This window comes from Balaenoptera acutorostrata, chromosome 15 (genome assembly GCF_949987535.1).
Source record: "Balaenoptera acutorostrata chromosome 15, mBalAcu1.1, whole genome shotgun sequence".
In the NCBI taxonomy this organism is placed as follows: Eukaryota; Metazoa; Chordata; class Mammalia; order Artiodactyla; family Balaenopteridae; genus Balaenoptera; species Balaenoptera acutorostrata.
The window spans coordinates 66,941,814-67,012,491 of NC_080078.1; the positions used below are offsets into that span (position 1 = coordinate 66,941,814).

Here is a 70,678-nt window from a genome sequence, read left to right on the forward strand (position 1 = left end):
GAGAGAAGAAGTCTCAGAGCTCTGGAGATCAGAGAACTCCAGTGGTGGGCAAGTGCTTGACGTGTTCTAGGGCTGGGGAAGGTGGCCAGTGTAGCTGCAGGAGTGAGCAGAGAGAGGTGGGGGGTGGAGTCCGTGTGGTGGGGCCTCAGAGGTGTCAGAGGCTTGGCTTTGACTCCCAAAAGAGAATGTGTTGGAGAGTGCAATGTGACATTCTTTTTTACAGGACTAATCTAGTTTCTCTGTTCAGAAGAGAGTGGGCGGAGGGGCACAAGTGGAAGCTGGGAAATGAGTTAGGAGGAAGTAACATAATCTGGGGAAGAGGAGATGGTGGTGGCCATGGAGCATTTAAGGGAGGGGTCAGATTCTGGGTATACTTGGAAGGCAGAGCAGGATTTCCTGATGGATTGGATATGGAGTAAGAGTGAAAGGAGTCCAAAATGGTTTGGAGTCTGAGTGACGGAAAGGATGGCGTTGCCACTGCGATAGGGAAGTTGCATCCCTGACTTTGTAAAGACTAAATTAGTACCTTTACCACTTCACAGATGACGCAAGGACCTTAGATCACTTTTATCCCCCTCCTAACCTGTGTACTATTGCTGTTAAGTATTTCAGTTCTATATATATGTTCTAAATGCCACAAGACATTATTTTTGTTTTATACAATCAGTATTTACCTACCCACATATTTACTCTTTCTCATACTCTTCACTCCTTTATTTCTTTGCTTCTAGTTAGGATCATTTTCCTTCTGCCTGAAGAACTCCCTTTAGTATTTATTTTAATGCAGTATTTGTCTCAAAATGTCTGTATTTTTCCCTCTTTTTTTGAACAGTATTTTTTTAAAACTGTCCTCCAGGAGGCAGGCTTCTGTTTGTTATTATTTTTTAATTTATTTTATTTATTCTTTTGGCCGCGCCACGCGGCATGCGGGATCTTAGTTCCCCGACCAGGGATCAAACCCGTGTGCCCCCTGCAGTGGAAGTGTGGAGTCTTTAACCACTGGACTGCCAGGGAAGTCCCTGAACAGTATTTTTGCTAAGTATAGAATTATAGGTACGTATTGATCTTCTTTCAACACTTCATAAATATGTTTTTATGTCCTGGTTTCCAGTCTTTCTATTGAAAAGTCAACTGTCTTCCTGCTGCTTCTTTGAAGAATAATTTGTTTTCTCCCCTTTGTCTGCTTTTAAGACTTTTTCTCCTGTGTTTGAGTTTTATCCATTTTACTGTGATACCTAGGTATGGTTTTCTTTGTACTTTTCTAGCTTGATGCTCACAGGGTTTCTTGAATCTGCGGCCTTAATAACTCTCATCAGTTTCAGAAAAGTCTTGGCCATCATTTCCTCAAATTTCTGCTCCATGTTATTTCTTCTCTACTTGTGGACTCCAATTACACATATTTTAGACTGCCACATCTTATGTTTCTTCATTCTCTCTTCTGTATTTTCCCTTTTTTTTTTTTCTTCCTCTGGACCTCAGTCTGGATATTTTCTACTGGATTATTTTATAGTTCAGCTGTAACCAATCTGTTAAACCTATCTATTGCAGTCTTAATTTCAGTTACCCTATTTTTTAGTTCTAGAATTTCCATTTGATTCTTTTTGATAGATTTCTGGTTCTTTGCTGAAATTCCTCATCATGTCATATATTTTCTGGGACATATTCACAGTCATTTTAAAGCCCTGGTCCAATACCTCTAGTACCTACATCCCCTATAGTTCTTTTACTTTTTGCTGATTTTTCTCTTTTGGTGTGCAGTCATTTGGTCCTACCTCGTGGCATGCTTGGTAATTTTTATTCAATGCCAGAAACTGTATACGAAAACTACAGAGATAACTTGAAGCTCAGGATGATTTTCTTTTCTTCTTTTTTTTTTTTTCAAGACGATTTTCTGTTCTTTGAGAACGAATTTACTTTTGCTTCTTGTAGACAATTAGAGTAGGGCCAGACCAACTTAATCTAATATGGGATTGAGCTGATTCAGAGCTGGGTTTTGTGACAGCCTGGGGTATTTCCAAGCCCTTCCTCCTTGGCAGACACTGAGCTCCAATTTTTGTTTCTCCCCCATCTTAAGACTGCTGGAAGCTTTGCTCAGCTTGATGCACTTTCCCCCAAGTCCTGTCTGCTCTGGTGGCTCCGAATTCCAGTTTTGGTCTCCCTTTCCCCATGGAACTGCCACAAGTTCTGCTTAGCTTCTCAGACTCTGAACCACCACTTTCTGCTTGGCTTCTTAGCACCTCAGCCTTGTGCTGCTTATAAACTGGGAGATGCCTTGGGGTAGAAGGCAGTACAGAATATCAGACTTGGCTGAATATAGTTTCTGTTCTCACTGACATCTTAGCCTCTCAAATTCTGGTTGCTTTGGTAATTTTTTAATGCCTTGAAAGAGATTTTTTTGTTGTTTTTGGTATTTTATTTAGTTGTTTTTTTTTTTCTTGATGGGAGGGTTCAGTTTGTCTGATAGTAACTGGTTTTTCATAGCCAGAATCAGAAGTCATTAGAATTTTCTAATGTTGAATCAGTCTTGTATTACCAGAATAAACCCAGCTGAGTTATTTTAGTACATTGTTGTACTTTTGTTAATATCTGATTTAATAATTTTGCCTTTCTTCAAAGGCAGAATTACTTGGCTGGTAATTTTCTTTTCTCATCCTTGTCCTGTTTTAGTATCAAGGTTATCTAGCTTCATAAAATGAGTTTGGGATGGTTCCTTTATTCATATTCTAAATCATCTCTCTGAATAAATTTCTTTTCTTCCATTCTCTCTGTCCTTTTAGAACTCTGATAGATGTATTTTAAGTCTCCCTGTCTCCTCCATGTCTCTCAGTCACTTTTTTAAAAATAGTCTCATCTTTTTAATACATCTAGTTGCTTCTTTTATTTCTTAAAAAATAAGGTACCTAAGTGCAGTCTTGTGGTTAGGAATTCTCAGGGGAAACTTTTCCTTTTATTCCCATCCTTTTTTTTTTTTTTTTTCTTTTAATTGTTTTATTTTTGGCTGCGTTGGGTCTTTGTTGCTGTGTGCGGGCTTTTCTCTAATTGCAGCGAGCAGAGGCTAGTCTTCATTGCCGTGCGCAGGCTTCTCATTGCTGTGGCTTCTCTTGTTGCAGAGCACAGCCTCTACGTGCGCAGGTTCCAGTAGTTGTGGCACACGGGCTTCAGTAGTTGTGGCTCATGGGCTCTAGAGCACAGGCTCAGTAGTTGTGGCGCACGGGCCTAGTTGCTCCGCGGCATGTGGGATCTTCCCGGACCAGGGCTCAAACCCGTGTCCCCTGCATTGGCAGGTGGATACTTAACCACTGAGCCACCAGGGAAGCCCTCCCATCCTACTTTAGACCAAGCCAGGCACATATACCCACTACCTTCTGGGGGTGGGGGTGGTCATTTTATCCCCAGCAGCTTAGCTATTCATTTAAGACATCTTGTCTTGTTAATCTAGCAGTGTAAGTGTTTTGAGCGAGGAGCTTTTTCACTCCTGTCCTCCTTGTCCTTATTGGTTTTCATCAGGGTTTATTCTTTGTGCTGTGTCCATCATGGCCCTTGTTTCTGTGATGCCTGATTTTTCTCTTGCACTAGTTCCACAGCTCATGTTTTATCCCCTTCCATTGTCTTGCATCTCTTTTCAGAGCACCTTATCTCTGCTTTGAACTACTGTTTAAATATTTGTGGCTAAATGTCACACTTTTCCTCTGTTCTCTGGCAACAACTTTCTGGTGAATGTTCATCTGCCATTTACTGCTCCTATAACATGTTTAGCTCCTGTGTTGGTTTCTTTTTAATAACTAATTTCTGAATGAGGTGAAATTCTTCCTTCATGAGCTGCTGCTAAGTAGACCACTGTGGGAGCCAGGACTCTGTCCCAGGCTGGCAGGAATTCCTCAGGCATGGTGATGGGTGCAGGGTGCGTTCTTCAGCCTGGTCTTCTCCCCAGGCGATGAGAGGGCAGTTACCATACAGTGTTGTCCTCGTCCCCCTGCCCCCCACCTTTGGTGCTGAACCAGGTTCAGGAACGCTCCTGCTGCAGTCCACACCCCCTTTTTATTTCAAATAAGAGATTATTGGCTTCTCCTCTCAAGTTATGCTGCTTTTGAGAACTCAGAACTGCCACCTTTATCTGAGCCTTTCAACCCCAAGAATCCTCCTCGTGTGGCTATCAGTGCATGTGGCAGCCTTCCTATACTACATTCCAGAGTTCTGTCAGGAGACAGTTTGCATTTTGATCTCTTGTTTACTCTGTTTTGCTTTTCAGTGATTTCTAAGGGGGTTAGGAGGTAGTACCGTCTTCCTGCCACCACTTTAAAACTGGAAATCACACTAAAAGATTTCAACCTTGTATTCCTGGGCTAAACACTTCATGGTGAACTCTTCTGTTGGATTCTCTTTGCTTTAAGACTTTTATGTTCATAATGAAAGTGCCCTATTCTTGGCATGTCCTATGTTCTCTCAGGGCTCCTGAAATTAGCGGTGTCATTTTCTGTTTATTTACTCTCAGGAAGGATTTGAATGTATAAAACAGGGATTATCTATTCCTGGAAGGTTTTGTAAAACCTCACCTGTAAAACGACATAGGCCTGGTTCCTTTTTCTGGGGAAGATTTTTAACTCCTGCTTCAGTTTTTTAAAACAGTTATTGGCCTAATCAGATTCTCTATTTCTTCTTGAGTCTATGATAGTAATTTATGTTTTCCTGAAAATTTTTTCCATTTAAACTTAGTTTTCAAATTTATTGCCATAAAATGTCCTTAGCAACTAGGGGATGGGGCTCACTTTATTATGTGTGGTTTGCATTTTTCACAGTGACAGTGGGTTAATGTGTAAATAAAATGAAGACTGACTGCCATCACCAAATAATGATTGGCATCCTAAGGCGGGGAGGGGAGGTGAAAGCCATGACCCTGATCCTGCCTTCCACCCCAGCAGACCTTGTGCACTGCTCAGTCTTTTTCCACCTTCTCTTTCTCAGTCTTAGGGAAAGTCCTCAGTGCTGTGGGCAGTGCCCAGCTACTGATGTCACAGAAATTCCAGCAGTTCCGGGGCCTCTGTGAGCAAAACTTGGTGAGTGTGATTCTTCTTCCTCCACAGTGGGTCTTCTAGCCAGAGCCCCCAGCTGGATTAGCCTCTAAGCCTCTGTGACCTCCTCTCTAACATGGAGAAGGTGCTGCTTCCTCATGGCATTGGAAAGATGACAGTGGTGCATGTCAGTGCCTAGCACAGGAAAAGGGCCAGGAATGGTCCTTTCAGATCTCTACTACCTTCTGAAATAGAAAAGTGAACTCTGTGTCAAAACAGCCACATGAAAGTTAAAAATCAGTTAGCACTGATTTATTTATATACAACATACTCTATATCTAAGAAGACAGTCAAGGTAAGAACTAAAGAAATAACCACCGTGAGGCTTGGTGGGTTTCCCTCTCCTTCACCCTCGCCGCTAGGCAGCAGCTTTTCCTGTGGAAGCCTCTTTCCATCTGGCAGGGGTGGTGTACTCCCAGGGGTGGAGGACAGTGGCGAGTGTTTGTCTCTAGGACCGGTAGGGGTTTGGGCGTTCACTGGGGAAGTCCTGATAAGGAATGTGCTCTCAGAGAACAGAATGATGGGCTAGAAACCACACGGATTCTGTAATCACACCCACCGGGGAGTGATCCTGCCTCCTCCCTGTGAAATGAGACGAGTTGCCTGCCTGGCATACGCTGAGGCCATGAGGGCTTTCCTCACTGTAGCCCTACAGTGGTGGCGAAGGCCTCAGTCCCCATGTGTGTGCAGGACCCACTCTCATGATAGGACTGTCTCTCTCTCCCAAAGCTCTCCACCATCAGGGCCAGCAGTAATCAGGAACTGGGTTCATTCACTCATACAGATACTGACCCGACCCAGGGAACAGGAGAGTAAGACCAGGCCTCAAGAGAACCCAACCAGGGCTGGCAGAGCTAGGAGACAGTACTTGGGATGGGGTGCAGGACCAGCCTCTGCCCTGCTTGCCCCACTGAACCCCATCTGTCCCACAGAACCCTGATGCCAACCCACGTCCAACAGCCCAGGACCTGGCAGGGTTCTGGGACCTGCTGCAGCTGTCCATCGAGGACATCAGCATGAAGTTTGATGAACTCTACCACCTCAAGGCCAACAGCTGGCAGCTGGTGGAGACCCCCGAGAAGAGGAAGGTGAGCATGGAGCAGTGCGGAGGGGAAGTCCAGGGACAAATTCCTGGTCGGCAATAACGCTGGCCACATCGGTCAGTGCTGCTTGGCTCCCTTCTCTGTGTGTCGTCTTTGAGCTGGGGGCTCACGTCCATCAGTGTGCGGGGTCCATGCTCGGCGCTTGTCCAGCATGCCACTCGCTCTGTGTAGTTGAGGCTGCCCCCCCGAAGCATGCCTTCCTGCCCTGCATGTTCAGAAAGTGGGAGACACATGCCCACAGCCCAGAGCACTAGCGTAGACACAGCCGTTGGAACCCTGGAGGTAGAAAAATGGTCCTTCTGCTAGGACCACGCTGCCCAGGAGTTACAGGGGTCTGGACCCGATTCTGCCTCCTGGGCCAGCCTCTTCCCTGAGGCTCAGGCTTCCATCTGTAAAACAGTGGCACCCAATGACCCCTTTGGCTATTGGTTACTGGACTGTGGCCCTTGTGAGTTTTGATCGCCTAGAACAGCATGTGAAATGTGACCTGGGAGTCGGAGGCCCTGAACTTAAATCCCATCTCTGGCCCTATGATTCCTGCGTGAATTTCAGGCTCTCAGGGGTTCAAAGCAGGGGTGGGAAGAGGTGATCTGTCTGTCCCTTCCTACTAGAACATTCTAGGATTGTAAGCTTGCTTTTTGCTCCTATGCCTTGTGCTATTCCCACCATCATCGCTTCTTGTGGCTTCCTGCTTCCAAATGTGTGTTGCTTGTGCCCGATGCGGGGAAGCTGGGGTGGAGGCTCCAGCTGCCAGCATATGGTGGGTGGTAGCGCCACACAAAAGGTGGCACCTTTATTTTATTTTTCTTCTCTCCTCACTGTCTCACTAAAGGAAGAGAAGAAACCACCCCCTCCGGTCCCAAAGAAGCCAGCCAAATCCAAGCCGGCAGTGAGCCGCGACAAGGCCTCTGACGCTGGAGACAAGCAGCGTCAGGAGGCCCGCAAGAGACTCCTGGCGGCCAAGCGGGCGGCTTCCGTGCGGCAGAACTCAGCCACGGAGAGCGCGGACAGCATCGAGATTTATGTCCCTGAGGCCCAGACCCGGCTCTGAGACCAGGAAGCAGGAAGCAAACAATTTTAAGTCATTAAAAAAAGAAACCTACAAACTAAATGCGAAAGGAACAAAATTTTCTCAACCTTTAGTATGGTTATTCTGTCTAGAGACCCTGAGCCAACTTTCAATTGACGCATACAAGGGCTCACAATTTGGCTTTTTTGGGTCCCTCCCAGCTTTAGGTTATGAAGACTTCACACACAAAAATCAACAGAAACACAAAACTATAAAACTTTTTTTTCCTATTGCTGGCCGTGGTGGACTAGATAGATGGACTTCGGCAACGCCCCGGCCCAGCCTCCAGACTACGGTCTTTTTACTTGCTCTATCTAATGAGAACTTAAACTAGCTTGTTTACAAGATGACGACAGCCCAAGGGCAGCTTTGGGCACCTGCCATGTCCTTCCTCCTTTTCCTGGCTACCCCAGCTCTGACCTTGGAGTTTTCATTCTTACATTTTTCTCTTTTCCCTTAAGAGCTCACACAGGGGTCACCATCCTGACTATTGGCTTTCTGGTTCTCAGCCCTTTTTGTGGGTGAGCCCAGAGGACAGAGAGATGGACACGCGTCCCCTCCCCCACCAAGTGCTCACACACGCAGATATAGGTTCCTCTCAGCAGAAGCAGCCCTCCCACTGTGATCTGCCAGCCCTAGGCAGCGTCAGGCGGGTGACTCGCCTCTCTGAGACCATGAGGAGGGCTGAAGTCTTTGCGGGGGGGGGGGGTGTGGAATGAGATAAAAACCACAGCTTACCACACTCCAGACTCCCGCCTTTTTCTTCTCTCCAGCCCCTTCTTCCTTCAGCAAAATGTATGACTCAGAGTGACTTGCAGGGGCCACTCAAGAGAGGGACCCCATTTTCCAGGGGTCATGTGTCCCTGGCCGAGCCTGTGTACAGTACCCGAGGGGCGGGCGGCTGTGTCTGTACGTATGTGTACATATGCACATAGACCTTAGAGTGTATATTTAACAAACGCCCCTCTGCTCACCCATGCCCACCAGCGCCACCGCTGGCTCTCGGGGGCACCTGGCAGGAGGCGGGTGTGTGAATAGCATATATTTTTACATGTACTATATCTAGGTGTGTGTACAAGTGTGTGTAAAAATATATACCTTGTGTGTAAGCAGCCCCCCCTTTTTTTGTCTCTCACCTGCCCCCCACTCCCCGGCCATGGGCCCATCTGCCCAGCCTCTGAGTTTTCTATTTTTTTACCCCAGTCATCCTTCTCTCTCCCCTGCCCCCCAGCCCCACTCCCAGGGTGTCATGAGCCCTGAGCTGCAATGGCCCAGGCCTGCAGGGTGAGGTGGGGGGCAGGGAGGGAGAGGGCGAGGCCAGGCCCGCAGCAAGCTCCGTGCACGAGGGCTGCTCTCCTGTGGCCACGGCTGCGGCACTGGAGACGTCCTCGTGTCCAGCACCTGCCACAGGGGCCCCGGGTGAACTGCGGGCCTGCTCTAGGGCCCATTCCAGCTTGGCCGCCGTCTGTGACCTTGGGCAAGTCACTTGACCTCTGTGTGCCTCAACTTCCTCCTCTGTAAAATGGGGACAGTCCCCGCCCCTCCCTACCTCACAGGCATGTTGTGAGAATAAATGAGGTAACGTGTACCACGGGCTCATGGTGTTATTGCAGCGGGACGGGCCAGGCTGGGATGAGGTGGGTGGAGTGGACGCCCCAGGAGACAGCCAGACCCCTTCCAAACGGCAGCTCCTTGGAGACAGGCTGACTGGAGTGCAAACTGTAACGCCAGCTCTCTCATGCACCAGCTCTGTGATCCTGGGCAAGAAAACTAAGCTCTCGGTTCCCTTCTCTAAAAGATGAGTGTGTAACATCTGCCTGACCAGCTTCCTCCAGAGAAATAAATGCTTTATTGTTGCTATATGGGAGCTGAGATGGGCTGCCCACACTGACAACTCACGCCCCCTCCGTAGACCCCGACTCTGCGTGCGCTTCACCCAGGACGGGGCACTCGGTACCCCAGCAGCTGCCTGCACCCTGACAGTTACATGCATTGGATGCACTTCCTGAGCACCTACCCTGCTCGTAGAGCTCAAGCCCCAGTGGGGGAGACACGGAACATGCCATAGGTGAGTTCCAGTCTACAGCAGATGGTAGGAAAGGAGATGCAGCACAGTGAGGCTGTGGGAACCCATGACAGCTCCGCCAAACCCGGGTCAAGGCTGAAGGACAGTGGTATTAACCAGCTTCGGGAGAGGGGGGTGGGATGCAGGGGAGAGCAGGAGGAACAGTAGTGCCCATGTCTGGTGGTAAGAACGTGCGTTTTAGAAAGATCTTGGGCCCGGCCGAGCTGCAGGCACCTGGTCTCCTCCCTTGGCCCAACGCAGCGGAGATGCTGCTGACCTCAAGCCCAGGGGAACTACCTTCCCAGGAACTTTGTTCGGGCTGCCCTGCCTTCCCCAGAGGGGCCGCTCGTGAGCTCATCTGAAGCCTGTGGGCCAGACCCCTGCGCTAGGAGTGCTGTGCCCTCACGTCTAGACCCTGGTAGTGGTGGCTGAGCGTCCAGTGACTGTGGATGGCTCACATTAACTCCTGGGGCTGGCACCTTCCTGGACCGACTCCTGCCCTGAGACATGGCTGAGGGTGACTCGAAGGTAAGTGAACGGGTTTCAGGTTGCCTGGGCACTGAGCCAGATACTCAAGAGGTGTGAGTGAACACAGGAGGCGGTCATGCTGCACTTGACCAGCGAGCACCCAGCTCTACTCCTGACGGGCCTCGGGGAACTGGGTGGACCCTTACCCCTTCAGAGCCTGAGTGTTTCCGCGGCAGCAGGGAAGGGGCCTTGAGGGTTAGATCAGGGTCTCAGGGAGGGTCCTGCACTCCCTGTATCAGAGTACCTGGGCCCCCTCTGCCAGCCCTGCTGATGCAGCAGACAAGAGGCCAACCCTCCCCAAGTTGAAAGAATAGTTTAATGTCCTTTACCCAGAATCACCCACTCAAGATTTTGCCATATTTGCATTGTTCCTCTCAAGGACGTACACAAACATCCCCTCACCTTGAGCCATTTAACAATAAGCTGCACATACCACGCTGCTTCACCCCAAATACACCAGGCGACACCTAAGAATAAGGACATTCCTACGTGAGCACAATACCACTCTTACTCTCTAATTTAACAAACGAGTGACCCTCGAGCACCTCCCTTACCCAGGAGGGCACTTGGTGCCCAGACATTAATACCAGCTAAAGCAGGGCCATACTCCAAGTGCCCCAGCAATGTCCTCCATGGCTTTTCCTTTGTATCCATCCAGGATCCAGTGAAGGATCATTTGCTGCTTTCAGTTATCACGTCTCTTTAGTCTCGTTGAATCAGAAACAGTTTCCCCACTTTTTTTTCCATGACATTGACATTTTTTAAGTATCCAAGCATCTTAGAGAATGTTACATAATTTGGATTTCTGTTTTCTCATGACTCAGATTAAACAGTCTGAACAAGAACATGGCTTAGATGATGTCCCATCTCCTGTACTCTGTTCTATCAGGGAGGCATTTGTCATTTCAGGGAAAGGCCGACAGCAGCTTCCCAGAGAAGCTGGGGGTGAGTCCTCGGTTTCTGCATTTCCAAAGCACAATCCTTGAGGGAACAGGGCCAAACAGAGACAGAAAGCACCCTCCTGAAGGCTGCAGGGTGCTGGGGAAGAGGAAAGGGAGCAGAGCAGGAGACTGTTCACCGTCCCTGGGTCCCTGAGAACCACCCAGAGGCTGCAGGTCAGAGAGCAGGGAGGCCCAGGTTCCCCTGTAAACCTCCTGCTCCCCCAAAGTTTGTAGGTCCCCAAGCCTTTCGGAGTCCCCACCCCATAGCCTGAGAGCAGAGAAAGAAGGCTCAGCCGTAGCCAGGAGCAGCACAGGGCTCAGGGGCCTTGTGGCCAGGCCAGCAGGACAAAGCCATTGTCACCACTGGCCTGAGATCCAGAGACCATGAGGACCCCCAGACCAACTGAGATGAAGTTCCTACCACCAGCACTGGAACGGGGTTTATAAAAGAAACTTAAAATGAAGCTGTATCAGGACTTCTCTGGTGGTCCAGTGGGTAAGACTCTGCGCTCCCAATGCAGGGGACCCAGGTTCGATCCCTGGTTGGGGAACTAGGTGCCACATGCATGTCGCAACTAAGAAGTCTGCATGCCACAGCTAAGAGATGCCATGCCGCATCTAAGACCTGGCACTAAATAAATAAATAAATAAAAATAAATCTAAACAAAAAAATGAAGTCGTGTCTCCTACCGATATGAATCTGGCTGATCTGAAAAATCAATGTGGTCCCCACTGTCTCTTCCTTATGGCAGCCAGAGGGACTCCTCGAAAATCCCCCTCCGCTCAGGACCCTTTGAAGCCTTCCCAGTACCAGCAAGAGAAAATCCAGCCTCCTCACCTTGGCCTTGGAGGCCTATGCCCACCTTTCTAGGTACATCTCCCATGGGAGCCCATCCCCTGCTCTCTGCCTTCCAGCCTCACCTCAGGCCTTGCACAGGGAGCCATGGCTCCCCCACCAATGCACCTATTCTTTCCTCAGCTCTCAGGCCAGCTGCCATTTCTGCAGTGAAACCTTCCCAAAGCACCTCAGCCAGGCCAGGTTGGTGCAAACCCCCTGCTCTAACTATTGGAGCTGGACAGTCACTTCACTTATCTTGCTTTGTTGCTGTCACTGACCCTTAGATCTGTGAGATTACTTATGAATATCTGTCTCCACCAGGAAAACAATGGGATCCCTGAGGGCAGGAATAGAGTTTTTTTCACTAGTCTCGGTGCCTAGCACAGAGGAGAGCCTCAAGAACTGTTTTCTAAATGAATGACCTTGTTGCGGGGAGTAGAGGTGGGACTTCACAGAGAAGGTAATATTTGAGCTGGGCTTTGAAGGATGAGCAGGAGTTCCCCAAGCTGTGGCAGTGAAGGGCACAGCAAGCAGAGGCTGAAGTGTAAGACTGTGCTGCTGCTCAGGGAAGGGGTGGTGCTGGACAAGCCTAGAATGCCAGGTTAAGTAGTAAGGGCCTTTACCAGCTTTGAACAGAGCAAGGACACTTCCTTCCACAGAACCCAGCTTCCCATAAGACAGGAGCCCCCAGTCCCAGCCTCCATGGAGCCATGGTACTCTGTGACCCAGTCAGCACCAGGGTTTGTCTCTAAAACATGTCAGCGGACCCCAGGCCTGGTGAAGCCCTGTGACCAACAGGGGACATGGGCCCTTGGAGACCCTCAACTGCTAATGGCTTTAACCTTCTACAGACTGACAACTCCTACATCTAAATCTACAACCTGTACCTTTCCTTGAATTTTGCACTTCCCACTCACCACCTCCACTTAGACGTCTAACAGGTAATCTCAAAGTTAACACGTTCACCAACCAGTAAAAGGAAGTGAGAAGGGTTAGAAAAATCACCATTTGACAACCATCAGAGTAACAACTGGATCATCAGTACGTGTTAAAAGCCATGGGTAAAAGTTTGATGAGGAACAGAATATTTAGTCTCAAAGGAGCGCACCCCACAAATTACCTATTAATGAACATATTAATTATAAAGGGGAAAAACAGTAATTTTCTGATGAATAAATCTGGCAGACACTAGATGGCCAAAGTTAATTTTTCCCATCACTGGTAATAATAACATCATACGTGTTTCCTGATAAGATGCACTGGGAAGAGTACAGCATCACTTCTGTGATATTCCTGTGAAAAATCCATAACCTGAAGCTAATCATGAGGGAGCACCAAGTAACTGGCCGGGACTCTCCAAAAATGTCAGTGCATGAAAGACATAGAAAAGCTAAAGGACAGTTCTAAGGGACAGAGATTAAAGACATTTCAATAGATGCAGAATAAACATTTGATAAAACCCAACACCCTTTCATGATAAAAATGCTCAACAAATTAGAACATCCTCAAGCTGATAATGGACATCCAAAAAAAAAAAAAATCCACAGCTAACGTGTTTAATGGTGAAAGACTGAAAGCTTTCCCCTCAAGATAAGGAACAAGACGAAGAGGTTCACTCTTGCCACTTCTATTCAATATTGTACGGTAGGTTCCAGCCAGGGCCTTTAGGCAAGAATGAATAAATGAATGAATGGATGGCATCTAAATTGGAAAGAAAGAAGTTAAACTACCTCTATTTGCAGATAACATGATCTTTCATATAGAAAACCCTAAGGTAGCCACAAAAAAATTATCAGAGTTAATAAATTAGTTCAGCAGTGTTCCTGGAAGCAAGATCAATATACAAAAACCAATCATATCTCTATTGTGATATAATAAATAATAAATATTTGGTCTTCGTCCCTAGTTCCTGGTACACAGCTCCTGAAACCCTTGGACTCTCTGGAGTGATGAGAATCTTTTGTATGCTAATGGCAGGACTGGTGGCTGGGGGCCCCTAGATAGCTTCAGGATGGGGGCTGGTTGCTAGAAAGACCAAGGCATGGTTAGAGGGTTAGAAATTTCAGCCTCATTCCCCAAATTCCAGGGAGGGAAGAGGGGCTGGAGATTAAGTCAGTCCTAATGGCCAAAGATTTAATCATGCCTCTGTAATGAAACCTCCATAAAAACCCCTACACAACAGAGTTTGGAGTGCTTCCAGGCTGGTGAACACTTCAAGGTGCTGAGAAGATAGCATCCCTGGAGAGGGCATGGAAGCTCCCTCCTTCCCCTGCCCCCACTTTGTCCTGTGCATCTCTTCCATTTGGCTGTTCCTGAGTTGTATCCTTTATAGTAAACTGATAATAGTAATTCAACTGCTTTCCTGAGTTCTATGAGCAGTTCTAAGAAATTATTTATCCTGGTGTTGCAGGAAGAGGGACCCCTTCCAGGGCCCGAGAGCGGGCTCTTGTCTAACACTCAGAGATGAACTGTCCGAGGAGACACACGTGCTGACAAAGCAAAAGAATTTATCGGGAAGGGGCGCCCAGGCAGAGAGCAGTAGGGTAAGGGAACCCAGGAGAACTGCTCTGCCACATGGCTCAAAGTCTCAGGGTTTATGGTAATGGGATTAGTTTCCGGGTTGTCTCTGGCCAATCATCTTGCTTGGCCCATAGCCTCACTCGGGATCCTTCCTGGTGGCATGCTCATCTCTCAGCCAAGATGGATTCCAGTCCTTATCGGGACTTCCTGTTGTGAGACAACTCAGGCAAGCGAGCCTGGCTAAGACTGGTGGTTTTGGTCAACAGTTCCCTAACAGTGGCGGGGAGGGATGTGTAGTAATCCGCAATTTGTAGTCAAGTTGGACAAAAGTGTGGGTATCCTGGGTCTGATGTGAGGGAAATCTTGTGGGACTGAGCCCTTAAACCTGTGGAGTCTGACACTAACTCCAGGTAATTAGGGTTAGAATTGAACCAAATAGTAGGACATCCAATTGGTGTCCAGAGAGTTGGAGAATTGACTGGTGTGAGGAAAATACCCACATATTTGGTGTCAGAAGTATCGTGAGTAAAAACAGTTCAACTACCAGTGAACACACTGAAAATGAGTTTAAGAAAACAATTCCATTTACAATAGCATCAAAAAGATTAAAACACTTAGGAATACATTTAACAGAAGAAGTACAAGACTTGTAAACTGAAAACTACAAAACATCATTGAGAGAAATTTTAAAAGATCTAAGTAAAAGGAAAGGCACTTCATGTTCACGGATCAGAAGACTTAATATTGTTAAGACGGCAATACTCCCCCAAATTAACCTACAGGTTCAGCACAATCTCTATCAAAATCCCAGCTGCCTTTTCTGTAGAAATTCACAAGCTGATCTTAATTGATATGGAAATGCAAGAGACTCTGAATAGCCAAGCAATCGTGAAAAAGAAGAACAAAGTTGGATGAAACACTTCCTGATTACAAAACTAAAGTAACCAAGATTGTGTGGTACTGCCATAAGGGTAGACATATATATCAATGAAGTAGAACTGAGAGTCCAGAAATAACCCATACATTTATGGACAACTGATTTTCAACAAGAGTGCCAAGAAAATTCAATGGAGAAAGAATGGTCTTTTCAGCAAATGATGCTGCGACAACTGGATATCCACATGCAAAAGAAGGAAGTTAGACCCTTAGCTCACACCATATACAAAATAAACTTAAAGTGGATTAGAGACCTAAATTGAAGAGCTAAAACTACAAAATTCTTAGGATAAAACATAGGTATAAATATTTACAACCTTGGATTAGGCAATGGTTTCATGGATATGATTAAAAAAGGCACAAGAAACCAAAGAAAAAATAAACTTCATCAAAGTTAAAAACATTTATGCATCTTTAAACAAACCAAACAATGAAAAGATAACCCACAGAATGGGAGAGAAGATTTGAAAATCATATACCTGGTAAGGGTGTAATAGCTAGACTACACAAAGCACCTTTGCAACCCAACAACAAAAAAAGAAACAAATTTTAAAATGGGCAAAATATCTGAATAATCATTTCTTCAAAGAAGATATACAAATGTCCAATCAGCACGTGAAGAGATGTTCAAGATAACAAGTCTTTAGGGCAATGCTAATCAAAACCACAATGAGATACCACTTCACACCCAATAGGATGACTAGAAGACTAGTGTTGGTGAGCATGTGGAGAAACTGGAACCCTCACACATTTTTGATGGTAATGTAAAACAATGCAGCACTGAGGAAAACAGTTTGGAAGTCCCTCAAAAGTTTAAACGTAGAGTTAACAGATGACCCAGCAATTCCACTCTTAGATATATATCCAAAAAAGTGAATATATACATTCACACATAAACTTATACACCAATATTCATAGTAGCATTATTTATAATAGCCAAAAAGTGGAAATAACCCAAATATCAATCAACTGATAAATATGTAAACAAAATGTGGTATAGCAATAGAATGGAATACTATTCAGCAATAAAAAGAATGAAGTACTGATACATGTTATAACATAGATGGACCTTGAAAACATTATGCTAAGTGAAAGAAGGCAGTCACAAAAGGCCACATATTATATGATTCCATTTACATTAAATTTCCAGAGTAAACAAATCCGGAGATAGAAGGTAGATTAGTGTTTGCCAGGGGATGAGGGGAAGGGGAAGTGGGGAGAGACTGCTAATGAGTATGTTGATTCTTGGGGGATGATAAAATGTTCTGGAATTACATGGTGGTAATGGTTGTATAACTCTGTGAGTATTCTAAAACCACTGAATTGTACACTTGAAAAGGGTGAGTTTTATGGTATATAAAAATTATATAAATTAAAAAAATTATTTTAAACAGAGAAGTCCACAGAATGGAAGAAAATTTTTGCAAATCATATTATCTGATAAGGGATTAATATCCAGAATATATTTTAAAAAACTCTTACAACTCAACAACAAAAAAAAAAACCTGATTTTTTTTGAGGGGGGGGGCGGTCATGTCATGTGGCATGTGGGATCCTAGTTCCCTGACCACGGATCAAACCCGTGCCCCCTGCAGTGGAAGCATGGAGTCTTAACCACTGGACCACCAGGGAAGTCCAACAACCTGATTTTTTAAATAGGCGAAGAATTTGAATAGACATTTCTCCAAAGAAGATACACAAATGGTCAATAAACACATGAAAAGATACTTAACATTAGTTATTATGGAAATACAAATCAAAACCACAATGAGATATGACTTCACACCCATTAGGATGACTATTATTAAAAAGAAAGAAAGGAAGGAAGGAAGGATGGAAGGAAGGAAGGAAGGGAGGAAGGAAGAAAGAAGAACAGAAAATAACAAGTGTTGGCGAGGATGTAGAGAAATTACAACCCTTGCGCACTGTTGGTGGGAATGTAAAATGGTACAGCTTCTGTGGAAAACGGTATGGTGGTTCCTCAAAAAAATTAAAAACAGAATTACCATATAATCCTGCAATTTTGCTTCTGGATATATAACCCCAAAGAATCAAAAGCAGGGACATGAAAAGATATTTGTACTACACCCATGTTAATAGCAGCATTATTCACAACAGCCAAAAGGTGGAAAGAACCACATGTCTGGTGACAGATGAATGGATAAGCAAAATGTGGTCTCTCCACACAATGGAATATTATTTAGCCTTAAAAAGGAAAACAATTCTGACATATGCTAAAAATGGATGAACCTTGAAGAAATTATGCTAAGTGAAATAAGCCGGTCACAAAAGGACAAATACTGTTTGATTCCACTTATATGGGGGACCCAGAGTAGTCAAATTCATAGAGACAGAAAGTAGAATGGTGGGTACCCAGCAGCTCAGGGAAAAGAATAGGGAGTTACTATTTAATGTTTACAGAATTTATCAATAGTTCTGGAGATGGATGGTAGTGATAGTTGTACAACAATGTGAATGTACTTAATGCCACTGAACTGTACACTTAAAATTGGTTAAAATGATTAATTTTGTTATTTTACCATACACACACACAAACACACACACAGAAGGCGATCAAAGAAATATGATAACCTTGGATTGGCTATTGGACCAGAAAGAAATTTTTTATAAAGGACATTATTGGGATAATTGGCAAAACTTGAATATGGATTGTAAATTAGATAACAGTATTAAATCGGGGCTTCCCTGGTGGCGCAGTGGTTAAGAATCCGCCTGCCAATGCAGGGGACACGGGTTCGAGCCCTGGTCCCGGAAGATCCCACATGCTGCAGAGCAACTAAGCCTGTGTGCCACAACTACTGAGCCTGCACTCTAGAGCCCACGAGCCACAACTACTGAGCCCATGTGCCACAGCTACTGAGCCCACATGCTTAGAGCCCCGTGCTCCGCAACAAGAGAAGCCACCACAGTGAGAAGTCCACGCAACGCAATGAAGAGTAGCCCCCGCTCGCCGCAACTAGAGAAAGCCTGCGTGCAGCAACGAAGACCCAACGCAGCCAAAAAAAAATTAAATTAAATCTTTAAAAAAACATAGTATTGGGCTTCCCTGGTGGCGCAGTGGTTGAGAATCTGCCTGCTAATGCAGGGGACACGGGTTCGAGCCCTGGTCTGGGAAGATCCCACATGCCACGGAGCAGCTGGGCCCGTGAGCCACAATTGCTGAGCCTGCGCGTCTGGAGCCTGTGCCCCGTGACGGGAGGGGCCGCGATAGAGAAAGGCCCGCGCACCGCGATGAAGAGCGGTCCCCGCACCGCGATGAAGAGTGGCCCCCGCTTGCCGCAACTGGAGAAAGCCCTCGCACGAACCGAAGACCCAACACAGCCAAAAATAAATAAATAAATAAATAAATAAATAAATAAGAAAATCCTTTAAAAAAACAAAACAAAACAAAACATAGTATTAAATCAATGTTAAAATTTTCCTGATGTTTACAAGGATATACTGTACAACATGGGGAACATAGCCAATATTTTACAGTAACTATAAGTGGAGTATAACCTTTAAAAATTGTGAATCACTATATTGTACACCTGTAACTTATAATACTGTACATCAACTATATTTCAATAAAAAATTTTTTTCCTGATTTTAATCACTGTATTATGGGTATGTAATATAATCTCCTTTTTAGGAGATACTCACTGAAGTATTTCGGGGTAAAAGGGCTTGATGTGTGCAACTTACTCTCAAATGGTTGGGGAGGAGGATACACACACACACGGGAGAGAGTATAATAAAGCCAAATGTTAACAATTAGAGAATCTGGGTGAAGGTATATAGGAGCTCTTTGTACAGTTCTTATAACTTTACTGTAAGTTTGAAACTATTTCAAAGTAAAGTTTTTAAAATTTGATATGTCCAAAACAGAACTTCTGATCTCTCACCAAACCTGCTCCTTCCATAAGAGACTCATCTTAGAAAATGGCAGCTCTTTCTTTCCAGCTGCTCAGACCAGAACCCTTGGAGTCTTCAAGTCTTCCCTGACTCTCACACACATACCAATCCATGCGAAAATCCTACTGGATGCAACTTCAAAATATGTCCAGATGGGAATTCCCTGGTGATCCAGTGGTTAAGACTCCACGCTTTCACTGCCGAGGGCCCAGGTTTGATCCCTGGTCGGGGAAATAAGATCCTACAAGCTGCACTGCATGGCCACCCTCCCCCCCGAGCCAAAAAAATATGTCCAGAATCCCATCACTTCTCCCACTGCCACCACACGAGTCTGGACACCTCATCCTGTTGAATAGCTCCTCACTGGTCTCCCTGCTTCCCCCTCCCCAACCCCAAAAGGGATCCAGTTAGAACATAAGCCAGATCATGCCACCCTTCTGCTCAGAACTCTCTGATGTCTTACAGCGGCCTACGAGTGTAAGCAGGTAAGTTAAGGGGTCCCTGGAGAAAGAGAACCAGGAATGGCTTTCTTGACATAAGAGAAGCCATTTTGGCCTAAGTCATTTTGTGATCTAAGTCTGGCCACAATGCTTGCCCTTGAACAGGTCTCAGTAATTAATGATCTTAAGAGAACAAAGGAATGCAGGAACAGAGAAAAGGCAGTCAAACAACAGTGCAGTGATAAAGCAGAGTCCTAGTTCCTCCTCAAGGGATAGGCATAACTTGTCTTTGAGTTCTGCAGGGACTAAGACCCCCACCCCAGGTGGAGGACAGAATGATGATACTGACCTTCCTGACTTCAGCTAAAGCTTGGACCTTGGCCCCATTTCCATGCGGATTTCTCCTCTGCTCAAGCCCCTTCATGAATATGCATGTACCCTTAGCTTAAAACTTCCCCAGTTTTGCTGTTCAGGGAAACACTGCTTTGGGAAAGATCACCAGTAAGATTCTCCTTACTGGCTGCAAGTAATAATAAATCCTTCTGTCTCCTGATCTTTGGCTTGTTAGTGTCTACTGGCTTGACACCCACCAAGAAGCAAACCCAGTTTTTGGGTAACACAAGGATCCCCGGGCTAGGTCCCTACTGCTTCTCAGACCTCCTCTCCCCCACCCCCCTCCCCTCAGTCACACTGACCTCCCGCTGCTCCTTGACCGTGAGCTGGGCAAGCTCCCCCTACAGGGCTTCTTCCTCTGTGGCTCACTGGGCTGGCTCACTCCCTCACATCCTTCAGCGCTGCCCAAATGTCACTTCCAGGGAGGCAGCCCCACCTCCTGCTACTCTCTCTCCCCTCACCTAGTTTTATTCTCCTTCAAGGCATTTATTTCTACCCTCCAAGCCATGGAGCTACTTGTTCATGGTATCTCCCTCCACAAGAACAAATGCTTCCTGAGTGCAATTACTTGAGTATTTACCCCAGCACCCAAGCACAGTGCCTGGCAGGTAGCAGGTGTCAGTTAATATTTACAGAGTAAGTAACTGGGCGTTGATAAGTTCCCTTGGGAACGTCCGTGTTGGATCAAAGGGGAGAGAGAGCGGGGCGGGAGTCCAGGTAGGGGCTGATGGGTAAGGTGCTCCTTCACGGGTCAAAATGATGGACCTGATGCCCGATGGCACAGGGGATGGGTCTGTCCTTCCAGACTCCATCCTCCAACTCAGGCCAACAAGAGGGGGATAAGGGGTGCAGCCCCTTTGGCAAGGATGCTCCGGGGGTCCCCTAGCCCCTGCTCCTCTCGCTGGCTCCCCAGGGTCTACGTGGGTCTTTCTGGCCACTCTTTCACTGAATTCTCACCACCACACTCCCATTTTACAGGTGAGGAAACTGAGGGCACCTAGAGAGAAGAATGACTTGGCTGAGGTGGGCTGTCCCCAGTGCGGTCCTAACCCAACTTTCACGTGCGCCCCACACCCCAGGAGCCTGACTGCTGGCTCTGTATGAGGACAGTGGGTTCTCTCTGACACGCCTCTTCTCTGGGACTGGAAAAAAGCCATACTTGGCCTGGTGGAAGGAGGCCCTCGCCCGGGAATGGGCCGGGCAGCTGGCCTTTGGGGGAAAGATGGGGGTAGGGTCTGAGGACTAGAGGCCCCTGGATGTTCTGCCGGCCTCGCAGGAGACGAAGGGCCGGCCCAGATAAACCCGCTTCCCCGGGCAGTCCAGGCCCCCTACTCACCCCCGTCACCTCCCCGGTCCACGATGGGGAAGGCCCTGGCAGCCTGGGGGTTCACCCGGGAACACCCCACCTCCCGGGCCCGTGGGTCGAGGCCAAATAAGGCTGGGCTGCCGCGGCCCCGCCCCCGTCCCGCCGCCGCCGCAGCTGCACATTCTTCTGCCTTGTAAGGCCCGGCGCCGCGCCCCGCCCCGCGCCCCCGCCGCGCCCAGCCCGGACCCCACCGACGGCCCGCCAGCCCCGGCTCCGCACCCGCTCCGCGCACCGAGCCAGCGCCTTCTCCGCACCAGGTGGGAGCCCGGCGGCCCGGGTGGTCTAGTGTGGGCGGTGTGACGGCCGCGGCCCGAACTTGGGGACGCAGGGAGGTGTCGGAGGGCCTCTGGGCAGGGACAGCTCGTGGGTCTGACGGGGATTCTGGCCGGGTCTGGGCAGCAGGGAGACCGTTCCCGGCTCTGGAAACCAGTGGGCCTATGGCCAGGGAAGACTGTAAGGGCCCTGCCCCTTCGCTGTGCGGTTAGAGGTGCCAAGCCCAGGACTCGGGATGCCCGGGAGGACGGGAGGACGTCGTGGCTGCCGGTGTTCCCTGCCCTAGGGGACCCATGTGTGTCCTCCAGAGCGTCCGTGTCCCATCCCCCATCTGCTGGGGCAGGAGAGAGGGATGGAGACCGGAGTAACCCCCCCCACACACACACACGGAGGCTGTGTGCCGCACCCCAGGGCTTGCCCACCCTGAGCCATCTGCCCACCTGGGCCTGCTAGGTGGGGAAGGTGCGCCAGGGGCCCTCTGCGGGCTCACCCCACCCCCGAGCTGGACAAGGACCTGGGCTTCAGGACCTGGTCCCCGCTCCTCCCCAGCCCTCCAGCTGCTCTGGCTACTCTCAGGAAAGGGTCAGATAACTCTGCCTCAGATGAGGTGACTTTACCAGCAAGGCATCTGGCACTGCCAGCCATAGGGACCATGAGGTAATGTGGGACACAGGCCTTGTCTTTGCTGTTACGGTGGGATTTCAGGCACCAGAAAGGGGGAGGTGGCACCTAGCTGCAGCAGGCCAAGTACCCGCTATATCGGACCCCCCGTGGTTAGGGTCCCCAGGAGGAGGAGGGGATGGCTCCAGGGCTAAGAGGCCAGCCTGTCTCTGACCCCAGTCCCTCAACCAAGACTGGAAACTGCTTCTGGTCACAAAGAGTCCTCAGACCCTCAGTTGCCATCCGCCCACCATGAAAGGCCATTTGCCACCCCCAGACCCACCCCTAGCCCAGGGGTCCTGGCTTCCAGTTGGACTCTACCCCTCTCGTGGACACACCACTTCTCGGGCCTCAGTTCTTTTAATCGCACGGTGAGGGGCACCCCACTCTCCCCACCCTGCTTCCCAAGACTGCTGGGCTGGACAAACTGTACAGTTCAGTGCTCCAAGCCCTGTCATGGCCCCTCAACAGAAGAGGGCGGGGATGGGGTGGCCAGGGAGGCGGGGAGCCCAGCTAGTCTCAGAGCAGTGGGTGAGCTCTTGGCCACTCCCGCCTCTGGTCGTGGCTTCCTCTCTCATCCTGCCATGTCTGCCCTAGAACTTTACGGGGGGCTGTGGGGGGGGGAGTGACAGTGATGATAACCATCACAGCCTCTGCTGGGCACAGTGGACTTCTCCTCGGCTGCCTTCTGTGGGTGCCACGAGTCAAAGTTCCCAGAGAACACCTGGCTCAGGGAAGGAGTGGGCCCCTCGAAGCGCTAACCACAGGACACGGTGGCACTCCCTGCCGACAGCACCATCCCGCTCCCACCCAGGTCAAGGGTGGGAAAGGCTTTTGTCTACCCACCCTGAACCACAGGAGAAACTCTGAGGGCCAGGTGTGTCAGTCCAGTGGGACCCAGTGGGACAGTCTATAACTATAGGCAGCTGTGGCTCTGGGGAAGGGCTGGAGCTGGCCAGTGTCCCAGCTCAGGGTTTAAGATCTCAAAGGCCAAAGACTGGCAAATGGCTTGAACAGGGTCATGGGATAAAGGCCTGGCGACAGATCCAGGAGCACTTAAGGCTTCCTGCAGATCCTCGACAAAGGGACTCAGGGCAGAGGAAAGAGGGAGGGCAGCAGTCCTGGGGCCTCGGCCAGGCCCACAACTGCCCCAGCTGAGGGGCACATGGCCCTAGGTCTTCAGGGGCACAGTCCCCACTAGCCATGACAAGCGTTCAGGGAAAGAGCCCCTTGCTGGGCCTCAGTTTCCCCATCTGTACAGTGGGGTCAGCAGACTGGCTGCAGTTGCCTTCACAGTCATTAAACCAGCATCTATGAGCACCACCATGGGCTTAGGTTTAAATCGGGGGACTTAACACCAGCCCTGATTGATTGTGAAGGAGAGAGACCTTTAAGTGCTTACTGTCAAAGCCAGGGTGGGGGAACTGCTCCCCAAGGGCTGTCGGAAGAACTGGGCTGGAGAAGGAAGGGCATTCCAGGGGGAGGGACCAAGAAGGAAAGTCGGGGGGGGGGGGGGAGGTGTCTGGGGAGCAGACATAGATGGCAGGAGGGATGCCATGAGGGGTGCCGCGGCCAGTCAGAGAGCAGGGCAGGAGGGGTTCACACAGGGCCTTTGATGCCAGGCTGAGGGGCCAAGACTTGCTGGGGGAGGAGAGGGGATGGCAGGAACCCTCAAGGGTTTCAAGGTGAAGTGTCTGGGTCTGTATGCAATGGGTGAGACAGGCTGGAGGCTCGGAGGCCAGGTCTAAACAAGGGTGACAGGAAGCTGGGGTTCTGAGCCGGGGGGAGCTTTATGCTCCTATAAACACTGAGGAGTGAGAACAAGGAGTAGGGCCCAAATCAGGTCTATCTCCCACCCCAAGGGGCTGGTCAAGTGTGGGCAGGTGGGGGGAAGGGAGACTGCCCAGAGCACTGGCCTTCCAGAACCTCCAGAGGAGGGAGGGCAGAGGGACGGGGAGGAGGAGAGGATGAGGAATGTCAGGAATGCAGGGCCGCTGACCCAGCTCCTTCCTGCTGGTGGGGGCAGGGAGCCTCAGAGCCTCTTACGAGGCAACCCACCTTGTAAGCCGGAGAGAGAGATGGACAGTGTAAATGCTATTAAGGCTTAAAGGAGATAAAGCACGGAAATGGTTGGCACTGAACACAATCCTAAGTGTCTTACCCAAACAGTCACAGCAAAAATAGCTTCCTCTGTGCCGGGCACCATGCCAGGGGCTTCTTGGGCACTAAGTCAATTAATCCCTTCTGCTGGGCACTCCTATCCCATTCCCAGATGAGTATACTCACTCAGAGAGGTAGAGGAAGTTGTTTCAGATCACACAGGGCCAACGCTGTATGCTTTTGTGATGAGCTGGGTGGCAGGAGCCCCAGGCCTATGGGAGCACGAAGACCGGCCCAGGCACTGACAGCCGAGCAGGGGTAGGCCAGAAGATTCTCTGGCCTGGGGTCACAGGCTGTCCCACTTACACCCACTGCCTACAGGAAAGCCCCACACGCCCGCAGCCAAGATGTCCAGTAAACGGGCCAAGGCCAAGACCACCAAGAAGAGGCCACAGAGGGCCACATCCAACGTCTTTGCGATGTTTGACCAGTCCCAGATCCAGGAGTTTAAGGAGGCCTTCAACATGATTGACCAGAACCGAGATGGCTTCATTGACAAGGAGGACTTGCATGACATGCTGGCCTCGCTGGGTGAGCAGGGGCGGGGTGTGGGAGTCCAAGTGGGCCCAGCAAGGGCTGCAGCTGGAGCAGGCAGCGGGGCTGCTCATCCCTTACGGAACACTTCCTGTTTACTGACATGAGGCACCCACCCTGGAGAGTAGCTGCCATCACTTTCTCCATTTAGCAGGTAGGGAAACTGAGGCACAGAGCAGTTCGCCACTGGACTTGAACCCAGACAGGCCCACTCCAGGGCAGGACTGCCTCAGGCAGATTTGTGGATTGGGCTGCCCAGTACCATTTCATTTAAAGAAAGGGATCAGCAACTACAAGAACGTTTGAACTGCATGGACTTTCCATTGTACAATGGGGAAACTGAGGCCTTAGAAGGGAGGCCAGGGTATCTGCCCCCCTCCTTTAGAGGTCACCTGTGTCAGGCTCCGAGAGGCTGACTCCAGTGATTTCCCCAGAATCAGAATCAGAGCTGAAAGGTCTCAGGAATCTAGTGCATCTCACCATTGCTCAGATGGGGAAACTGAGGCCCAGAGGCCAGGCCTCCAGACGCCAGCCCGCAGCCTGTGGCTCTGCTTCCACATCCCTCCCTATGTGCTAGCCACAGACAACCACCCTCAACCCAAATTCCTGGTGCCCCCTTCATCCAGGGGATGGCATCTGGGCCAGACACTGGCTGGGGGAGGGGGAGGTCTCTGGCAGTAGAGGCTGCAGCCTATGGCCAGATAGGCCTGAGTCAGTCCCTGGCACTGCCCCTCACGGCTGGGCAGTCCCGCCCTGTGCCTGTCTCCCCTCCTGTGCAATGGTGACCGTGGCCCTTGTGTGCACCCCCAGGGTGTCTGGTGGGAGCAGCAAGCAATGTAGAGGGAGCTGGAGGGCCGACATCACACGCTGCCCCCACCCTCGGCACCACACCTCTCCCGGCTTCAGGCCAGACTCACCTGAAGGCTCCCTCCCTGAGGAGGTCACCGGCAGGAAGGAGGACTGAGGCCTGGCGAGGGGAGGAGCTGTGAGTCCCCATGTCACAGCTCTTCGGGCCTCAGCCATCCCATGGGGACACGGCAGAGTGTGTGAGGCTCAGAGGAGACAGGGACACGAAGACTCCTTCCCATTTATGAGGCAGCGCCTGCACCCAGGGCCCTCAACCCCAGAGACGTGATGACAGTCCTGGGCATCTACCCAGAAAAATCCTCACTCCTGTTTGTAGCTCGTGTCAGTGAGTCCACAGATCAGTCGTGGCCTCTGGTTAAGAACATCATCCTCTGGGAATTCCCTGGTGGTCCAGTGGTTAGGACTCCACAATTCCACTGCAGGGGGCATGGGTTGGATCCCTGGTCGGGGAACTCAGATCCTGCATGCCGCACTGGCATGCCCAAAAACAAAAAAAAAGGAACATCATCCTCAGGTTAAAAAACAAGAGCAGCAAATAATAAAATAATAACAAGCAGCAGCTCTGCAGGTATTATCTTAAATCTCAAAGCAATCCTATTAGGTAGGTGTGATTATCATTCCCACTTTATAAATGAGGAAACAGCTAGGAAACAGCTAGGAAACAGCTGAGCCTCACACACTCTGCCGTGTCCCCATGGGATGGCTGAGGCCCGAAGAGCTGTGACATGGGGACTCACAGCTCCTCCCCTCGCCAGGCCTCAGTCCTCCTTCCTGCCCGTGACCTCCTCAGGGAGGGAGCCTTCAGGTGAGTCTGGCCTGAAGCCGGGAGAGGTGTGGTGCCGAGGGTGGGGGCAGTGTGTGATGTCAGCCCTCCGGCTCCCTCTACATTGCTTGCTGCTCCCACCAGACACCCTGGGGGTGCACTGACTCAGAGAGGTTAAGTAATCTGCCCAAGGTCACACAGCTACTAAGTGGTAGAGTTGGGATTTGAACCAGCAGTTGATTCAAATCCATAGGGCCAATGCCAATCATTGTTCTGCCCATTTTACAACCATTACCTTCTTCACCTTCACAGTTCTCCTCAGAGGCAGGGGAAACAGGCATAGAGCTGGGATTCAAACCCTAGCCTGTGTGGCACCAAAGCTCACTGGTTTAACTGCTTCGAAACTGTGCCTGGGACCTGGGGTCTGGCTGCCTGGCTTCAAATGCTGGCTCTACTCCTTACTTGCTGTGTGACTAAGGACAAGTCCTAACCTCTGGGCCTCAGGTCCCACACCTGTGAAGGGGGATAAGAATGCTGACCTCACAGGTGGTGAAAGTTAAAGCGATAAGGCACATGGAGCACGGGACGCAGTGAGCGGTCAGCAGATGGGGGCCCTTTTCCTTCAGTGAGCGTTACCCATGGCGGACATCCAGACCCCAGACCTGAGGAGGACAGTGGTCAAGGCCACCTGCCAGGAGAGCGGGGAGGGAGCAGTCAGAGAGCCGGCCGTCCCAGAGAGATGCTTTACAGTTTACAAAACATACTGTCTCCTGTCTGTGGGGCCATTAAGGGAGGGGACAGGGAGGAGGGAGGGGACGGGAGGTGACAGCAGGCACGAATGGCCCTCCCACCACAGGGAAGAACCCCACGGATGAGTACCTGGAGGGCATGATGAGCGAGGCCCCGGGGCCCATCAACTTCACGATGTTCCTCACTATGTTTGGGGAGAAGCTGAACGGCACGGACCCCGAGGACGTGATCCGCAACGCCTTCGCCTGCTTCGACGAGGAGGCCTCAGGTTGGCAGCCTCTGGATGGAGGCCTGGACAGGGCTAGGCCTGCAGACCTCCCCCAGGGCACCCCCGCGTATGCCGGGGGGACCCGGCCACGCTGGGACTTCAGGGCCCCTTGCCCCCAAAGGCCAGAACAGAAATCACCCATTTCTGTTGCCAGAACTATAAAAGCTATGCTCCTTTCTTGTTTTCTCCCCCAGATGCGAGACTAAAACAGCCCACATCCACCAAGCTTTCCCATTTCCTAGTTCACCTGTTGGCCCAACGCACTAGGCCTCTGCTTTCTACCCTTCCAGACACCAAACCATTTCAGGCCCTCTGGCCAACGAGGCACAGAAACCAGCCCCCATCCTCAAATCTTCCAAAGGGCTTCTATCTCACCGCTGGTTTCTCCCAGGGACAGGCCAGAGCGACGCTGGCAGTAGTTGTTTCAGCAGTTTCTCAGGGGCCACAGGCACACCACTGGCCTAAGCATGTTCGAACATTTTCCTGACTGCCGTCACAGCCCCTACCAGGCTGACATATTTTCATCCCCATTTTCTAGATCAAACAGGCAAAGAGAGGTTAAGTAACTTGCCCAAGGTCACACAGCTAGAAAGAAGGGGGGGATCAGCATTCAAACTCAGGCAGTGGAACTCTGGGGCTCAGGCTCTTAAAGCAGGACACAGCCAGCACCACCCCCCGCCAGCCCCAGTTCCCCTGAAGAAACACCTCGCCGACAGTCCCACGGCGGAACTCTTCCCTCTGGCCCTAGCGACCTTGAACTGAACAGAGACCAGGGCTGTGGCTTTTCCTGGCCCCTCCCGGGTCTGAAAGGACTGGTGGGGGCCCCAGGGGTAGAGGGTGTTAGGTGTGTCCTGGCCCGAGTCCCTGTCTCATGGCCCTGGCCCTGTCCCCCAGGTTTCATCCACGAGGACCACCTTCGGGAGCTGCTCACCACCATGGGCGACCGCTTCACAGATGAGGAAGTGGATGAGATGTACCGCGAGGCGCCCATTGATAAGAAAGGCAACTTCAACTACGTGGAGTTCACCCGCATCCTCAAACATGGCGCCAAGGACAAAGACGACTAGGCCAGCACAGCGCCCCCGCGCCCAGGCCCGCGTCCCGGTCACCTGCTCCCTCAGACACTGTCCGCACCGGCTCTGCCCACAAACCCGCGAGCCCACAGGCCCCTCTCGGAGGATCCTCCCTCTGAGGGGTTAGGGTCCCAGCTCCCAGTGGAGGAAACGGGCTGAGAGAGTGCAGTGCCAGGCAAGGGGCACAGCCAACGTGAGGCGGGTGTTCCCCCCGTGACCCTCCAAGGAAACCCCATCTTCTTGGGAACTGGGCCAGAGGCTGGACCTAGAGGCCCCAGGGGAAGGCCCCTCAAGAGAGCCCAGGCCTCGGCTGTTGCCCGCCCACTCCCAGGCTGCTCCCCACGGGCAGGGCCCTGCGTCCTGGTCTGGGGCACCACTTCACGTGCAACCCTGTGCAGGGCATGAAAGCCCTTCCCCAGCCACCGCCACAAGCACACGAGCCTCACCCAGGCCCCCTCTCAGAGGGCAGGATGCCAGTCCTGTCCCCTACACCCTGCCCAGCCACCAGAACACGCGCCACCCGCCGGGAGCGCGCTCCAGGAGATGCATGTCGGGTGGGTGTTTGTCTCGGCAAGGCAGAATGTCTAATAGAAGGCTGAGCACTGCCTTGGGTCTGTGTGTCTGTGACTGGGGTGAAGTAAAGGAGCCCCTATGCCCCGAACACCCTCCCACCCTCCCCTTCCATCCCCCGGGGCTGCCCCGATCCTCTCCAACCCGGCCCCTGGCCCAGGGAAGGCTCAGCTGAGACCAGACCAGCAGTGGGGAGCAGACAGAGGTGAAAAGCCCTCGTGGGAGGGAGAGGGCAGAGTGGGGAGGACCCACAGGAGTCACCACAGCAAATCCCAGCGGGGGGTCTGGGCCTCTGATGGGGCAGGGGTCAAGGTCACAGCTTTCAGGACTACAGCCTGGATCTCCAGGGTCACCTCAATGCTCCTGGAAAGTCAGGTGGTCCTGGAAGAACAGGGAGGCTTTGGGAACAGCGAGAAGGGCTCCTCCCATTAGCTCAGGGATGGAGATGAGAATGAATGGATTCCCTGTGTGGGCAGCTCCAGGCAGCTACCAGGTGTGTTCTGAGCTGCACCCGCCACAGCTGGAGGGTCAGTTCAGCCACGACCAGCAGCACAGCAAGCCACAGCTTTTCACATCCCACACGTGCAAGAGACAGGCAGGACAGGGGTCCCTGTTACATTTGAACGATGGGGACACTGACCACGGTGCCTGGAGCATAAGAGGAGGGGAAATAACGGTTGAATGAACAGTCAATAGGGACAGAGACTGCCTGAGGTCACCCAGTGGGTCTGGGGCAGAAAGAGAGCTGGACCTTGGCCTCTGGACCTTCCATGGGGCTCAGGCCTGGGCTGGACACATCCCACCTGACCCCAGCAGGGAGCAGGTGCTGGGCCCTGCTTGGTCCTGCTGCCTTCCCTAAGGGTCACCCAGAGCCAGCCAGCCACAGTGCACGACAAAGGTCTGAGCTCAGAGCCAAGGGAGCACTGAGCGCTAAGGGGACCCTGCACTGGCCCAGGAGGCCTAACCTCCCACAGGCCTCTGCCCCTATCGGGGCGCCAGGCCCCTTCCAGCCGAGCCCTGGTCAGGGCCCCATGAAACCCCTCCTCTTGCCTCCAAATTGAGCCCCACAAGTCCCTGATTGCAACTTTAGATGGAGCCAGCCCCAAATGAGTCCCAACCAGGCCCAAACACTCCCCAGACTCAGTCCCAACCACACCGCACCCTTGACCCTGACCCCAGACTGTGGGCCCCAACCCCACGCTGAGCCTGGCCACCCACTCACTGCAGCCAGCTCCCAGGACTCCCAGAGCACTGGCCACGCATGCCCGACACCAGGGTCAAAGATCACTTGGTGGAGCCACTGTGGCACCAAAGGCCTTCCTGGAAGAAGGCAGGGACATGCGGTCAGGAACAAACCTCCTCGATCCCAACCCCCAGTTTTGTCACAAGCCTACTCCCTCCCCCTCTACCCCAGAGAGAGAAGGCTTCACACCCAGGTGTGGGTGGGACAGAACCAGTGCAGCCTCACTGGTTTCAGAGCTGGCCTGGGGCTCACGGGGCTCACGGGACCCAGGGGATGGGAAAAGGGAAGTGCTCTGTGTGGAAGGGCAGGCCAGCAGGCCAGGGGGAATCTGCAGGAGCCGCTACGAGGGAAAGGGTGTTGCAGGGAATGGAAATGGCCTGAACAAAAGTCTGGGAGCAGGAGTGCATGTGGTACATACTCAGAAGCCAGGGGGAAGGCAATTTTTCACTCATTAATTTATTAACATCTCACAGCAGCTTTTTAGAAAAGCAGCAGCAGCAGCAGCTGTTTTATTTCTCACAGGCGACATTTAGAGGTAACAGTGAAGCACCCCCAGAACTTTCAAAGTCTGGCACAAAACTCAGAAGACACACACACACACACACACACACTCCAGTAGATTTAAATGCATGAAGACTAAATGCTTCTGTAGGGCTAAAGAAACCATAAGCAAAGTTAAAACCAAATACAGATTGGGAGAAAATATTTGTAGCGTGATTAATAAAAAATGTCAATGACACTATCCTATAAAAAGAGCTTCGGGCTTCCCTGGTGGCGCAGTGGTTGAGAATCTGCCTGCTAATGCAGGGGACACGGGTTCGAGCCCTGGTCTGGGAAGATCCCACATGCCGCGGAGCAGCTGGGCCCGTGAGCCACAATTACTGAGCGTGCGCGTCTGGAGCCTGTGCTCCGCAACAAGAGAGGCCGCGATAGTGAGAGGCCCGCGCACCGCGATGAAGAGTGGCCCCCGCTTGCCACAACTAGAGAAAGCCCTCGCACAGAAACGAAGACCCAACACAGCCATAACTTAAAAATAAATAAATAAATAAATAAAAATTAAAAAAAAAAAAAAAAAGAGCTTCAACCATTCAATACGAAAAAGGCAGGGAGTTCCCTGGCAGTCCAGTGGTTAGGACCTGGTCAGGGCAGCCAAAAAAGAAAAGACAATGGTAGGAAAAAATGGGCAAATAATATGAAAAGAGAATCTCAGAAGAAATACAAACACTTAATAAACATGTTTTATTTTATTTTATTTATTTTATTTTTTGGCCATGCCACACGGCTTGTGGGATCTCAGTTCCCTGACCAGGGATTGAACCCAGGCCATGGCAGTGAAAGGCTAGAATCCTAAACACTAGGCCACCAGGGAACTCCCTTTTTTTCTTTTTTTTTTTTTAAATAAGCATTTTTTAAGTGTTCAATACCATCATATAATTGTAAAAATATTCAATTTTCCTAGTTTTTTCTAGTTTTAATTCTTATACTTAGATCTTTGATGAAAGTGCCTGAGGTTTTGACAATTATATTCCCAGGAACAATAGTTCTATCTGGAAAAAGTTGTGTGACCTCAGACAACTCACATGATTGCATTACTTTTTTTTTTAATTAGTTTTTTCTTAATTAAACAAGTTTTTAATTGTGATAAAATACACACAATGTAGAATTTGCCATCTCAGCCATTTTTACATGTCAAGTATATTCACATTATTGTGTAACCATCACCACCATCTCCAGAACTTTTTCATCTTCCCCAACGGACACGCTATTCCCATTAAACACTGAGTCCACATTCCCCGTCCCCTCAGGTCCTGGCAACCACCAGTCTACTGTCTGTCTCTATGACTTTGACTACTCTAGGTACCTCATTTAAGTGGAATCATAGAGTATCTGTCCTTGTGTGCCTGGCTTACTTCACTTAGCATAATGTCCTCAAGGTTCATCCATGTTGTAGCATGTCAGAATGCCCTTCCTTTTTAAGGGTGAATAATATTCCATTGTGTGTATATACCACATTTTGCTTATCCATTCACCTGCCCATGGATGTTTGGGTTGTTTCCACCTTCTGGCTATTGTGAGTGATGCTGCTATGAACATGGGTGTTGATTAGGTTTTTAATATATGTAGAGCACCTACTATGTGCCAGGCACATAATAAGCACTGGAGCTCTCAAAATGGACAAATCACAGTTCTGATATTAAAGGAGTTCACAGGGTCATGGGGAGACTGTCCAGAAACCAGAGAGCACTGAGTAGTTCAGTGTGACAGGATCACAGAACAGGGATGCCCTCAGGTGGGAAAGGAGGCAAGGATCCAGGAGAAGGTAAGAAGTGAGGCGTAAATCAGGCCAGGTTCCCTCAGGCAGAGGAAACCACTGATGCAGAAGGCTGAGGTCACAGCTAAAGGGCCTCTAGCGCAGAACAAGGAGAAAGAGCCAAGCTGTGGCTCCCTTCACCACCAACCCAGAGACTCTAAGCAAGCCAGAGGGAGGTTAACTGTCAACACCACCCCAAAACAAAGAGTCCTCTGGGACCATGGCTGGGCCGCAATGGATGAGGTGGGGATGTGTAAGAGAAGAAGGGTAAACAGCAGCCCAAAGCAGAACGGGGATTCTGGGAGGGGTGGAAGTCTCTGGGCTGCGATTTTTTTGCCTCCACCATTTATCCCGAGCGTCAGGGTAACCTTGGGACAAAGACTGGAGACCACCCAAGTCCCTAGGCTTTCCTCTTGTTCCCATGAAGAAGACAGCACTTGAAAAAGAACTGTGCCAGGGTGGAGCTAAGACTAACACCGAGGCAAAGAAGAATTAATGAACCAAGACCAAGAATTTATCCATATTGTTAACAACTATAATACATGCCAACAATTCTTTATAAAATACTTATTTATTTATTTTGGCTGCACCAGTCTTAGTTGCGGCATGCGGGCTCTTAGTTGCGGCATGCGGGATCTAGTTCCCTGACCAGGGATCGAACCCAGGACCCCTGCATTGGGAGTAAGGAGTCTTAACCACTGGACCACCAGGGAAGTCCCTCCATGCCAACAATTTTGAAAACCTAAACAAGTGAACAAATTCCTAGAACAGAGCCTTAGAAATGGCTCAGAAAGAAATAAGAGTTATAATAAAACATTTAAAAATAGGAAAAAATTAAAAGAGAGTCTGAGTTTTCTTCTAAGTATTGGTAAAATTGAAGCAGTGGTTAAAAATCTTCCCATGGCAACTAAGAACCAACACAGCCAAAAAAAGAAAAAGAAAAAGAAAAAGAAAGAAAAGAAACATTAAACTGAATTAAAACAAAATCTTCCCACAAAGATGACACTGGGCCCAGATAATTTTATAGGCATGTTCTGCCAAACTCTCAAGGAACAGATCATCCTGACTGTTCTAGCATAACTATGAAACCAAAAGCAGAAAAAATATTATCAGAAGAGAAAATAACAGGTCGAAGATAAAATAAATAAAATGAATTAAGAAAAAATTGATTTTGATTTTTAAAAAAGTTTAAAAAAAAACAGATCAGTTTCATTCACGAATATAGATGTAAAACTCTCATACAAAATATTAGCAAACCAAATGTAACCGTGTATTTTTTAAAAAGATAATAAATAATGACTTAGTTGAATTTATTCCAGGTATTCAAGGATGGTAATGTAATTCACATTAACAGATTAGAAGAAAATAAAAACACATATGATTATTCAAGGATGGTAATGTAATTCATATTAACAGATTAGAAGAAAATAGAAACACATATGATTCTTTTTAGAGTGTAATTAGGTGTTTACTTGTTTTTTTAATTGAAGTAGAGTTGATTTACAATGCTATGCCAATCTCTGCTGTACAGCAAAGTGACTCAGTTACACACATACATACAATCTTTAAAAACACATATGATTATACCAATAAATGCAAAAAAAACACCCTGATTTTAAATGATTTTTTAAAAATCAACTCCTATTCATGTTAAAATTTCTTAGTAAATTAGAATAGAGGAGAATATCCTTAACTGGATTAAGAATATCTAAGAAAAAAAGCTGGATCAGGGGCTTCCCTGGTGGTGCAGTGGTTAGGAATCCGCCTACCAATGCAGGGGACACAGGTTCGAGCCCTAGTCCGGGAAGATCCCACATGCCGCAGACCAACTAAGCCCGTGTGCCACAACTACTGAGCCTGTGCTCTAGAGCCCGCAAGCCACAACTCCTGAAGCCCGGGTGCCTAAACCCCATGCTCTGCAATAAGAGAAGCCACCGCAATGAGAAGCCCGCACACCGCAACAAAGAGTAGCCCCCCCTCGCCCCAACTAGAGAAAGCCCTCATGCAGCAACGAAGACCCAACACAGCCAAAAATAAAAAAATAAAAAATAAAAAAAAAAAAAAACTTTGTCAAGATGATTCTAAAATTTATATGGAAAAGTAAAGGGCCACAAATTACCAGATAATTGTGAAAAAGAAGAGTGAAGAAAAGTTGTGCCTTCTAGATTTCAGAGCTTAGTATGAAGCTATAGTAAACATGACGGTGTGATATTGGTGGAGGGATAGACAAAATGATCAATGGAATAGAATAGAGAGCCCAGGAACAGACCCACACATGCATGAAACTTGTTATATGACATAGGTGGCAGACCAGTGGAGAAAGGAGGGACTCAATAAATGGAGCTGACACTCATCAAAGGGGCTACAATGAAAAAAACTCTCAATACTACACATAGATGACGGTAAGAATGGGGAGCAACTAGAATTCTCACAAAGTACAGGAGAGAGTGTAATAGGTATAATCTCTTTGGAAAACTGTTTGGCAGCATCTATTAAAGCTGAACATACATCTGCCCCATGACTCAGCAATTCCACTCCTAGGTATGCTCATATCCAACAGAAATGTGGGCACTTGTTCACCAAAAGACAGATGCAAGAATGTTCACAGCAGCACCACCGTAATAGCCCCATACTAGAAACAACCCAATCTGCCCACAAACAAAATGGACAAAGAAATGACAATGAACTACAGCCACGTGCATCAATGTGGATAAATCTCACAAATATCAAGTCAAGCCAAAAAAAAAAAAAACAGACACAAAGGAGTACACATTTGTATCAGTCAGGATTCAGTCAGGGGGACAGAAACCACACTGGTTATTTCAACAGAGATTATTTAATATAAATAATTGTTAACTAGGTATAAAGTTTAATTAAGTAACTGAAAGGTTGAAAAGAGAACTCAAGAAATTTGAAAATATGGGTGAATTTTTTTTCTGAGGAAGTACAAGAAAAACAACTTTTTTTTTTTTTTTTTTAGAAGATTTGTATAGAGTGATTCATATCAAGAAAATGAAAATAAGGGAATTCCCTGGTGGTGCAGTGGTTAGGACTCTGCGCTTCCACTGCAGGGGGCACGGGTTTGATCCCTAGTTAGGGAAATAAGATCCCACATTAAAAAAAAAAAAGAAAATGAAAATAAAACAGAGAAAATACCTGCAAAATCATATATCTGATAAGAGACTTGTATATAAAGAATTCTCACAACTTAATAAAAAGATAACAATCCAGTTTTAAAATGGGCAAAATATGAATAGACATTTCTCCAAAAAAGATATGCACACAGTCAATAAACGAATATAAAGATGCTCAACATCATTAGGGAAATGGACTGTGATAATAATAATAAAAACAAAAAACAACAAGTGTTGGAGAGGACGCAGATGTAGAGGAATTAGAACCTTCATACACTCCTGGAGGAAATGTAAAATAATGCAGCTGCTTTGGAAAATAGTCTGGTAGTTCCTCAAAAGGTTAAACACAGTTACCACATGACCCAGCAATTCCACTCCTAGTATATACTGAAGAAAATGAAAACATCCACACAAAAACTTGAACACAAATCTTCATAGCAGCATTATTCAAAATAGTTAAAAAATAGTAACAACCAAGATGTCCATCAACTGATGAATGGATAAATGAATGTGGTATATCCATGCACTGGAATTTTTTTTTTAACATCTTTATTGGAGTATAGTTCCTCTACAATGTTGTATTAGCTTCTACTGTATAACAAAGTGAATCAGCTATATGTATACATATATCCCCATATCCCCTCCCTCTTGCATCTCCCTCTCACACTCCCTATCCCACTCCTCCAGGTGGTCACAAAGCACCGAGCTGATCTCCCTGTGCTATGCAGCTGCTTCCCACTAGCTAGCTATTTTACATTTGGTAGAGTATATATGTCAATGGTACTCTCTCACTGGTCCCAGCTTACTCTTCCCCCTCCCCATGTCCTCAAGTCCATACTGTACGTCTGTGTCTTTACTCCTGTCCTGCCCCTAGGTTCATCAGAACTATTTTTTTTTTAGATTCCATATATATGTGTTAGTATATGGTATTTGTTTTTCTGTTTCTGACTTCACTCTGTATGACAGACTCTAGGTCCATCTACCTCACTACAAATAACTCAATTTCTTTTCTTTTTATGGCCATGCACTGGGATATTATTCAGCAATAAAAAGAATGAAGTACTGATTCATGCTACAACATGGATACACCTCAAAAAAATTACACTAAATGAAACAAGTCCATAACAAAAGACCACATATTGCATGATTCTATTTATATGAAATGTCCAAAATAGGCAAATCTACAGAGAATAAGGTAGATTAGTGTCAGCCTAGGGTTGGGGTAAGGAGGGTGCAGAAGGAGAGTTAAATTAGATTATGCTGATGGTTATACAACTCTTTAAATCTACTAAAATTAATTGAGCTGTATACTTTAAATGGGTGAATTTTATATGTAAATTATATAGCAATAAAGCTGTTAAAACAAATAACTAGTCAAAAACAAACCCTCTTGGGGCTTCCCTAGTGGTGCAGTGGTTGAGAATCCGCCTGCCAATGCAGGGGACACGGGTTCGAGCCTGGTCTGGGAAGATCCCACATGCCGCGGAGCAGCTGGGCCCGTGAGCCACAATTGCTGAGCCTGCGCGTCTGGAGCCTGTGCTCCGCAACGAGAGGCCGCGATGGTGAGAGGCCCGCGCACCGCGATGAGGAGTGGCCCCCGCTTGCCGCAATTAGAGAAAGCCCTCGCACAGAAACGAAGACTCAACACAGCCATAAATAAATAAAAATAAATAAATAAATAAAATTAAAAAAAAAAACCCTCTTAAGCTAACATTTTTGTAAAGCTTAGCTGTTGTTGTTTTTTTTCTTCTTCAAAGGCTAGCATATTTAAACTGCTAAACTTCCATTTCATTATTTTCTTGAAATTTTTGTATTTCCTTATATTTATGTAAGCCCCATTAGCTCTGATAAACCAATCAAGACAAACTCTCTTAAATTTAAGAGATATAATTTGACTTATTAATTAACATTCTGTGGAGGTAATAAAATATTTCAGACTCATAGAGAAACACTGAAAACTTTCAGCTTCAGTTCAACAACCTCAGCCATGTGCCAAAATAAACCAAAAAAACACAAAAACCCACTGGCCTGTATCTCAATGGGCTGCTCCTTTCAATGCTTTCTATTTCTCTCAATATTTTCTTAACCAATTTGAGCTCACAAATAATAATCAAAAAAAGAAAAAGAAAAAAGACTAACAAATCAGATTCTCCCTCTTTTCCCACTGGATGGAGAATAGACCCCCAGTGTCCTGACAGAGATCAACAAACAGACCATAAAACCAACTGTCAATCATTGCTGGCCACCATGAGAATAGCCTGAACTAAAATAAAACACAGAGTCAGAAAAAAAGCAACCAAGAAAAAAGAAAATTAAAAAAAAAAAAAAGAGATGGTATGAGGGGAGAAACAGAGTCAGTGAAGGTAAAGTTTTATTGACACTTAAAATTCACTCCAGGTGCCAGAAAAAAGGTGTGCCTTAAACAATCCACGAAACCCCCTTCACAGACAACAGCTTAATTGGCTCTGGCAGGTAAGTTAAGTTCACAGAGCATCACAGTGGGATGCCCTGCAAAACTCAAAGCATAGTGTTCAAGAAATTAGACATTGCGCAGAATACCTGATCAGGACTACTCAAAACTGTCAAGGTCATCAAAATCAAACTGACACATTTGGAAACAATCCAAATATCCTTTAAACAATAATCGGGGACTTCCCTGGTGGTGCAGTGGTTAAGAATCCGCCTGCCAATGCAGGGGACACGGGTTCAATCCCTGGTCCAGGAAGATCCCACATGCCGCGGAGCAACTAAGCCCGTGAGCCACAACTACTGAGCCTGCGCTTTAGAGCCTGCAAGCCGCAACTACTGAGCCCGCGTGCCTAGAGCCGGTGCTCCACAACAAGAGGAGCCACCGCAATGAGAAGCCCGCTCACCACAACTAGAGAAAGTCCACGTGCAGCAACGAAGACCCAACGCAGCCAAAAATAAAAAAAATAAAAATAAAAAAAACCAATAATCGGATAAACAAAATGTGGGTTGTTCATCCAATGTAATGCTATTCATCAATAAGAAGGAACCAACTGCCTACTGATACACACACAACAGAGAGATGAACCTCAGATGCATTATGCTCAAAGGAAGAAGCAGATTCAAAAGGCTATATCTTGGACTTCCCTGGTGGTCCAGTGGTTAAGACTCAGCGCTCCCAATGCAGGAGGCCCTAGTTCGATCCCTGGTCAGGGAACTAGATCCCACATGCTGCAACTAAGACCTGGCACAGCCAAATAAATTTTTTTTTTTTAAGACGGCTATATACTATATGATTCCACTTGTACGACAGTCTGAATATGACAAAACTATAAGACAGAAAACAGCTTAGCGATTGCCAGAAGCTAGGGGTGGGAAGAGAGACGGACTGTAAAAGGGATGTCAGGGAATTCTGGAGGTGGGGCAGGGGTGGGGATGATGGAACTGTTCTGTCTGGATTATGGTGATTATATGATTGTTTATGTTTGTTAAAACTCATTTTTTAACTAACACAACATTGTAAATCAACTATACTCCATTAAAAATTAATTTTAAAAAACTCATTTTTTATTTTTACATTTTTCTTAATTTTTATTGTATATTGGACTATAGTTGATTTATCAATACAATGTTGTGTTAGTAAAACTCATTTTTTAGAAAGGGTGAATTTTTACTATATTAAAATGAAACAAGGAATTAACTTCTAAAATATTACAAGAAAAAGTTATAGAATCTAATAGGCGAACGAGCAAAGTGTATAAACAGGAGATTCACAAAAGGGGAATTTCAACTAACAAGAACAATATATCAATCTCACTGGTTTTCAGAAAGCAAAAGCAAGAGACCACATTGGCAAAGATGGAGACAAAGGGGAATTCTCCTACGCTGGGTGATCAGGGATAGACTGGTACCCCATGCGGGACAGCACTTGCCAGTACTTGTGAACAAGTAAAGCCCCTCCGGCTCAGCAACTCCACACCTGGAAACATCTCCCAGGGAAACTGGGCAAGCCCAGAAGAGGCAGGACAACATGTCCACTGCCAGCAGCACTGATGGCAGCAGGGCGTTGGAGGGAACCCCCATGCCTGTCACAAGGAGAATGAGTAAGTGAAATGTGACGATGCGTGCTGTGGAATACCATGCAGCACTCTGGTGCAGTGAACTCAATGTTCCTGCCTCAACACAAATAGATATTAAAAACAATGTGTGGGGGGGAGGAGAAACAGAATGAGAGCTATCGCCTAACAACTTAAATGTAATTTTAAAATGTGCATAAGATTTTAAAACCAGCATAGGATTGTTCAAGGGACTGTTTGGACATTACTCAAGGACCCAAAGAAAACATTTTAGAGGAGATTTGTAGGGTGGGGTAGGGGCACAGGAGACAGGGAGGAAAAGGAGGTGGGAGTCACGTGGATTGGGGAAAGAGAAACAGAGTGAGACAGAAAAGAGCACCTGAAATTAACAGGGTGCTACCTGATGGATAAATGATAAATCTCCACAAGGACAGGCATGCAATGAAATGTACACAAGAAATGAGTGAGGTTAATCTGAAGTTCAGAAAGAAGCCTGGTCAACTTAACTGAGAAATAAAGCAAGTCAAACAGGGGAAATGACTTTGCCCACAGTATCAGTGCTGGAGTGTGGGGCAGGGTGGGGAGTAAGACGCAGAGCCAGATCTGAAAGGACCTGAATGTGAGGTGAGAGCGTTTGGTTTTTCCTCCTGCCTGCCCCCAGAGCACCAAGGAGTCTTTGATGCATCTGAAGCAGGACAGAGCTTGATCAGATTTGTCCAAGAAAGACCAATGTGGATGTAGGTGAGGGGCCTCTACTGGAGATTGGATACCAGGTACAACAAGCATCTATTTAGAACCTATTATGGGAGGCTGCAGGTGCTGGGAGATCCCACAGTGAACAAAACAGTTTACCATTGAGCAGGGGAGAAAGAGAGAGACAATAAACAACAAAACTAACCATCATCAACTAGGTTAAGTGTGATGTAGGAAAGAGATTAATGGGGGGAAGGGAGTCCTGAGTGGTCAGGGAAAGCCTTCCTGAGGAGTTGACATTTAAGCTGAAATCAGAGGAAACAACAAGAGGTTAAAACAAAACAAAACAAAACAAAAAACAAACAAGGGACTTCCCTGGTGGTCCAGTGGTTAAGAATCCGCCCTCCAATGCAGGGGAGGTGGGTTCAATCCCTGGTCGGGGAACCAAAATCCCACATGCCACAGAGCAACTAAGCCCGCACACCACAACTACTGAGCCCGCGCTTTGGAGCCCGCGTGCCACAACTTGAGAGAAGCTCACGCGCCGCAACAAAGAGCCCGCGTGCCACAACGAAAGATCCTGTGTGCCGCAACTAAGACCCAATGCAGCCAAAAATAAATAAATAAATAAAAATAAAATTTTTAAAAAAGAATGGTCTTGAAATTCAAAAAAATAATCTCACTGCATGCATATGAAGTTGGCATAAAGTAAGTGGGGTTGAGGTTGGTATGAGAGAAGGGGCCAAGATGGCAGGGGCCAAGTGATGAATTCAGAGTCTTCTAGGACCCTGCAGGAGTTTGGATAGGATTATAAATGCCATGGGAACCACTGGAAGGTTTCAAGCAGGGACAGACTTTCATTTTCAACTAACTTTCAACTTTCTTGTTAGTTGACTTTCATTTTTATTGGGCACTTACGATGGGCCATGTGGCAAGCTCTACATTTTACATGGACAATCACATTTTATTCTGTACAACTCCCCCATAAAGACGGGCTGTTATTAACCCAATCCACACCCAGAAAACTGAGGCAGGAAAAAGTTAAGTGACCTATTCAAGTCAAGGTCACACAACTAGTAAGACCCACACTCAATCACTGTATAAGATGTTGCTTAATAAAATAATGGCCCGGGCTTCCCTGGTGGCGCAGTGATTAAGAATCCGCCTGCCAGTGCAGGGGTCATGGGTTTGAGCCCTCGTCTGGGAAGATCCCACATGCCGCAGAGCAACTAAGCCCGTGTGCCACAACTACTGAAGCCCACGCGCCTAGAGCCCATGCTCCACACAAGAGAAGCCACCGCAATCAGAAGCCCACGCACCACAACAAAGAGTAGCCCCTGCTCGCTGCAATTAGAGAAAGCCCGCGCGCAGCAACGAAGACCCAACGCAGCCAAAAATAAATAAATTTATATAAAAAAAAAAATTCTGAGTAAAAGCAACATGTGAACAAAATAAAATAACTTTAAAAATAATGGCCCACGCTTAATGAGCAATTACTATATTTAGGTAGTCTGATTTCAGGGGTGAAAGGGATCTTTTTAAGAATTCCTCTGGCTGTAAAATTATATGGGCAAATCCCTGTCCCTCTCTGGGCCTCAGCATCCTCACACATAAAATGGAAATGTTGGACTTGTATCATGGAACACCATAGCTAGATGGACCTCCAGTATCCCAGCTGTGGCCCAGAGTAGGGCAGAGGCAAGCACAAGGTTGCCCAGATAATTTGGGACAAAGAACTTGGAATTCAAGCAATTATACTCTAATAAAGACGTAAAAAAAAAAAAAAAGAACTTGGAATTCCCAGCCTAGTCTGCTATCCTGATGTTAGCTGCCTCTAAAGGACCTCCAAGGTCCCTCCAGTTCTAAGATGTTAGGATCCCACCTCAATGAGCCAGCAGTCTAGGCCCATGGAGCCCGCAAGAGCCTGTGGCTGGCTCTTGGACACTCAGGCTGAATAGTCCCTTTCTTCAAAGCTAGCACTCAAGGTGAGGCAGCAATGGCCACAGGCAATGACTACAGCAGCAACCAGAAAGGACATCACAAGGACTAGAGTTTCACCCACCCATAGCCTGGCCTGATTCCCACTCACATTCACTGAGTCACCTGGGGCAAACCATTGACCCCCTTTCCCACCACATCTGCCAAATAAAGGAAAACAAGAGAACCAGCTTCATCAGTCATTGTGAAGTTAGGAATTACTTTATATCACCTCTTAAGGTGGGACTTAATTCTAATAAGAAATTACCAGCCATTACCATAGAAATTACCATAGAAATTATCAGCAATTCTCCCCTGGCTAGAAATTAACTTCCAGGTGAAGTAAGGTGGGGATGTTCATTAGAGCTGGTCTTCCCTTTATCCCCAGGACATTTATGGGAGGACCACTGTGTGTAAAATCCTGTGCTAGGCTTGGGGGTGGTATATGCCAGACCTTCTTTGTGCATCAAAATGGATCTGAGCAAGGAAATATAAGTGTAAATAAATCAAACCTTAAAACAATTCATGTAATTCTTCACATGCCCACCCCCATTTTACAGATGAGGCCTAGGGGACCTGGGGTCACTGTGAAGAGGAACTGAGGCTCAGACTTGAGGTTAAGTTGGGTTAAGTCTAGCTGTTAGTCCCATCTTTATTGATTTATAAGATACACAAGTACATAAGATGCATCCCAATTTTACATGGAAAGCTTTACAGAAATAATTTTGAGGTCACAGGTAACACAGTGGAATAATTAAGAGAACAAAATTAGGTTGCAATCCTGGTTCTGTCATTTATTAGCGGCATGAACTTGAGCCCGTTATTTAACCTCTCTGAGGCTCAGTTTCTCAACTATTAAGGGGACAATAACATTCACCCTCACAGAGTTATTATGAGGATTAAATAAGTTTATAGTTATAAAGGACACACAACAGTGCCTGGTAAGTAGAAAGTGCTACTTTTTAAAAAAGTTATTACATAAAATGAATTTTTAAATACATGCATTGAATGTGATCTTAAAGTGGTTTTATAGGAGAAAACACTTTTGTTATGTAAATACAGTTCAGAGGATTCTAGTAGGAATTCACAAGCTCTGGAAAGGACAAAAATCCCAAAAGCTAAGGAAAAAATGACATCAGTAACAAGATATACTAGATTTGCCAGTAAACGAAAGCCCCTTCCATACATACATTGGTGTAAGTGAGAACACAGGGCTGAATCCAAGTGAATAAAAAGCAAGCCACAATGCAAAAATACACTGAAGGAATTTCTACCTCGGACCTGCAGCAAAAGCATGTATTTTCAGCAAAATCTTGTACAAAGCTGCAAAACCCATCCTTGCAGGCATGTTGTGTGTTGTCACACTTCTCCACTAGGGGTCGCCCAAAGTCACCCAGAGAGTTCCAGACAGAGAAGTCAATTCCCAGCCCCCTCTGCTTTCCAACATGCCTGCTGCCTCCCCAGAGCTGCCTTCTCCTTCTGTTCTAAGACACTCAAGGGACTGGTGGCCCCAGGCCCATGGAGCCCTCAGGAGCTTAAATAAAGGAATTCTTCAGCCAGGTAACCAAGAACCACCCTTTGCACCATCCCCGTCCATCTACAATATGAGCACATTACAAGGCAACAGGGAAATTGCAAATTGCATCTTCCTGGGGAAAACGGGGCAAAAGTCATATGCGAGCAAATAAGATATTATCCCCATTTTACAAGTGAGGAAACTGAGGCTCAAAAATGTGAAGCAACCTGTCCAGGGTCACACAGCTAGGGAACTTCAGAACTAGAATTCACACCCAGGTGGGTCAGACCCTTGTCACTTGGTTACTAATCCCCCACCCTCAGATCTGGGAGGCAAACAGGTAAGGAGGGTGTATGAAGGAGGGGTCGTAAAGGGACATCTACTTCCTCCCCCAAAGTCCCTCCATGCCTTCCCCAACCGGCCCAAGAAGGCTGTCCCCTTTCCCCACTGAGCCATGACACTCGAGGATGGGGTCTAGGTCTTTTCTCGGCTCCATCCTAGCAGAATCCGAGAGCTACAAAGTAAGTTTATTCACTCAGCCAGGGCCCCTGAGACCCACTCAGAAATGCTCATCTTCAGTGCTCAAATATGACTTGGCTTCCTCCCTCTCCTGGCCCCCCATTCCTCCCCCAGTGCTTCCTCTCAGTTTCCCAATCTCTCCTCAGACCCTGTCAGTTCTACAATTAGAATCCCACTCAAGTCCCTAGACTTGCCCCACTGCTCTCAGACTGGCCTGGAGCCCCTTTCTCTGGCCACTGGACTTCATGTGGACTATTGCAACAGTGTTTTATTCTCATTTTTTAAAAAACTGAATATAATATATAATTTATATATAGAAAAATGCATACATTTGAAGCATACGGCTCCATGAACTGTACCAGCCTCTTAAGCGGCCTTCCTGATTCTCCCCCCACCTGCCTCTCATCCATCCTCCACAGGGCAGTTTCCGGTTGCTCTTTCCAAGTATATGGGACCATGTCACTGCCCTGGCCAAAACCCGCCAGCACGTCCCCCCTGCTCTAAGGATAGAGACCTACAGAAACAGAATATAAGTGCTCCTCACCTCTGAGAAAGAAAAATATGAAGTCAGATATAAATCCTCCCTTAAGAAAGAAATTCACCTCAGCTAAAGGGAAACTGTCAGGCACAAGGTATTTGGATCTTAAAGGATTTTGTTTATCCAGATGCTGAGTTGTAAAATGTCCCCAACTGGGATGATGAGAAAGTAAATTTACAACCAAGTGAACAAAGAGCATGTATGTAAGCTGTTGATCAACTTAAATTTATTTATTTATTTTTTGGCTGAGCCACACAGCTTGTAGGATCTTAGTTCCCCGACCTGGGATTGAACCCACACCCTCAGCAGTGAAAGCACGGAGTCCCAACCATTTGATCGCCAGGGAATTCCCAACTTAAAATGTTTTTTAAAAATATTTATTTATTTATTTGGCTGCACTGGGTCTTAGTTGCAGCATGCAGGATCTTCGTTGTGGCATGTGGGATCTTTAGTTGTGGCATGTGAGCTCTTAGTTGCAGCATGTGGGATCTAGGTTCCCTGACCAGGGATCGAACCTGGCCCACTGCATTGGGAGCTCGGAGTCTTAGCCACTGGACTGCCAGGGAAGTCCCCCAACTTAAATTTAATGTATGATTAAATTTAAACGTTTGTTGTTGTTGCATTTGTTTCTCTTTACTATTGCTTTGTCTGTGTTCCATTCGTTTTTTTTTTTTGGTTTTCAATAAAACTTACCCACTTTAAATGCAAAATAAAATTTGTTTTGGCAAATGTTTGCTCATTCCCCTTTTTGGTTGAGCCCTTCTTCCTATCTCTCAGTTCATGCAACCACTGATCTACCTTTCATAGATTTCTCTGCCTTTTCTAGAATTTTAAATGAGTAGGTCATACAATGCTTACTCTTTTGTGTCTGGCTCCTTTCACTTGGCATATTTTTGAGATTCATTTCTGTTACTGCATGTACCTGTGGCTCCTTTTCAATGCTGAGTAGTATTCCATTGTAAGGATATAACACAACTTATCCTTTCACCAGTTGATAAACATTTGGGTTGCCTACAATTTGGGGCTATTATGAATAAGGCTGCTATGAACATTCGTGCACAAATTTTTGGGTGGACATATACTTTGCTCTTTACCAAAAATAACAGATTTCTCTGTGGCGCTTCCTGCTATTCTGTGCAAAAAATAAGTATTCTCTTGCTATGGATTTACTGCAGAAGCCTGTCTTGCCCATATGAAACACATACACACCGATTTGTGAAACAGATTAGAAAATTGTCAGAAGTCATAGAATGTAACTAAGTGAAGATTTTTTTGTGTAACTTTCCCTTGCTATTTGCCAAGCATTAGGCAGAGCATGGCATAAGCATTTTGTCATTTATCTCTCGCAATAGTCTTGGGACGAGACAGTGCTCTTATTCCCATTTCCCATATGGGAAGTTGGGCTCAGGGATGGGAAGGGAATGACCCAAGGTACATCCAGCATCAAGGTCCACCAGGGTCAAGGTACATCCCAGGGATGGGGCTTGAGGACTGGCTCCACCACTAACTTGCTGTAGGCGCTCCCTGGGCCTCAGCCTGATGATTCACTCAGCATCACAGATCTCTGAGACTCTTCTGAAAACTCCTGGCTTCAAATATTCGGCTCCCACAAATAATCAAAATGTCCAGGAAATGCCAACATTTCACCCAACCACAGCAGAAAGGCAGGACAATAAACCCAGCAAAGCCAGGTGGAAAGTTTTCTTATCTAACTGCTGGTCCCACAATACTCTTTTTTTAAAAATATATATATATTTTTTTTAAATTTATTTATTTAGCTAGCTGCACTGGGTCTTAGTTGCGGCATGCAGGACCTTCGTTGCGACATGTGGGATCTAGTTCCCTGACCAGGGATTGAACCCGGGCCCCCTGCATTGGAAGCACGGAGTCTTAACCACTGGACCACCAGGGAGGTCCCTCCCACTACTCTTAAATTAGTCTGGGTTTAGGGAAATTCCTTAAGGGGCTCGACCAAAGCAGACAGAGCCTGACCCTTGAGAATCCAAAGAAACAAAGACAACAAAAGCAGCCATTAAGTCACTCTGCAGAAAGCAGAGAGGGAAATTTGTTTTTGCTACAGAGAGGAAAGGGGTGAGGGGAGAGAGAAGAAAGACCTCGAAATAGAAGGGAGAGGAGACCAGAGCCTGGGGCAGGTGACGGAAGGCGGGATACTGTTGGGCCATGACAAATCTTCCAGGAGCTGAGGCACCAGAGGATACCCGTGGATGGAGAACATGGAAATGGAAGTCCTCTGTGTTTCTGTAAAGTACGCCTTCCCTCTCACCCTCCTACAGTAAATGACTTACTCCACCTGTGTAAGCAAGGTTTGGTGAGGGATGGGGAGACTGAGGGGAGACACCGGGAGAGGTGAAGGCGAAAGTGACTGAACTGTGAAGACTCAACAGAACCAGGGCATGCTCGTGGGCAAGCAGGCTCCAGGGCCCAAGATGAAGAGTGAAAACGTCTAGTAATCTGCACGCATCCTGGGAAGGGTTTGGGACTTGCCCAGAGTACAGAATGGAATTTCAGCTGTCTTATTAAGACCCAGGGCAGGAAGATCCAGCTGACATAGAACACTTGGGTGAGTCTGGAATGACTGAGAACACAAGAGTTGGAGGAATACCTGAAGATGCACCCTCCAGAAGCAGGACAGTTGGTATGAGGTTAGGAACATGGGCTTGGGAATCACACTGACTGGGTTTAAGATACTATTCCCTAGGGAATTCCCTGGTGGTCTAGTGGTTAGGACTCCATGCTTTCAATGCCAAGGGCCTGGGTTCAATCCCTGGTCAGGGAACTAAGATTCCATAAGCTGCATGGCTAGGCAAAAAAAAAAAAAAAGAATATTATCCTCTACTAGTGATAAAGAGGGACATTTTATAATGATAAAAGGGTCAATCCATCAGGAAGATATAAGAATTTTAAACATATATGTACCTAACAACAGAGCACCAAAATACATGAAGCAAAAACTGACAGAAATGAAGGGAGAAGAAGACAATTCAACAATAAAAGTTGGGCACTTCAATGCTCAAGTTTCAATAATGGATGACGGAATTCCCTGGCAGTGGTTAAAACTCCACACTTCCACTGCAGGGGGCACAGGTTCAATCCCTGGTCAGGGAACTAAGATCCTGCAAGCCATGTGGCACAGCCAAAAAGAAAAAAAAGAGGATGGAATAGCTAGGCAAAAGATCAACAAGGAAATAGAAGACTTGCACAATACTATAAACCACCTAGACCTGACAGACATCTATAGAACTCTCCACCCAACATCACGATACGCATTCTTCTCTTGTGCACATGGAACATTCTCCAGGATAGACTACATGCTTGGCCATAAAACAAACCTCAATAGATTTAAAAGTGCTGAAATAATACAAAGTATGTTCTCTGAGCACAATGCAATGAAATTAGAAAACAGTAACAAAAAGAAATTTGGGAAAATCACAAATATATGGAAACCAAACATATTCCTAAATAACCAATAAATGAGGGACTTCCCTGGTGGTCTAGTGGGTAAGACTCCGTGCTCCCAATGCAGGGGGTCCAGATTCAATCCCTGGTCATGGAACTAGATCCTGCATGCTGCAACTAAAGATCCTGCATGCAGCAACAAAGATCCTGCATACAGCAACAAAGATCCTGCATGTTGCAACTAAGACCTGGTGCAGCCAAATAAATAATTATTTTTAAAAATAACCAATAAATGATGCAAAGAAGAGATAACAAGGGAAATTAGAAAATACTATGAAATGAATGAAAATATCAAAACTTATGGGATGTAGCTAAAGCACTGCTTGAAGGGAAATTCATAGCTGTAAAGGCTTATTTTTTGAAAAAGAAGAAAGATTTCAAATCAGAAACCTAACCTTCGAGAGAGTGGCATGGACATATATACACTACCAAATGTAAAACCGATAGCTAGTTGGAAGCAGCCGCATAGCACAGGTGCTTTGTGACCACCTAGAGGGGTGGGATAGAGAGGGTGGGAGGGAAGGAGACACAAGAGGGAAGAGATATGGGGATGTATGTATATGTATAGCTGATTCACTTCGTTATAAAGCAGAAACTAACACACCACTGTAAAGCAATTATACTCCAATAAAGATGTTAAAAAAAAAAAACCTAACCTTCTACCTTAAGACACTAGAAAAGAGGAAAGAGGAGAAAATTAAACCTAAATCAAACAGGAGGAAATAAATAAAGATTAGAGCAGAAATTAATGAAATAGAGGACAGAAAAACATTAGAGAAAATTAACAAAACCAAAAGTGGGTTCTTTGAAAAGTTTGTAAAAACTGACAAATCCTCAGCTAGACTGACCAAGACAAAAAGGGAGAAGACTCAATTACTACAATCAGAAAGAGAAGAAGGGACATTACTACTGAACTTACAGAAATAAAATCCTATCTCCTCCAATGACCAGAGTATAATCACAGGCAGGTTACTTAAACTATCTGTCTCCTTTCCCTCTACTCTTCAAAAACGTATCATTGGGCTACCTTGGTGGTGCAGTGGCTGAGAATCTGCCTGCCAATGCAGGGGACATGGGTTCGAGCCCTGGTCTGGGAAGATCCCACGTGCCGCAGAGCGGCTGGGCCCATGAGCCACAATTACTGAGCCTGCGCGTCTGGAGCCTGTGCTCCGCAACAAGAGAGGCTGCGATAGTGAGAGGCCCGCGCACCGTGATGAAGAGTGGCCCCCGCTTGCCACAACTAGAGAAAGCCCTTGCACAGAAACGAAGACCCAACACAGCCATAAATAAATAAATAAACAAATACTTTTAAAAAAAGGTATCATTTGTCTCAAAGGGGTTATTTTGTTTATTTTTGGCTGCGTTGAGTCTTTGCTGCTGTGCGCGGGCTTTGTCTAGTTGCGGCCAGCAGGGGCTACTCTTCGTTGTGGTGCGCGGGCTTCTCATTGCAGTGGCTTCTCTTGTTGTGCAGCTCGGGCTCTAGGCGCGCAGTCTTCAGTAGTTATGGCATGCGGGCTCAGTAGTTGTGGCGCACAGGCTTAGTTGCTCTGCAGCATGTGGGATCTTTTCCTTTCCACCCATATACAGTCCTTCAGCCCACCTGTTCTGTTGGCTCTACCTTCAGAATATATTCCAGAACCAATAGCTTCTCACCTCTCAACCCCACCCCCCGTTAGTCCAAGGCACCTCTGTCTCAGCAGGTTAGGACAATAGCCCAACTGTTGCCACTCCTGCCTCCTCCCCGAAGTCTGTTCTCCATACAACCACCACAGCCTTGCTTTTAACACGTAATGATGCTTATGTCTCCATTCTTCTGTTCTCAACACTACAATGACTTCCCGTTGTGTGTGGAATAAAATACACACTTTTGGCCAAGGCCTACCAGGCCCTGCAAAATCTGGCCCCAGGTACCACTTCCCCCTTTGCCTGCAGGGCTCCAGCCACAACTGTTCTTATTATTCCTCAAACTCACCCAGCTCATTTCTTTTTCTTTTTTTTCTTTTTTTGGCCACATGGCATGCGTGATCTTAGTTCCCCGAGCAGGGATTGAACCCACGCCCCCTGCAGTGGAAGCGTGGAGTCTTAACCACTGGACCGCCAGGGAAGTCCCTCACCCAGCTCACTTCTGTCTCAGGGTCTTTGCTCTGGGTATTTCCTCTGCTCGCGACACCCCCTCTCTAAAGACCCATGCATGGCTGGAGTTTCCCATTTATAAAGATGCTATTCATTGTCACCTCCTGAGATGGCACTCCTCTGTTGGTATCTACAGTAGCTCAACCTCTCACTCTCTATGTCTTACTCTATTTTTCTTCCTAGTACTTACCATTACCTGACATTATTTATTGCCTGTGTCCCTTCACTAGAATGTAATCTCCAGGAGGCGGAGGCTGTACTTTATACACTGCTTTTATCTCCAGTGCCTAGATCAGAGCCTGGCCTAGATCAGAGTCTGGCACATAGAATATGCTCAATAAAGACCTGTTGAAACAGAAGACAAAGCTCAGTAATAGGATCCACAGACAAATGGGACCTGCTACTTGGTGTAGGATAAGGCTGGCATCTCAACCCGGAGGGAGAAAGGTAGACTACTCAACAGAAGGGTGTTGGGACCGTTGGGAAGCCATGTGGGAAAAAAATTAAGTTGAAGATGGTAGATGTATCACAGGTATGTAATGTGGCTCCCTTTTGAAACTCTACTTTCAAAATGCATAAACCCACAAGAAAGAGGAGAATGGGAGAGGGGAGCACTACAGAATCGCTGAGGGTACAAAGTAAATGGACAAGGGGACTTCCCTGGTGGTCCAGTGGTTAAGAATCCGCCTTCCAATGCAGGGGACACGGGTTCAATCCCAGGTCGGGGAACTAAGATCCCACATGCCTCGGGGCAACTAAGCTCACGCGCCACAGCTACTGAGCTCGCACACCTCACCTAAAGAACCTGCGTGCTGCGAACTACAGAGCCCACACGCTCTGGAGCCCCCGCGCCACAACTAGAGAAGAGGAAAACCCCCACGCCACAACTAGAGAGAGGCCCATGCGTGCGCTGCAGCTAAGAGCTCGCAGGCCACAATGAAAGATCCCGCATGCCACAACAAAGATCCCGCATGCCACCACCAAGACCGGATGCAGCCAAAAAAAATAAATAAATAAAAATTAAAAAGAAAAGAATATGGTCTCTGCTTAAAAAAAAAACGTAAATGGACAAGTACTATCAGATGGCAAAACCAAGCAGGCAATAAGGAAAGGTGAAAATTTAACCTGATTTATACCACAGAATCCTCAAAAGACTCAGAAATCAGTGGCACCTCTAGAAGGGGCATGAAGGTGAGGTTGGGGGAGGGGCTGCTATAGCAAGGACGATGGGCAGAAGAGGGCTTAAAAAGTTGCTTAAGGGGCTTCCCCGGTGGCGCAGTGGTTGAGAATCTGCCTGCCAATGCAGGGGACACGGGTTTGAGCCCTGGTCTGGGAAGATCCCACATGCCACGGAGCAGCTGGGCCCGTGAGCCACAATTACTGAGCCTGCGCGTCTGGAGCCCTTGCTCCGCAACAAGAGAGGCCGCGATAGTGAGAGGCCCGCGCACCGCGATGAAGAGTGGCCCCCACTCGCCACAACTGGAGAAAGCCCTCGCACAGAAATGAAGACCCAACACAGCCAAAAATAAATAAATAAATAAATAAACAAATAAACAAGGCTTGCATTCCAAAAAAAAAAAAAAAGGAGAAGGGGATGGAAAATAATAGGGCTTCCCTGGCGGCGCAGTGGTGAAGAATCCGCCTGCCAATGCAGGGGACACGGGTTCGAGCCCTGGTCCAGGAGGATCCCACACACTGCGGAGAAACTAAGCCCGTGCGCCACAACTACTGAGCCTGTGCTCTAGAGCACACGAGCCACAACTACTGAAGCTCGTGTGCCTAGAGCCTGTGCTCCGCAACAAGAGAAGCCACCGGGATGAGAAGCCCGCACACAGCAACGAAGAGTAGCCTCCGCTCGCCACAACTAGAGAAAGCCCGCGTGCAGCAACGAAGACCCAACGCAGCCAAAAATAAATAAATAAATAAAAATACTTTCAAAAATATATACATATAAAATAATAGACTCTTAGATCCCTTTCCTTACATTACTCCCCACTCACCATGGCTGCAACCCAGACCCTGGCAGATCAGAAGTTTATTTTTTGGAGAAGGTAGAAGAAGGTCCCTGGACAAGTAGCCACTAGGCACAGGAGACAGACAAGATACCAACAAGGGGATTAAACGAAAGTTCATATACTAACTCTTGAAGATGTCCAGACCCTCAGCCCTCTTCCTCCGCTCAGCTCTGGGAACACTGCCAGCGAGGCACAGAGCTCATAATACTAAATGGTGAGACCCTCCCACCCCCACCCCCCTGGCTTTCACCCCACTCTCGACTCCCAGAACCCTCAGCAATAGGGGAAAAAACAGACTCATATCAGGGCATATCATCAAGAAATTCCAGTTCACTAAGGATTCGAGGACATTCTAGAAATTTCTAGAGAAGAAAAAGTAGGTCATACACAAAGTATCAGTATTCAGAATGACCTGGGATTTCCCAACTGCAATACTAAAAGCTGAGAGACAGCAGAGCAATGCCTTCAAAATCTGATGAAACTTCGGGGTATATACCCCAAATCATTGAAAACAGGAACTCAATGGGTTTCTGCACATCCATGTTCATAGCAGCTATTCCCAATAGTCAAAGGGTGGAAACAACCCAAGCTTCCAAGGACAGATGAATGGATAAGCAAAACATGGTATACATATACAGCAAAATATCATTCAGCCTTAAAAAAAAAAAAAAAGGACATTCTGACACAGGCTCCAACATGGATGCACCTGGGGGACATTACTCTAAGTGAAATAAGTCAGACACAAAAAGACAAATACTGTATGATTACACTTTTATGAGGTATCTAGAGTAATCAAATTTATGAATACAAAAAGTAAAATGATGGTTGCCAGGGGCTAGGGCAAGTGGGGAATAGGGAGTTACTATTTATGGTACAGGGTTTCAGTTGGAGAAGATGAAGAAATTCTGGAGATGGACGGTGGCGATGGTTGTACAACAGTGTGAATGTACTTAATACCACTGGACCGTACACCTGAAAATGGTTAAAATGGTAAGTTTTACGTTATGTATATTTTTCCACAATAAAAAAATCTGAAAAAAAATTATTTCCAACCTAAACTTTTCTCATACACTCATGGGAAGACAAATCCTGAAAATTTATCCTAAGACTGTACTCTGTGAAATGACAGATGTATAACGTTACTTACTGCAGCATTGTTTGTGATAGTTAATACTGGAATCAACCTACATGACAACCCACGGGACAGCAGTAAGATAAATATGGTATATCCATACAAAGGAATAAGAGGTAAGTGCTGAAAGGAACAGGGAAGTTCTTCACATATGAAGAGAAAGGCCTCTAAGATATACTGTTAAGTGAAAAAGGCACGGTGAAGAACAGAATGCATAAAGTATCATTCACTTAATGACCCCTTTAAAAGTTTTATTTCCATGTCAAAATCAGAGTAAAGGGCAAGAAATTTCATTTCTAAAGGGCCAGAGGGGACAAATTATAACCAGAGCTTCTTAAGGGGTAAGGCTTAATCTTTGCCAACATATTCATCCTAAGGGTTGAAGGCAGATCCAGGTTTTGTGGGAACTGAAACATATAATTTGGAGGGGGGCTTCATTAAGAAAAAAAATGTAAAATTAAATATATAAAATTTGGCAGAAATGTGACTCTTTATTCAAAATGAGAAAAAAAAAGATAGCAAACTACATATTTTTAAAAAACTAACATATATCACAAAAATCACAAAATCCAGAAAAATAACATAGTATTTTTATTAATTAACTGCCTGAAACACCTCTCCAAGTATTTTTTCCTACTTTTGGGGGCATTTTCTTTGACCTTATATGATAATAGTTTCATAATATGATTTTATAGAGAAAAATAAAGATGATTCAGTCTTTCTTCTGATGTGTACATTTATAATTGTGTACACTGCATTATCAAGTACATTCTTGGAAGAAGAAAAGTTCCTTTTTTTTTTCCAATTTAATTTAATTTTATTTTTTGGCCACACCGCACGGCTTGTGGGATCTTAGTTCACCGACCAGGGATTGAACCCAGGCCCTTGGCAGTAAAAGCGCAAGTCCTAACCACTGGACTGCCAGGGAATTCCCGAAAAGTTCCACTTCTAATAAGTGTTGGTAAAAACTGAGTCCTCGGGACTTCCCTGGTGGCGCAGTGGTTAAGAATCTGCCTGCCAAGGCAGGGGACACGGGTTCGAGCCCTGGTCCGGAAAGATCCCACATGCCGCGGAGCAACTAAGCCTGTGCACCACAACTACTGAGCCTGAGCTCTAGAGCCCGCAAGCCACAGCTACTGAGCCCGCGTGCCACAACTACTGAAGCCCGCGTGCCTAGAGCCCATGCTCCACAACAAGAGAAGCCACTGCAATGAGAAGCCTGCGCACCGCAACGAAGAGTAGACCCCGCTCACCCCAACTAGAGAAAGCCTGCACGCAGCAACGAAGACCCAACACAGCCAAAAATAAATTTAAAAAAACAAAAAACAAAAACTGAGTCCTCTGCTTCCATTTTTACAATCTTCATGATCGGAAGAATTTGCCACAGACCAGCTTCTGATCCATGTTTCCAACCTTGTTTATGTTCCTTTACTTATATACTTCTGGTGTGTATGCTATAGGACACCTTTATATGGTGCCACTACCTCTGTGCCTGCATCTTTGTGTCATGAAAGGCTTTCCTCTACCAGGATAGTTGTCAGTATTTGAACTGTTGGTGGAAGTGACTACAAACTACATAAATAGATAAACCCAACCTAAATGCATTCTAACTCAACCCTTAGCCAGATCCAGAAAAATGTCCAGAGCCAACAGAAGGCCAGTTAGCAGGAGGGGAACAGTGAGGAGGGAAGTCATAGTGGAATAAGACAGTGGTCTTAAGTGATTACAATGACAATTTCTTAATTTGTATATTTTATGAAAACATATGACCTCTTCCAGGGCCTTGGAAGAGACAGGGGCAAGTAAGGGTCCTTAAAGCCCAAACATCATTAGCTTCACAGAGGAGAATCTGTCTCCACTACAGAAATTCAAAGGCTTTCCTTCCCTGGCCAAAATCTGTCTTTTCATCATCTAAAGTAGTAGTCTCAAGATACCCCCTCCTTGGGATATACCATGAAAAATAGTGTAATAACTCAATGCCTTGGAAGAAGTGGCATCGCACATAGGAAAGATGATAAAAAATGGTATGCCATTAAGAAAAAAAATGTATTGGGATTCTTACCTCACACTGTAAATCAAAATAAACTCCAGATGCAGCAAAGGGTTAAGTGTTAAAAATTAAACCTTAAGAAACAAAATCAACAAGAAAGTCTAGGTGAACATCCTTGGATCACTGATATTCTTTCTGAGCCTAAAAGCAATGGGCAACATCACAAAGACTGACATTTGACCAAGTAAGAAGTTAAAAAAAAAAAAACAAAGAAAAAACAGCTTAGAAAAGAGTTAGAAAAAAAGCAAACAATAATCTTGGGGGAAAAAACTACCTGCAACCAATAGGACAAACAAGGATTAAGTATCCTTACTACTAAAAAGAACTTGCAGGTCAGAAAAAAACCTCATAATGACCTGAAAAGATGCAGAGATAATTCACAGGTGACAAATGTCCAATAATCAGGAAATTTTAAGATACCCAATCTCAGTACTTGCCTGGTGGCGCAGTGGTTAAGAATCCGCCTGCCAATGCAGGGAACACGGGTTCGAGCCCTGGCCCGGGAAGATCCCACATGCCATGGAGCAACTAAGCCCATGCGCCACAACTACTGAGCCTATACTCTAGAGCTCGCGAGCCGCAACTACTGAGCCTGCGTGCCACAACTACTGAAGCCTGCGTGCCTAGAGCCCGTGCTCCACAACAAGAGAAGCCTCCGTGATAAGAAGCCCGTGCATCGCAACAAAGAGCAGCCCCCGCTAGCCACAACTAGAGGAAGCCTGCGCGCAGCAATGAAGACCCAACGTAGCCAAAAATAAATAAATAAATATTTTAAAAAAGATATCCAATCTCACCAATAATAAGAAGAAATGCAGATTAAAAGAACCAAAGGCAATTCTTCAGCCATCAAATGAGCAAAGATTAACATAAAACTGCTAACACTTGATGTGGTTAAGGACGGGGTAAGACAAGCACTCAAACACTACAAATGCTGTCATGGAGAGCACTCTGGTAACATGCCTTACAAATATTCATTCTTACTCTTTGTCCCAGTAATCCCACTTCAGAGAATCTATTTCAGGAAATTCTCAGAATTGCAAACATCTTTATGTAGAAAATGTTATTTGCAATTGTTGAAAATTAGGAAAAAATGTAAATAAGAGAGAGGAGAGAAAACACCTCTCAGGATGTGTGTATATATTTGCATGTGTTTACATGAACATGGAGAAAGGTGAGGAAGAATACATACCTGTTATCACTGCTAATGCTGAAAGGTGGGAATGAGGGGGGGAGGTTATTCACTTTCTTTATATGCTTTTGCATTGTTTAACTTGCCATAATTAACACAGTGTGTTTCCTTTTGTAATTTAAAAAGTACTCCAGGGGACTTCTCTGGTGGCGCAGTGGTTAAGAATCTGCCTGTCAATGCAGGGGACACGGGTTCGATCCCTGGTCCGGGAAGATCCCACATGCCGCAGAGCAACTATGCCCATGCGCCACAACTACTGAGCCTGCGCTCTAGAGCCCATGAGCCACAACTACTGAAGGCTGTGTGCCTGGAGCCCGCGCTCCGCAACAAGAGAAGCCACTGCAATGAGAAGCCCGCGCACCACAACGAAGAGTAGCCCCTGCTCTCCACAGCTAGAGAGAACCCGCACGAAGCAACGAAGACCCAACGCAGCCAAAAATTAATAAATTAATTTAAAAAATAAAAATAATAAAAAGTACTCCAGGAGGTAAAAAAGTTCCCACATATAAAAAAGATGAAATCATGCCAAACGGAATCTGATCCCCCACTGTCCTATCACCTGGGATCCTAATAAAAAGAATGAAGAAAAATAGTCATTAAATCTCCCAGGCCCCACAACAGCCAGTTCTGACAGCTGATTTCTATGGCTGTGATTGCAAGTACCAGTACCCAGTGGTTTACAGGTAGGACAGCAGACTATCAGAAAAATCGAAAGGGATCTTTTTCAATCCCCGAATTAAAAGCACAACACCCACTAATTAATCAGTCTAGAAGCCAGAAGGCATCAAGAGAAGAGACTGTGGTAACTCTACCTGCAGGTCACTGCCACATCCCTGCCACACGGACATCCCTACGTTAAAGTGCTATAACTTGGGGCCCATTTGAAATGTAAACTGCACAGGAAGAAAATCAGATAATCAAGTGTAACTAGAAAGCTATTTAAGAAAGCCATGCAGACAGATACAGTTTTAGGTAATACTCCTCACCACTTAACACAGAAAAGATAAAATTTAAAAAGATTTTTTGGGACTTCCTTGGCAGTCCAGTGGTTAAGACTCTGCTTTCCAATGCAGGAGGCGTGGGTTCAATCTCTGCTTGGGGAACTAAGATCCCACATGCCGTGGGGTATGGCCAAAAACTTAAAGAAAAAAAAAAAAAGATTTTTTAATCTTAATCCAGTGTTTTAATCTTTAATCCAGTGTTGCCTAAACTGTGGGCAAACAGACACTTATATATACAAGACGTTGCTTTCAAAAACATTTAAGCCTTAGATGGTAGAATGCCAAAGAAGGAAGAGACCTTTAGGACTATCTTTCAACCCTGTCATTTCTCTGATGAAGAGAAAGAAACGGGAACTCGGATTGTCAAATGCCGCACAGCTATTAGAAGCAGAGCTAAGACACCCTGATAATGGTATCTGCTGTTCTATAAATGCTGAATGCTATTCACAAACGGTTTTTACACAGCCTTTATTTTCTCTGACCCCCACCAAAGCCAGATGTTTCCACAGATGAGAAAACTGAGGTTCAGTGGGTTTGGATGACTTGCCTCCATCACCTGGCTAGTAGCTCCAAATCCCAAATCCCATACCCTTTCCACCACCGGGCACTGTAGCCCAAATCCCCCAGCTTCAAGCACACAGCCTGTCAAGCACTGGGCACTCAAAAATTAGATGAATGAGCGCATACCTGACAACTAGGAGAAAACTAAGCAAATTGTAGCTGATCAACAAAATACTAGGGACTTCCCTGGTGGCGCAGTGGTTAAGAATCTGCCTGCCAATGCGGGGGACATGGGTTAGATTCCTGGTCCGGGAAGATCCCACATGCCACGGAGCAATTAAACCCGTGCGCCACAACTACTGAGCCTGCGCTCTAGAGCCCGCCAGCCACAACTACTGAGCCCGCATGCCTAGATCCCCTGCTCCGCAACAAGAGAAGCCACCGCAATGAGAAGCCTGCACACCACAACGAAGAGTAGCCCCCGCTCACCGCAACTACAAAAAGCCCGTGCGCAGCAACGAAGACCCAACAGAGCCAAAAATAAATAAATAAACAAATTTATTTAAAAAAAAAAATACTAGAAGACTTTTAAAGTAAGATGTTGATAAACTGAAATCCACATTAGATGAAAATGCACAACCTCACGGAAGAGAGCTACAAATCTCCTAGACTTCAGAGACAGGTCTCCATCTGTTTGGGCTCAATTACCCAGAGCTGCCTCACCTGATCACCCTACCTCCAATCTCTTCCCGCCTCTCCTCAGCCACTGTCTCAGCAGCCCTGCAGGGGCTCCCTACTACCCACACTGCCAAATCCAAATTCTTCACTTCAGCCTTCAAGGCCCTACCAGCTGATCAAATCCAGCTTTTTCCTGAATTACTGACTGACCCTGGCCTTTGCTGGACTCTTCCCCTCTACCCCCCAGAACCCTATCTCCTTTGTGCTACCGGATCTCGCCTTGGCTCATGTTGGAAGCCAGGTGAATATAGTGAATATCAGTCTCTTTCCCCATTTCCATCAACCCCAGGTAAAAAGAGTAATGGCTGGCCTTTTTTTTTCCCAATGAAAATAGATTTGCATAACATTCATTTGAACCTATGCATGCAATAACCAAGTTCACTAGAAACAGGCACAATCAAGAGACAGCCCCATCATCAGGAGCCTCTAATTTGGGTTTTCAGGTACAGAGGCAAAATTGCCTTATGCAGCCTATCCAGTCCCTTTCTGGCCTGAGGGATCTTGAGTTCCTGGGACTCTTCCTAAAATGGCCTCCCGGCGGCCACCAGGTTTGCCTGAGCTCTGATGCCTCGCCCACCTCTCTTTCCCCTCCACCCCCACCCCAGATCTGTGCCAGGAGTCAGGACCCCAGGCAGATCATGGGGCAAGTCCCTTCTTCTCTCAGGGACCCAGTTTTTTCATCTGTGAAAAAGAGAGGGGTGGGGGGGCAAAACTGGATGAGAGAAAAATGACAATAAAAATAACTTCCCAGTTGGAAAAAGTTTTCCCACGAAAGTTCTCACCAAGTATATGCAAAGCCCCTTCTTGCTAGGACATTGCAAAGTGTCATAATAAATATTCCTTGGCCATCTCCTAGGTTAGTGCTCACAGACTTACCCCATTACAACATCCCGCTGTGCAGAGGTCCCAGAGTGCCTGTAAGCAGTCAGCTCCCGCTGAGGGGCACGTAGCTGTTTGAAATTTTCCACCAAAATAAATAGTGCTGCAAAGAACAATCTTGTGTAAGCATTCATCTTTGTTCTGCAATTATTTCTCGATATAGATTCCTAGAGGTACACTTACTGGCTTTTAAAGGATGCATATATTTTAAATTCTGATAACTTACCAGTTGAGAAACACGCGGTAATTCTCAAATTTGTTTACAATGCACAATCTTGACATACTACCAGCCTCCCCTCTACCTCCCAACTCTCCCCCTCCCCCTCCAGGAAGTCTGGGGAAGGGCTCCTGAATCTGCTTTGTTACCGGCTCTCAGGTGGCTCCACTGCGGGCTAAAAGGAGGACAGAGCTGCTCTCCTCCATTTGCCCCATGCACCTCGTCTAGCACAAGACGTGCGAAGCACTGGCCTAGGGGGCTGCTGCCGGCTGGATTTGCCGGGAGGTCTCTGGGCTGCAGCCCAGGTCCCCTGTGGCTTCTCCAAAACGGGCAGAGTCTGGCTCTCATGCACTGACACCAAGTGCTGGGAACCGTCGCATCAACAGGCTCACCTGGCTGCACCCGTTTTCCCTTACAGGGTCCCCCCTTATGTAGGCCCCCATCCCACACATGTTCTGTGATCCTAGGGACCAGGGTCCGGAGGGTTTTTTTTTTACATTTTTTTTCGAATTTTATTTATTTTTTATACAGCAGGTTCTCATTAGTTATCCATTTTATACATATTAGTGTATATATGTCAATCCCAATCTCCCAATTCATCCCCCGCCACTTTCCCCCCTCGGTGTCCATACCTTTGTTCTCTACATCTGCGTCTCTATTTCTGCAGGGCCCAGAGGTTTTACCTTTTTTACGTGAGACTCCCCAAGCCTCCCTTTTTCTCTCATAAGGCTGTGGACAGAGCGCTCCAAGAAATTGTTTGGGGCCTCCACTCTGGGCTCTGGTTTCCCCGTCTGTGACACGGAGAGCGCTGGGCTGCAGCACTGACACTCTGGCTACTGCTGTGAGGAAAGCAGTTTGGCCAACTAGCTTCTAAGCATTTGCAGGTTAGTCTGGCTTCAACGGGGAGTCCAGGTGCACCTTAACAGTCATTTAATCAGCATTCTGATTGGCTTAGGGTCTGGGGAGCAAACTAGATCTTTGTTCTGAGTTCTCCATAGCTAAACGGCAATTAAGACCAAAAACCATTTCAAAGCTGCTGATTTCCAAGCTCGAGAGTCCTACATATCTGGGACCAGATGAGGAACCAGAGACCCAGAAAAGGCCTTACCCATTTTTAGGCTGACTCTGTGCTAGTCTCTGCGGGGCACAAAGTCTCCCCAGAAGGCCAACAGGTTGGTCAGCAGGTATTTTACAGTACGTGGAACAGAGAGCAAAGAGCAGGGAAGAACGTGCTGGCAGGGTTGGGGAAGACCAAGGGAAACGTCCTGGAGTTGGGTGTTGAGGGCAGAGGAAAAAGAAACCAGGGAGCGCTGAGAGCTCTTAGACGGTCATCTGCCTCCTTCAACGGCCCGTCTCAATCAGATAAGCGCTCGGCCTCCCGCTATCGGACCCACCTGGGCTGAATGACACTGGTTGACTGTGTGACAAGAAGCAAAGTCAAGAACAGCTCATGGGCAAACCAGGGACTGACATATAACAGGACCTACCCCATAACCCGAGGGAGATACACACGCTTAAGGTCACTGCGTTATAAACACTCAAACATTGGCTATTTTTACCTCTGGCTGCCCCTTGTGTGACAGACCCTGGGGCTACGTGCTTTGGGGCTGTGTCCGAGGGAGACTTCTACCCGACTCTACGCGACCTTGAGGGCAGAAAAGGCGCCGCATTCAGATCCCAGTCCTTACCAGCTGGGGGTAAATCCCCGGACTAACTGGGCCTCAGTTTCCTCTCCGGAGATTTGACTAACAAACATCGGGATTTGCATTATTTCTCCTCTCGGTAACGACCCCCACCCCCTGCGTGGAGCACACAGTAGGCGCTCCGGAAATGCTCTCCGAAAGGAGGAACGGGCCACTTCCTGCCCCCAAGCGCACTATCCCGATCCGGGTTCCCACCACTCCTCTTCGGAGGCCATGTGGCATTCCTGAGGGTGGGGGTGGGCGCAGGAAGAAGGTGCCCTCCCGGCTCCGCCCCCTCCGGGCGCGGTGGGCGGGGCGAAGCCCCCAGCCGCTGGTCCGCCCCGCGGGGGGTGGGCGTCGCTCGCCGCGCTCCTCACAAAGTTTGTTTTCTCCCTCCGGGCGGGTGGGGGAGGGCGAGGAGAGCGCGGAGGGGAGGAGAGGGGATCTGACGTCAGGCCGCGAGGTGCTTTCCAGCCGCGAGCTGTCAGGCCGAGTGTCAGGCCCGGCAGGTACGCGGCGCGCTCCCCCGGCGCCTCCCGCCCCCTGCCGGGACGCCCGGGACCGACCCCTAAACCGCGTGGACGGAAAAGCTGCTGGGAAAAGTCAGTGCGGGGCGCAGGAGGGGGGCAGATGGGGGCGGGGGGCGCGCGGACAACTTGGAAAGTTTCTTTTTCTCGGCCGGGCGGGGGAGGGGGCGTCGTCTAAGCGCGTGCGATTGTGGATGGGTGACCTCGGGTGTGTTTCTGAGTCCCGACTGCGGTGTGCTGACTGGGACCGGTAGGGGGGGGCTGTTCCACCCCCCCGGAGAAAGTTCGCTCGCGGCCCTTTTGGGGGACCCAACTCCCTAGGAGCCCACCCCGGTAGAGGGCCGCCCCTGCCCCGGGCCGGGGTGAGCGCGCGGGGGGCGGGTTTGTTTGGTTTCAAAAGTGCACGTTGCTAACCGCCGGTAGCCCCCCTACCCCCCGCCGCGGCCGAGCCGGGGAGGGGCCCCCCGAGAGTGACAGCTGCGGGTGGGGGCAGCCGGAAGGTCTCGGAGCTGGGGGGGGCCGGGGAGCCCGCGCGAGTTCCCTTTTCCTTTGGAACAAAGGAAAGTCTGTCTCGGAGGCATCTGTCACTCCCAGGCGGGCCAAGGAAGCGGGGCGCGTGGGGCCGGCGACCCGAAGAAAGTTTGTGTGCGCCGCGTCCCTCGGGCAGGCCGAGCCTGAGCCGAGCCTCCCGCGGGCGAAGCGCGCAGTCTCCGGGGCAGGGGGCGGCCAACATGGAGTCTGGGCGCAGGATTGGGGGGGGCGGTGCGGAGGTGGGAGCCCAGCCCCCTCCCCTCCCCCTCCGGGCCGAGTTCGGAGCACAAAGCCGAGCGCGCAGGCTCGGCCAGCCCCGCGCCCCGAAGAGTCAGGAGCGCCGAGCGGCGGGGGAAGGGGGTGGGAACCAAACTTTTTCCTGCCCCGGGACAGGCACGTGAGTTTTCTTTCTTCCAGAGCCCCCGCCCCACCCGGATTGCAGGCCCGCGGGGGAACAGAAGCGCCGAGTCTGACGCGGGGTGGGGGACTGAGGGGTGCAGGCGCCCCGAGCGCAGGCCGACCCCCCACCGCCCCGGGAGCCATGTGCTCCGACTCGGGTCTGGGCCGCGGGGGAGGCTGCGCGCTTTGTGTGAACTGCTGGGAATGCAGCGTGAGTGCTCGGCCCGGGGGAGTGTCGGGCCGAGCTGGGGAAGTTGTCAGAAAGTTGGCGCGGGAGTGGTTGCAGGTCAGCGTCGTGGAGTGTGTAGGAGGGTGCCCTGGGTGTTATGTCGAGAGGGTGCTACCACAGGCCAGTTAGGGTAAGAACTGACCCTTAGTATGATGTCGTCGGGAGTTGTCCCAGTCTGAGAGATCGTGGGTGGGCGTATATCCAGGAATTGCTTGCGTGGTACCAGTTGTTCGTGCTAGACGTGGGATTTGTAAACTGTGTCTGCTGTATTTGTCGGTGAAAGTCCTGGGGGTTCCAGGGGCTGAGCGATGGGTTGGTGCTAGTTATCTGAGTGCTCTTAGAGAGTTGCCTGGCGTGAGGCTGGGTGGGAGCGTGGGGTGTGTGTGTGGGAAGCCTCCTGGATTGGGATTTGTAAACTGTGTTTGCTGTATTTGTCGGTGAATATCATGGCTGGGGTGCAGGACACTGCGGTAGAGAGGTCTGTGTAGACTGAGGGGGTCACCTCCATACGCCACCCACTGGAACCCTGCAGACTGGGACTTGACTGGCAGCCAGGGTGGAATCTGTACAGATAACCTTGAGTAAACTTCTCACAGCCTGCCAGGGCTGCATCCCTGCCTGAGCTCAGATCCCAACTGCCCTGGCCAGCTAAACCTCAGAAACCTGACCTCAGAAAGCAGCCCACAGTTGCTGCTCTCTGAGGAGTGGCACCTCTAACCAATGCCTGTCTCACCTCCAGGTGGCCCGGCTGGGAGGGTAGACCCTTCCCTCGAAAGCCTGGCCTAGCCAGCCCGGATATCTGGGCTCAGGCCCAAGTCGAGGAAACAAAACCTGGGAGATGCCAGAGTCTGTTGGCCCAGCCTGCTAGGGAGCTGTTAAAAGGCTGAGGAGGGAGGGGCCTTGAGATTCTGGCATCAGCTTGTCCTGGAACTTTTGGTTTTAAAATGTATATCTCTTTTGCGTGTTCGAACAAGAAGTTTGTCAGGGGGATAAGCAACTGAGTTGGATTGTCTAGGGAAACACCTTCCTTCAATTAACAGATGAAGAGGAGGCTCAAGCCCAGAGAGGGAAGGATGCTTGCCCAAGGTCACACGGCCAAGTTGGAGGAACTAGAGCCCAGCCTTGCTTATTTATCTGGATTTTTGAGGCACTGATTCTGGGACCCGGCCAGGGGCTAGATGACAAAGGAGAATGAGAGATAACCAGTAGGGATAACTCAGCATCTCTGCAGGGTATACACAGTAGGTACACAGTAAATATTACATGGATTGCTGTAGGACTGTGGAGATTGATAGGGTTTCCAGACTCCTCACGGGGTCCTGGGAGACCCTGGAAGCAAGATGGGATGGGGGTGGAGGACGGGGCAAGCTATCTGGGTCTAAACCCTACTTCCATACCATATCCTGGAGGTGAGATTTTTTTTTTATATATAACAGCTTTATTGAGATATAATTCACATACCATACAACTTACTCTTTTAAAGCAAACCAGTGTTTTTTTTAGTATATTCACAATTATGCAACCATCACCACAATCAATTTTAGAACATTTTTATCACCTAGAAAAGAAACTTCATACCCTTTAGTTATCACTCTTCTATCCCCTCCAGCCCATTCTGGACATTTCATAAAAACGGAATCATATAGTATGTGTTTTTTGTGACTTGCTTCTTTCACTTAGCATAATAGTTGCAAGGTTCATCCATATTGTAGCATGGATCAGAACTTCCTTTTTATGGCTGAATAATATTCTACAGTATTATGGATAGGCCACATTTTGTTTAACCATTCATCTGCTGGAGGACACTTGGGTTGCTTCCACCTTTGACTATTATGAATAATGTTACTATAAACATTTTTGTACAAGGTTTTGTGTGGACGTGGGTTTTCATTTCTCTTCATAGCTTAGCTACCTTAGGAGTGAAATTACTGGGTCACATGGTGACTGTTTAACAGCCAGAGTATCTTGGGTGACTTTCTGAATCTCTCTGGGCCTTGTTTTTTCTCATCTGTAAAATGATGATGATATTAGTGTCTCCCTTACAAGGGCATTTGTGAGGACTGAATGAGATAATAAAGGTGAAATGCTCAGTACAGAGCATGGGAAACAGGCCTCAGTGGTAGCTGTAATTACTTCTAGTCTGGTTCTGCTTATTAATGATCTGCCATTTATTTCAGTAGTTATCTACCGGCCTGACGAAATAGAGGCATTTTGGACCCTTCCTTCTACCTTGCCCAGGCTTTGGTATGGCCTGAGACTTTGAATTTCGATTACCCCGTTTCTGGTGTCCTAGGCTTTAGTAATGATGTGCTGGAAGACTAGGAAAAGGGTCAGAGGCACCGCATGGTAATAATGTCCCCCTCCCCTTTGTCACCTGTTTTAGGCTTGCCTGAGGTCCAGCGTAGCCCCTAGACACCATGTCAGACAGTGACCTGGGTGAGGATGAAGGCCTCCTCTCCCTGGCAGGCAAGAGGAAGCGCAGAGGGAACCTGCCCAAGGAGTCGGTGAAGATCCTGCGGGACTGGCTGTACCTGCACCGCTACAATGCCTACCCCTCAGAGCAGGAGAAGCTGAGCCTTTCTGGACAGACCAACCTGTCGGTGCTGCAGGTAAGGAGAGGGTAGCAGGAGACCTGGATTCTGGTCCTGTCCCAGCCCTGTCACTGACTCAACTGTGTGGCCTTGGGCTGGTCACTTCCCCTCTCTGGGCCTCAGTTTCTTCGTAGGTTAGATGAGAATACCCACCCTCTCTGCCTCAAGGGAAGACAATTGCATGAAGTCATTGCAGCTAGATTTCAGATTTTGGAGAGTTATGAAGAGGCAAGGAATTGTTATTAATGTCTAGGTGTCGTCATTAACACTGGAACTGGGAGAGGGTGAGAAGGCATTGAGTGTCTGGGATTTGGCCTTTAGCCCCAGATTGGTACTTGGATGGCGGTTTGGTTTCACGGGGCAGCTGGTGATCTGCAGAGTGGTTAAAAATGAGTTGGAATCACGGTTAAGGAAAGGGCGGAAGTCAGAGGTTCTGGGGTCAAAACCCCATTCTGCCACGCAGGAGTTGTAAACCACATCTTGATTTCCCATCTATAAAGTGGGATTAGACTGCCTGACTGAACCGTTGGGAGGAATAGATTCAGAACTGGATGTGAAAGTGCTCTGTGAACCACGAATGTGAACACGCTCAGAAGGTCATGTTATCCACTTCTGGTCAGAGTGAGAGGTATTACCCCCTTTGAATTGCCCCAGTTGCTGACCTACAGGTGTTTTTGTTCTGTTTTCCTGGTGCTGAGGTGAGACCCTCAGGACTACCGCTGCCTTGCCTCCAGTTGGGCGCTCACCTGCCTGGGAGACACAGAACAGGCCCCCAGCCTAGCAAAGGCCCACCCTCTGCCCCACTGGCGCCCCACGCCTCCCACCCCACCCCCTGCTGCCTCCCCTTCCACCTCTGTTCTTTCCTGGCCCACTACTCCGATCCCTGGCGCCGTCTCTCTTTCCCTTACCCTACTCCGAACCCCCCACCTCTTCCAGCTGCGTCCCTCTTCCATGAAGCCTCATGGGGAGTATTCGGCCCTCAGAAATCCTGTCACCTGACTTTATACTCGCTGGGCAGTGGCTGATTGGAGTCTGTCTGTGAGAAAGGCTCTAGAGCTACTGACCCTGACTCGGATCCCATCTTCTCCACAAGAGAAAGCCTGGACTTTGGCCAAGTCACTGCCTCCTCTCTGAGCTTCGTGTTTCCTCACCTGAAAAAGGGGGCTGATAGTAGCACTTTCCTAGCACGTAAGGGTAAGGGTTGGGGGGCGGGACTGAGAAGAATTCAAGGCCCACTGTGAGGTGTTTGGCACAGGGTGGGCACTTCTTCTCTCCCTTTCATCCTCATCTCTCCTAGGTCATAGGTCTCGCCTAGCAGTTCCTAGAACCTCACAAGTTTACCGACAAGCGCTGCACTATGCCCAGCTCTATGCGGGGCAGGGTTGGGATCCCAGAGAGGATCCAGACACATTCCTACCCTAGGGAGTGTCTAGTCTGGGATGGGAAAGCAGGGGAAGACCTGGCCACTGAAGTTTGCAAAAAGTGATCACCGCTGGGGCAGATGGCAGCAGAGACTCAGGGCAGGGCTTCTGAGCAGGGCTGGAGCCTCAGAAGGCCTCCCAGAAGAAGTGGACTTGAACTCACAGGATGCAGAAGAGCACAGGCCAAAGTCTTGGTGCCTAAGAGCCAGGATTACCTAGATAGCCTCTTTGTTAGTCTTCCTGCCTGCAGCCTAGTTCTTCCTGTCTCTGGGGCCCCTGAACCCCCAGGCCTCCGGGCCTTCTCCCTTGGTTTCTTGACCTCTCTGAGCCTGGCTCACTCTGTTTAAGCATTTTCTCATGAAAGCATTCTCTGATTCCCCCACCTGTATATTCCAGTGTGCCTCTTCCCTGTGCGACCAAACCACTTCCACACTGTATTGAAATTGCCTTTTATCAGGGACACTGTTTCTCAAGTCTGAATAATGTACTGACTCCTCTTAAAGAAAATCTTTTTCACGGACTTGCTTCCCTCACAATGTAGACTTGAATAATTTTTATCACGTCACTTAAGCATGTACAAACATAAAACTGGGTAAAAAAACCTCTTGCTTTTGTTCTTATACACAACTGTGAAATAACCAAACAGTTTTCCAAAGTAAATAGATGTAAAACGAATGAGATTCCATCTAACTGCATTAATAACAAACGGTGGATGGTGTTTCGTTGACTGCACTACGATGTGTAGTATGACAGAGGCACTGGCTCCGGAGTTGAGCAAACCTGGGTTGCCAGAGGCCACGGCACTCCTACTTGTGATCAAATTGGAAACACAAAACCAAAACATTCTTGTGGGGAACTAGTGGGCCCCTAGGACGGCATATCCCCAGATCCCACTTACAGAAATGTAGGTCTGGGGCTACAGCTAATCCATTTCAGGATTAGCTGCTGGAGACTTCTGAGGAAGGGCCAGCTGAATCCTGGCATCCCCTGGTGGGAGGGGTTCCATGGGTGGCCACCCTGTTCTAGAGGCATGCTGAGAGTTAAGGAGCAGTGGGGGACTTCCCTGGTGGTCCAGTGGTTAAGACTCCGCATGGGTTTGATCCCTGGTCTGGTCAGGGAACTAAGATCCCACCTGCTACGCAGTGTGGCCAAAAAAAAAGGAGCAGTGGGGACCATCTAGTACTCCTTGATGGAAACTGTACCATGAGTCCCAAGCAGCGCCAGCCATACATCCGTGCTTGAAGGTCTCACAGGCACCCCAGATTTCCTGACTGATAACAGGTAACTTCTCCAAGCTGGGTCTTTCCCTTTCTAAGGGGTTCCCCTTGATAGCCCTTTCTCAGCTCCTTTGGTCTCACCAATTCCTACACGTTTACCCCTTAAATATGTCCGGAATATAGCTTCTTTCCTACCCTAGTCCAACCTATCATCGTCTGATCACGTGTCACTCCCCTACTTAAAACCCTTCAGTGGCTCCTGCCAACCTATTGACGACATCATCTTTCCCAATCTGTGTAGCGGGCCTCATCCCTGGCCCCCCATATTCCTGCCACACTGACAGATACCCCACACCACTTTGCTCCCACCCCTGACTAGGGAGACTCCTGACCCCTAGAGGAGCTCTGTGTTCCCACAGCACCAGGACTGGGTCAGCATTTGGACTTGACTGATGGCTTTTTAGAACACACTAAACTCCAGAGGCCTAGACTTATTTATCACTACATCCTCAGTGTTAGCTCAATGCCAGGTATCTGGTAGGTGCTCAGTAAATAATTGTTGAAGTGACAAAATGAAGGTAAAAGTGCTAGAGGGAATTCCCTGGTGGTCCAGTGGTTAGGACCCTGAGCTTTCACCGCCGAGGGCCCTGGGTTCAATCCCTGGTCGTGGAACTAAGATCCTGCAAGCCGCGCGGCGGGCCCAAAATTAAAAAAAAATAAAGTGTTGGAAATGTCAATAGGCAGGACCTCAGAAATAAAGGAAACGTAGTGGCTCCTCAATCTGGAAAAGCTGGTTTAAGTCAGTCCCTGGAGACATCTCTTTTTCCTGTATTTAATTTTTAAAATTTCCATTGTTTATTAGGAACGTTTGCAGATAACCGCAAAAGTAAGAGAATATCATAACGCACCCCTGGCACCAATCACCTGGCTCCAGCAAGCATCAACATTTTGCCGTTTGTTTTCTCTCTCCCTGGGGACCTCCCTTTTGATTGTCTCCTTTAACCGGCCCAGGAGCAATCTCATTAGCAAGTCAATGAGCTATTTAACTAACTGGTTAGCTGGTACTTGCCCTGGGCGAGGCAGTTGGGAGGGTAAAACCAAAAAGTCATTTGTGAAGGATTTTCACAGGTCCCAGTGACACCCTGTAAGCCCACTTTATTGCTGTGGTTTCTGTTCTAAGGGGCTGCCAGTTGGGCAGGGGAGGTAAGCGTGGCGGGGAGGGTTCGTGCCCATTCCTTCTCTGTGTAATATTGATTGGGGGTGTGCTCTGTGCCAGACCCAGTGCTGTGTGCTGGGAACACAACAGGAGAACCGGCATTGTCCCCCCTGGGGGAGGGAAGACATTGAAAGGACTGAGAATTCAGTGTACTTAATTACCCGTGTGTGTCAGCTGAGCTGCCCTGGTAGGCAAGGCTTCTCCGGAAGCTGTATATGAATGGAATCCTGACAGACTTGAAGGATTGGGGAGGTGAGGGGCAGCAGTCCCTCTGGTACTTGTACTGGGCAAGAAAGGAGCCTGGTGCAGAAGCTGTAGTGGCCTGCTGTGTGGTGAGGGGGTGGCTTGGCCCTGCCCTCAGTGAACTTTTATCTCTCAAAGCTGCTCTCCTTACTCTGGCTCCAAAGATAGCTGCCTCCCGATTCTTCCTCCTGGTAACCACTGTCTCCCCACCTTAA

The 70,678-nt window shown here is 47.8% G+C and overlaps 3 protein-coding genes, 1 long non-coding RNA gene and 1 other non-coding gene across 21 annotated transcripts in view; 3 read left to right on the forward strand and 2 right to left on the reverse strand.

Annotated features, from left to right (window-relative positions):
- Nucleotides 1-8,829, forward strand: part of DLGAP4 (DLG associated protein 4) — a 188,705-nt gene extending 179,876 nt beyond the window's left edge. For 7 of the 8 annotated variants that reach the window (XM_057528577.1, XM_057528580.1, XM_057528576.1 and 4 more), the window contains 3 exons: nt 4,963-5,054; nt 6,002-6,157; nt 7,005-8,829. In XM_057528577.1, coding sequence (XP_057384560.1) covers nt 4,963-5,054; nt 6,002-6,157; nt 7,005-7,223 — 467 coding nt within the window. In that variant the 3' untranslated portion in view covers nt 7,224-8,829. Of the gene's footprint in view, nt 1-4,962; nt 5,055-6,001; nt 6,229-7,004 lie in introns of all 8 variants that reach the window. The other variant, XM_057528582.1, reaches the window with a different exon arrangement.
- Nucleotides 8,830-21,281: 12,452 nt separating this feature from the next.
- On the forward strand, nt 21,282-29,136 carry MYL9 (myosin light chain 9). 2 transcript variants are annotated; one of them, XM_007193179.2, is made up of 4 exons: nt 21,282-21,440; nt 24,598-24,807; nt 27,297-27,458; nt 28,353-29,136. In XM_007193179.2, exons 2-4 carry the CDS (start codon nt 24,624-24,626, stop codon nt 28,523-28,525), a joined length of 519 nt encoding a protein of 172 aa, XP_007193241.1. In that variant the 5' UTR covers nt 21,282-21,440; nt 24,598-24,623; the 3' UTR covers nt 28,526-29,136. The 2 variants fall into 2 exon arrangements, with proteins under 2 accessions (XP_007193241.1, XP_057385648.1); XM_057529665.1 differs by lacking the exon at nt 27,297-27,458.
- A 17,778-nt stretch (nt 29,137-46,914) lies between these two features.
- On the reverse strand, nt 46,915-46,987 carry TRNAW-CCA (transfer RNA tryptophan (anticodon CCA)). The gene has a single exon. It is a non-coding gene; the product is annotated as a tRNA-Trp (tRNA).
- Nucleotides 46,988-60,193: 13,206 nt separating this feature from the next.
- LOC130704835 (uncharacterized) overlaps nt 60,194-70,678 on the reverse strand; it is a 29,354-nt gene continuing 18,869 nt past the window's right edge. The window contains exon 3 of the long non-coding RNA XR_009005330.1: nt 60,194-60,293. This is a non-coding gene — a long non-coding RNA (uncharacterized LOC130704835). The remainder of the gene's footprint in view (nt 60,294-70,678) is intronic.
- Nucleotides 62,345-70,678, forward strand: part of TGIF2 (TGFB induced factor homeobox 2) — a 17,404-nt gene continuing 9,070 nt past the window's right edge. The window contains exons 1-2 of one of the 9 annotated variants that reach the window (XM_057528608.1): nt 62,345-62,469; nt 66,159-66,384. In XM_057528608.1, the coding sequence (XP_057384591.1) occupies nt 66,193-66,384 (192 nt within the window). In that variant the 5' untranslated portion in view covers nt 62,345-62,469; nt 66,159-66,192. The other 8 variants (XM_057528603.1, XM_057528606.1, XM_057528604.1 and 5 more) reach the window with 8 other exon arrangements.

Bases quoted from the DNA above. Each gene is read 5' to 3' on its own strand.
- MYL9 (XM_007193179.2), top strand. From the start codon at position 24,624: ATGTCCAGTAAACGGGCCAAGGCCAAGACCACCAAGAAGAGGCCACAG. The intron at 24,808-27,296 runs GTGAGCAGGGGC...CTCCCACCACAG, and splicing joins TGACATGCTGGCCTCGCTGG to GGAAGAACCCCACGGATGAG. The intron at 27,459-28,352 runs GTTGGCAGCCTC...CCTGTCCCCCAG, and splicing joins CTTCGACGAGGAGGCCTCAG to GTTTCATCCACGAGGACCAC.